The following is a 72,089-nucleotide window of genomic DNA, read 5'->3' as shown; positions in this document are numbered from 1 at the left end:
TTCTATATTTCTCTTAAAATTTAAACTTAATTTCTTTTACCTTTATCTTATATTTATAGAATTTTATTCTTACTCTTCATTTTTAATTGAGTTTATTCGATTGAGTATGTTTCAAAAAAAATAATTAGTTCTACATATTTATATAAATATAATAAAATCACTCAAATCTATTATTTAAATACTCATCTAAATTTATATCATAATATTTAATTAAATTTTAACATATTTCGTATTATTTATTACGTTTTATTACTTCTTCGTCCATTGCACGGATTTTAGCCTGGTTACCAAAAGTCTTCACTGAAATCAATTGTGGATTTGTATATTTTGAGAGTCGGACGTCTCTTGAACTCCGTACACGAACGTAAACCAAATTTTGGTGGGATCATACTATTCAACTTTGTCATAGTTATTTTTTTTTCCTAATAGATCTGGTGTGATGTGATATGACTGATGTAGCTAGGTTTCATTTGATTGTTGTGACTTAAAAATTAATTAATTTATTAAAAAAACTTATTTTATTAAAATAAAAAAACTAACTCATTTGACAAACTTTAAAAAAATAGAAATTTAAAGCAACCTAAAAAAAAGTGTGTCAAATAAACAAACCTTTTAGCATTAATTTTTTGTAAATTTCTTTTTAACCAATATAGTATCTCTTAATTCCTACAAAATCCTTATTATTAAATATTTTATATATATAAGAGAAGTTAAATAATAATTAAAGGGGCTCACACCCTAATGTGATTTGTTTTTTAATAATTGATAGAAAATTATTATAAATATGAAAATAAATTACTTGAAACTAAATAATCCTAGTCTAATAATATATCTAAAAGCCCAACAATTGGTACCAAAAACAACTAATAATTTGAAAAAATAAACAACTCAACACAACAAATGGTCTCATGATGAGGTAAATGTAGTTTTTTTCGGTTACATTTTGCGGCAAATTTTTTTGTCAAATTAAAATTATTGTTAGGTTTATGTGAAATAATCCGTGCAATAATGGCCAATCATAACACCCAATGTTTTACAATTTATGAAACAAAGAAGTACTCATTTGAGTGTGATTTCATCTTTGTTTTCGTTTTTTACGCTTTCAAAAACAATTAACAAGGTACCCATTGTTTTTATATCATTTTTATTTTGGTGTCAAATCAAGTTTAAAAAATTCGAAATTACTTTTTGCATGTTTCTTAAAAGATGGATTGTTAACAGAATTTTTTTTTTTTTGAAAATAGTTTTGAAACAATTTGCCAAACATATTTTATAGTTTTTTTTTTTTTTTCTTTCTAGAAGCAAAAAAAAGAAAACAGATAAACCAAACAATCAAGTCAAATATTTGGTGCAGGTTAATATTTTCCATTTTTACTTTCTAATTATCAAATTTTAACTTATAATAAATTATACCAAACAATCTCATCAAGTTGCAGTCTGCCTGTGCACACCATGCTAGTTTGAAATCAACACACCCTCCTAAAGTCCATAATCCATTATTACGAATATATGAAATTTGAACCATTGGTGTACAGTTGCATCTTTGGACAAAATGTGACTATAGACATTTATTGGAGTTTTTATTTGTGAAAGGGAAAGCTTTGGTGTTGTTTGGTGTGGATTTTTTTTCTTTTTTTAATAATTTGTGCTAGAATATTTGATACAATTTTAGCTTACAGTTTATGATGCATCAATATCTAAAATTATTAAAACAATCTTCTGTGTAAAATAAATAACTTGAAACAAATCAAACAAATAAAAATAAATTACTTGCAGAATTTATTTATCGAAACGAATAAGTACAAAAATTAATTAAGTTGTGTGTGTGACACTCTATCCTTAAGACAGATTTGCCCCGCTTTGGTGCTTACGGATAAATGACGTCTATCTCCCATGATACAATGTTCTTTAATATTGTAGTAGCACTCCAAACAATCTGTACGGCGAACTAGAACCTGAGTTTTGTACGCTCAGAATTTTCTCTAAAAACCAGTATGAAGAACAATACAAAGAGAGAGCAAAAACAAGAAGAGAATATGATTTCTGGATGTGAAAATCTGCTGGAAGAAGGTCTCTATTTATAGGCAGATTGGTGACTGTTGGGAAAGACCCGAACAGGTATGAATCTGAAATGGACAGATACAAATTTGAATTGAACCTGTTGAAACAGGTTTGAACTTGCCCGAATCTGCTGGGCAAATTTAAATCATTTTAGAATAGTTTAATTTGTTAAAAATGGAAGGGAATTTCTTACTAGAGAAGGCACCTTGTGGACAGAAAATTGAATTTAAATTTGATGCAAAATTTGAATTAATTTTGTCCAGAAAAAATAATTTTCCAGCAAGAATTTTTTGAAAAATTCAAACAAATTTTATCCAAAAAATTAATGTAAGGACCAAGCCAACAACTTGCACCCGGACCTGGTTTGGCTGGTCGGTCAGACGGACGGCAGCGACGCATGTGGTGGTTTGAGCCGAGGCTTACTTTGTCCATAATTCCTCCATTCTACAAACTTAGGGAGCCCCTTGGGACCCAACCCAAGTATTCCCACCTAGATCTTATGTACACACATAAATTCTCTTTAAGTTTCAATGTGGGACAACCATTTCAAGGAAACTTACATTTTACTTCTTTAATTGTTCATTCCACGAACCCGAAAACAACGTCAACTTCCCATTTACTTATAAATGGTTTTGATAAACCATCTTCATCGTATGACTTGCCATGCGGCAAAGAACACGTTAGCTCTTTGGACCCACCCTAAAAGACGTGTGGGCTCTACTCAAATTTAGGCTCAAAGTTGGCCCAAAATAAGCATATAACAAACTATAATTCCAATAATCTCCCACATGAATGGAATTTGACAGGGAGAAAATGCAACAACATGATCTTATTATAGAGAGTACAGAAATTGGAAATATTCTGCAAAGGATAGACAGTTTTTGGCTTCGAACCTTCCTGTAGACATTCAATTTTTTACCGACCTTAAGACTCAGACGTCATCTATTGAGCACTCGGTGATTGCGCATTTTGTGCTTGTTCTGAGGTTACGGAGTCTCAGCTGAGAGCCTTGCCTCCGGACTTCGGAACTCTTTTGTGCTTTGCCTCGATTTGCGAACCAGGTTCTGTTTTCTCTTCCCGAAGGGAGGGAGAGGTCTCGTAGACCATCTCTCAATGGGCGTAGGCTACTTTTCATGGTCGTAGACCACTGTTCCCGTTTGGAGACCAGTTTCTGATTTTCGGAGTCGTCGGTCGTGCGGCTCGGTTCGGGACCGCTTAACTTTCTCCGTTTGCTCCGATTTTTGGCACATACCTTGTTTCCTCTCTTTAGAGGGACACTGTGGCCCAAGAGACCACCTTCGTGGTCGCACGCCACTTTCAATGCTTAACAGTCAGTTTTCGAGGCACCCAGTTATGTATTTTGGCCCCCGAACTCTCGTTTTGCATCCATCTTGGTTCACTTTTGGCATGGACCCTATTTTCATTGTTTGGAAGGTGGTACTAGGGTGGGAGACCACCTTTTCTTCTTGGAGACCACCTCTATCTTCGCCGGCCGATTTTCTTGATAGGAGGTTGGTCTCCTTGGTTTTTGAGCCACAATTGCTGGTCTCCCACCACACCACTAGCTTACATTTAGTTGGGAGACCACCAAACAAGGCTGCCGACCACCTGACCCTTTTCAACTGGTCAGCCGACCAGGGCAAGTGGTCGGTCGACCACTTGAACTGGTCGACCAGCTTCCATCAATTCTGTCTCTGTGAGTTGTTGCCAGTTGTGCCAGCTGGAAGGCACAAAATGGATATGGAGGATCTTTAACCTTGGTTTTTAGCTTCTTTAAGAAGCTTTGGACCCATTTGGCTATAAAGGAGGGCCTCCCCCTCCTTTGTAAAGGTTCAGAATTTCCCTAAAGCATACACACATACATTTCCCCCTTGTCTCTATATTTTGTGTTCAAAAGTGCTAAGTTCTTGCCCCTTTGCACACTACCTCTTAGCCTAATACCTCCAACACCAACCTAAGCTTCTTGGAGGGTCTTGAGAGGTCCTGAGGAGCTGCATTTTTGGTCCATAAGCTGCTGGAGTCGCTGAGCTACAAGGGTAACACCCTACTCCCTCTTTTGAGCTTTATTTTGCTCTATCTCTTAGCCATACTTGCAAGCATATTTGAGCTTTGGTGTAAACTGAAAAAAGTCTTATTTTGAGGCCTTTAACATGTTTGTTTAAGATCATTTTTTTGTTGGGGGTCATCTACCCCCTTGCATGCTTCATTTTACCTTATTTTGAGCCATGCCTTAGAGCATTTGTGTTGGCCTTTGTTTGGCCTTTTAGCCACAGAAATCCAGTGAATTTTCAGTGGCTAACATGCTGTTTTGAGTGCCAAAATCAGAGAGGGGTGGCCCTCTCTCTCCTTGTTTTGTTTTCTAGCATTTTTGGCCTTATAAAGGAGCCCTTATTTGCATGCTTCCAAGCCATGTTTCAGGCCATTTTTGATGAGTTTTAGGACCTGCATAGGCTCTGTCCAGAGCTTGTTTTTCCATATTGGATGTCCATCTTGCATGTGTAGAATAACGCTCTTCGTAGCATATCAAAGGAGCATCTCATTCTTGCATACATTAACCATGTTTCAGTGAGTTTTTGAGCTTTCTTTGGTATGTCATACCTTTGAATTTTTCTGGTTTAGTGGCCTCTTGATTGCCTCACATGCTTGTAGTGCAAATCCTCTTTACTAGCTTACATTGCATGCTATTTTGGCCTTTGACTCTAGTACTTTTTGGTCATCCCTTAAATTAATTTTGTGCATGTTTTGGATTGCCTTAGCTCTGTTTTTGGGCCTCATGGTCGAATGGTGTTTGCTATGCATGGTTGTAGTTCAATACCCTTGCCTAGCTTTGAGTTTTGAAGCTTATTGCATGCTTATATTGAGGTGTTTCCGTGTTTTGGTATCATTGTGAATCATATTTCAGAGCTTATATGTATGCCATATTCCCATGTTTTCCACTCTTTAAACGTGTTTGAGAGTTATGCATGAATACCTCATTTTTGGACCATTGCATGAGCTTCGTTTCCATGCTTTGTGAGCCATCATTTTAGTCCATATTTGCTACTGTTTTGGCCTGCATAGGGACTGTTTGGGGCTGGTTTGGCCATTTGAGAATTGCTTTGTGTACCTCTAGTGTAATGCACCTCACTAGTTTCGTTATTCGGGTCAACTACCATGCATTGTGTGAGGTGTTTACATGATTCGGGACCATCTTGCATGTCATTTCAGAGCTGAAAAATGCATAATTGTATGCCATATTGCATCTCTTGTCATGCCTTGGTAGAGTTGCATTTGGTGCCTTAGGTTTGGTCCCTTGCATTTGTGCATAGTTGCATGTGTTTTTGTTGCCTAATTTCATCATGTTTGGCCACTGATTTGAGTGTGGCTGAGGCCCATTCATTTTAGCTTAAGTCCATCTTGGATTTTGTATGCCATGTCCATGTTGTCGCATGTTTGATCATCGCATTGTGTTTGTCTTGATTATGCCTTTGTGTATGTCCATCGTCATATGTGCGTTGTGTATGCCATATAGCGTCATGCTAGTTTTTTTTTTTGTTAATAGATGGATTGTTAATAGAATTTTTTTTTTGTTTTTTTGAAAATAGTTTTGAAACAATTTGCCAAACATATTTTATAGTTTTTTTTCTTTCTAGAAGCAAAAAAAAAAAGAAAACAGATAAACCAAACAATCAAGTCAAATATTTGGTGCAGGTTAATATTTTCCATTTTTACTTTCTAATTATCAAATTTTAACTTATAATAAATTATACCAAACAATCTCATCAAGTTGTAGTCTGCCTGTGCACACCATGCTAGTTTGAAATCAACACACCCTCCTAAAGTCCATAATGCATTAATACGAATATATGAAATTTGAACCATTGATGTACTGTTGCATCTTTGGACAAAATGTGACTATAGACATTTATTGGAGTTTTTATTTGTGAAAGGGAAAGCTTTGGTGTTGTTTGGTGTGGATTTTTTTTCTTTTTTTAATAATTTGTGCTAGAATATTTGATACAATTTTAGCTTACAGTTTATGATGCATCAATATCTAAAATTATTGAAACAATCCTCAGTGTAAAATAAATAACTTGAAACAAATCAAACAAATAAAAATAAATTACTTGCAGAATTTATTTACCGAAACGAATAAGTACAAAAATTAATTAAGTTGTGTGTGTGACACTCTATCCTTAAGACAGATTTGCCCCGCTTCGGTGCTTACGGATAAATGACGTCTATCTCCCATGATACAATGTTCTTTAATATTGTAGTAGCACTCCAAACAATCTGTACGGCGAACTAGAACCTGAGTTCTGTACTCTAAGAATTTTCTCTAAAAACTAGTATGAAGAACAATACAAAGAGAGAGCAAAAACAAGAAGAGAATATGATTTTTGGATGTGAAAATCTGCTGGAAGAAGGTCTCTATTTATAGGCAGATTGGTGACTGTTGGGAAAGACCCGAACAGGTATGAATTTGAAATGGACAGATACAAATTTGAATTGAACTTGTTCAAACAGGTTTAAACTTGTCCGAATCTGCTGGGCAAATATAAATCATTTTAGAATAGTGTAATTTGTTAAAAATGGAAGGGAATTTCTTACTAGAGGAGGCACCTTTTGGACAGAAAATTGAATTTAAATTTGATGCAAAATTTGAATTAATTTTGTCCAGAAAAAATAATTTTTCAGCAAGAATTTTTTGAAAAAATCAAACAAATTTTGTCCAAAAAATTAATGTAAGGACCAAGCCAACAACTTGCACCCGGACCTGGTTTGGCTGGTCGGTCAGACGGACGGCAGCGACGCATGTGGTGGTTTGAGCCGAGGCTTACTTTGTCCATAATTCCTCCCTTCTACAAACTTAGGGAGCCCCTTGGGGCCCAACCCAAGTATTTCCACCTAGATCTTATGTACACACATAAATTCTCTTTAAGTTTCAATGTGGGACAACCATTTCAAGGAAACTTACATTTTACTTCTTTAATTGTTCATTCCACAAACCTGAAAACAACGTCAACTTCCCATTTACTTATAAATGGTTTTGATAAACCATATTCATCGTGTGACTTGCCATGCGGCAAAGAACACGTTAGCTCTTTAGACCCACCCTAAAAGACGTGTGGGCTCCACTCAAATTTGGGCTCAAAGTTGGCCCAAAATAAGCATATAACAAACTATAATTCCAATAATCCCCCACATGAATGGAATTTGACGGGGAGAAAATGCAACAACATGATCTTATTATAGAGAGTACAGAAATTGGAAATATTCTGCAAAGGATAGACAGTTTTGGCTTTGAACCTTCCTGTAGACACTCCATTTTTTACCGACCTTAAGTGTCAGACGTCATCTATTGAGCGCTCGGTGATTGCGCATGTTATGCTTGTTCTGAGGTTACGGAGTCTCAGCTGAGAGCCTTGCCTCTGGACTTCGGAACTCTTTTGTGTTTTGCCTCGGTTTGCTAACCAGGTTCTGTTTTCTCTTCCCGAAGGGAGGGAGAGGTCTCGTAGACCATCTCTCAATGGGCGTAGGCTACTTTTCGTGGTCGTAGACCACTGTTCCCGTTTGGAGACCAGTTTCTGATTTTCGGAGTCGTCGGTCGTGCGGCTCGGTTCGGGACCGCTTAACTTTCTCTGTTTGCTCCGGTTTTTGGCACATACCTTGTTTCCTCTCTTTAGAGGGACACTGTGGCCCGAGAGACCACCTTCGTGGTCGCACGCCACTTTCAATGCTTAACAGTCAGTTTTCGGGGTACCCGGCTACGTGTTTTGGCCCCCGAACCCTCGTTTTGCACCCATCTTGGTTCATTTTTGGCATGGACCCTATTTTCATTGTTTGGAAGGTGGTACTAGGGTGGGAGACCACATTTTCTTCTTGGAGACCACATTTCTATTCGCCGACCGATTTTTTTGATAGGAGGTTGGTCTCCTTGGTTTTTAAGCCACAATTACTAGTCTCCCACCACACCACTAGCTTACATTCAGTTGGGAGACCACCAAACAAGGCTGCCGACCACCTGACCCTTTTGAACTGGTCAGCCGACCAAGGCAAGTGGTCGGCCGACCACTTGAACTGGTCGGCCAGCTTCCATCAATTCTGTCTCTGTGAGTTGTTGCCAGTTGTGCCAGCTGGAAGGCACAGAATGGATACGGAGGATCTTTAACCTTGGTTTTTAGCTTCTTTAAGAAGCTTTAGACCCATTTGGATATAAATGAGGGCCTCCCTCTTCTTTGTAAAGGTTCAGAATTTCCCTAAAGCATACACACATACATTTCCCCCTTGTCTCTATATTTTGTGTTAAAAAGTGCTAAGTTCTTGCCCCTTTGCACACTACCTCTTAGCCTAATACCTCCAACACCAACCTAAGCTTCTTGGAGGGTCTTGAGAGGTCCTGAGGAGTTGCTTTTTTGGTCCATAAGCTGCTGGAGTTGCTGAGCTACAAGGGTAACACCCTACTCCCTCTTTTGAGCTTTATTTTGCTCTATCTCTTAGCCATACTTGCAAGCATATTTGAGCTTTGGTGTAAACTGAAAAAAGTCTTATTTTGAGGCCTTTAACATGTTTGTTTAAGATCATTTTTCTGTTAGGGGTCATCTACCCCCTTGCATGCTTCATTTTACCTTATTTTGAGCCATGCCTTAGAGCATTTGTGTTGGCCTTTGTTTGGCCTTTTAGCCACAGAAATCCAGTGAATTTTCAGTGGCTAACATGCTGTTTTGAGTGCCAAAATCAGAGAGGGGTGGCCCTCTCTCTCCTTGTTTTGTTTTCTAGCATTTTTGGCCTTACAAAGGAGCCCTTATTTGCATGCTTCCAAGCCATGTTTCAGGCCATTTTTGATGAGTTTTAGGACCTGCATAGGCTCTGTCCAGAGCTTGTTTTTCCATATTGGATGTCCATCTTGCATGTGTAGAATAACGCTCTTCGTAGCATATCAAAGGAGCATCTCATTCTTGCATACATTAACCATGTTTCAGTGAGTTTTTGGGCTTTATTTGGCATGTCATACCTTTGAATTTTTCTGGTTTAGTGGCCTCTTGATTGCCTCACATGCTTGTAGTGCAAATCCTCTTTACTAGCTTACATTGCATGCTATTTTGGCCTTTGACTCTAGTACTTTTGGTCATGCCTTAAATTAATTTTGTGCATGTTTTGGATTGCCTTAGCTCTGTTTTTGGGCCTCATGGTCGAATGGTGTTTGCTATGCATGGTTGTAGTTCAATACCCTTGCCTAGCTTTGAGTTTTGAAGCCTATTGCATGCTTATATTGAGGTGTTTCAGTGTTTTGGCATCATTGTGAATCATATTTCAGAGCTTATATGTATGCCATATTCCCATGTTTTCCACTCTTTAAATGTGTTTGAGAGTTATGCATGAATACCTCATTTTTGGACCATTGCATGAGCTTCGTTTCCATGCTTTGTGAGCCATCATTTTAGTTCATATTTGCTATTGTTTTGGCCTGCATAGGGACTGTTTGGGGCTGGTTTGGCCATTCGAGAATTGCTTTGTATACCTCTAGTGTAATGCACCTCACTAGTTTCGTTATCTGGGCCATCTACCATGCATTGTGTGAGGTGTTTACATGATTCGGGACCATCTTGCCTGTCATTTCAGAGCTGAAAAATGCGTAATTGTATGCCATATTGCATCTCTTGTCATGCCTTGGTAGAGTTGCATTTGGTGCCTTAGGTTTGGTCCCTTGCATTTGTGCATAGTTGCACGTGTTTTTGTTGCCTAATTTCATCATGTTTGGCCACTGATTTGAGTGTGGCTGAGGCCCATTCATTTTAGCTTAAGTCCATCTTGCATTTTGTATGCCATGTCCATGTTGTCGCATGTTTGGTCATCGCATTGTGTTTGTCTTGATTATGCCTTTGTGTATGTCCATCGTCATATGTGCGTTGTGTATGCCATATAGCGTCATGCTAGTTTTTTTTTTGTTAATAGAGGGATTGTTAATAGAATTTTTTTTTTGTTTTTTTGAAAATAGTTTTAAAACAATTTGCCAAACATATTTTATAGTTTTTTTTTTCTTTCTAGAAGCAAAAAAAAGAAAACAGATAAACCAAACAATCAAGTCAAATATTTGGTGCATGTTAATATTTTCCATTTTTACTTTCTAATTATCAAATTTTAACTTATAATAAATTATACCAAACAATCTCATCAAGTTGCAGTCTGCCTGTGCACACCATGCTAGTTTGAAATCAACACACCCTCCTAAAGTCCATAATTCATTATTACGAATATATGAAATTTGAACCATTGATGTACAGTTGCATCTTTGGACAAAATGTGACTAGACATTTATTGGAGTTTTTATTTGTGAAAGGGAAAGCTTTGGTGTTGTTTGGTGTGGATTTTTTTTCTTTTTTTAATAATTTGTGCTAGAATATTTGATACAATTTTAGCTTACAGTTTATGATGCATCAATATCTAAAATTATTGAAACAGTCTTCTGTGTAAAATAAATAACTTGAAACAAATCAAACAAATAAAAATAAATTACTTGTAGAATTTATTTACCGAAACGAATAAGTACAAAAATTAATTAAGTTGTGTGTGTGACACTCTATCCTTAAGACAGATTTGCCCCGCTTCGGTGCTTACGGATAAATGACGTCTATCTCCCATGATACAATGTTCTTTAATATTGTAGTAGCACTCCAAACAATCTGTACGGCGAACTAGAACCTGAGTTCTGTACTCTAAGAATTTTCTCTAAAAACTAGTATGAAGAACAATACAAAGAGAGAGCAAAAACAAGAAGAGAATATGATTTCTGGATGTGAAAATCTGCTGGAAGAAGGTCTCTATTTATAGGCAGATTGGTGACTGTTGGGAAAGACCCGAACATGTATGAATTTGAAATGAACAGATACAAATTTGAATTGAACCTGTTGAAACAGGTTTGAACTTGCCCGAATCTGCTGGGCAAATTTAAATCATTTTAGAATAGTTTAATTTGTTAAAAATGGAAGGGAATTTCTTACTAGAGGAGGCACCTTTTGGACAGAAAATTGAATTTAAATTTGATGCAAAATTTGAATTAATTTTGTCCAGAAAAAATAATTTTCCAGCAAGAATTTTTTGAAAAATTCGAACAAATTTTGTCCAAAAAATTAATGTAAGGACCAAGCCAACAACTTGCACCCGGACCTGGTTTGGCTGGTCGGTCAGACGGACGGCAGCGACGCATGTGGTGGTTAGAGCCGAGGCTTACTTTGTCCATAATTCCTCCCTTCTACAAACTTAGGGAGCCCCTTGGGGCCCAACCCAAGTATTCCCACCTAGATCTTATGTACACACATAAATTCTCTTTAAGTTTCAATGTGGGACAACCATTTCAAGGAAAGTAACATTTTACTTCTTTAATTGTTCATTCCACGAACCCGAAAACAACGTCAACTTCCCATTCACTTATAAATGGTTTTGATAAACCATCTTCATCGTGTGACTTGCCATGCGGTAAAGAACACGTTAGCTCTTTGGACCCACCCTAAAAGACGTGTGGGCTCCACTCAAATTTGGGCTCAAAGTTGGCCCAAAATAAGCATATAACAAACTATAATTCCAATAATCCCCCACATGAATGGAATTTGACGGGGAGAAAATGCAACAACATGATCTTATTATAGAGAGTACAGAAATTGGAAATATTCTGCAAAGGATCGACAGTTTTTGGCTTTGAACCTTCCTGTAGACACTCCATTTTTAACCGACCTTAAGACTCAGACGTCATCTATTGAGCGCTCGGTGATTGCGCATGTTGTGCTCGTTCTGAGGTTACGGAGTCTCAGCTGAGAGCCTTGCCTCCGGACTTCGGAACTCTTTTGTGCTTTGCCTCGGTTTGTGAACCAGGTTCTGTTTTCTCTTCCCGAAGGGAGGGAGAGGTCTCGTAGACCATCTCTCAATGGGCGTAGGCTACTTTTCGTGGTCGTAGACCACTGTTCCCGTTTGGAGACCAGTTTTCGATTTTCGGAGTCGTCGGTCGTGCGCCTCGGTTCGGGACCGCTTAACTTTCTCTGTTTTCTCCGATTTTTGGCACATACCTTGTTTCCTCTCTTTAAAGGGACACTGTGGCCCGAGAGACCACCTTCGTGGTTGCACGCCACTTTCAATGCTTAACAGTCAGTTTTCGGGGCACCCGGCTACGTGTTTTGGCCCCCGAACCCGCGTTTTGCATCCGTCTTGGTTCATTTTTGGCATGGACCCTATTTTCATTGTTTGGAAGGTGGTACTAGGGTGGGAGACCACCTTTTCTTCTTGGAGACCACCTTTCTCTTCGCCGGCCGATTTTCTTGATAGGAGGTTGGTCTCCTTGGTTTGTAAGCCACAATTGCTGGTCTCCCACCACACTACTAGCTTACATTCAGTTGGAAGACCACCAAACAAGGCTGCCGACCACCTGACCCTTTTGAACTGGTCAGCCGACTAGGGCAAGTGGTCGGCCGACCACTTAAACTGGTCGGCCAGCTTCCATCAATTCTGTCTCTGTGAGTTGTTGCCAGTTGTGCCAGCTAGAAGGCACAGAATGGATCCTCCATAGATCTTTAACCTTGGTTTTTAGCTTCTTTAAGAAGCTTTGGACCCATTTGGCTATAAAGGAGGGCCTCCCCCTTCTTTGTATAGGTTCAGAATTTCCCTAAAGCATACACACATACATTTCCCCCTTGTCTCTATATTTTGTGTTCAAAAGTGCTAAGTTCTTTCCCCTTTGCACACTATCTCTTAGCCTAATACCTCCAACACCAACCGAAGCTTCTTGGAGGGTCTTGAGAGGTCCTGAGGAGCTGCATTTTTGGTCCATAAGCTGCTGGAGTTGCTGAGCTACAAGGGTAACACCCTACTCCCTCTTTTGAGCTTTATTTTGCTCTATCTCTTAGCCGTACTTACAAGCATATTTGAGCTTTGGTGTAAACTGAAAAAAGTCTTATTTTGAAGCCTTTAACATGTTTGTTTAAGATCATTTTTCTGTTGGGGGTCATCTACCCCCTTGCATGCTTCATTTTACCTTGTTTTGAGCCATGCCTTAGAGCATTTGTGTTGGCCTTTGTTTGGCCTTTTAGCCACAGAAATCCAGTGGATTTTCAGTGGCTAACATGCTGTTTTGAGTGCCAAAATCAGAGAGGGGTGGCCCTCTCTCTCCTTGTTTTGTTTTCTAGCATTTTTGGCCTTACAAAGGAGCCCTTATTTGCATGCTTCCAAGCCATGTTTCAGGCCATTTTTGATGAGTTGTAGGACCTGCATAGGCTCTGTCCAGAGCTTGTTTTTCCATATTGGATGTCCATCTTGCATGTGTAGAATAACGCTCTTCGTAGCATATCAAAGGAGCATCTCATTCTTGCATACATTAACCATGTTTCAGTGAGTTTTTGGGCTTTATTTGGCATGTCATACCTTTGAATTTTTCTGGTTTAGTGGCCTCTTGATTGCCTCACATGCTTGTAGTGCAAATCCTCTTTACTAGCTTACATTGCATGCTATTTTGGCCTTTGACTCTAGTACTTTTTGGTCATGCCTTAAATTAATTTTGTGTATGTTTTGGACTGCCTTAGCTCTGTTTTTGGGCCTCATGGTCGAATGGTGTTTGCTATGCACAGTTGTAGTTCAATACCCTTGCCTAGCTTTGAGTTTTGAAGCCTATTGCATGCTTATATTGAGGTGTTTCCGTGTTTTGGCATCATTGTGAATCATATTTCAGAGCTTATATGTATGCCATATTCCCATGTTTTCCACTCTTTAAATGTGTTTGAGAGTTATGCATGAATACCTCATTTTTGGACCATTGCATGAGCTTCGTTTCCATGCTTTGTGAGCTATCATTTTAGTCCATATTTGCTACTGTTTTGGCCTGCATAGGGACTATTTGGGGCTGGTTTGGCCGTTTGAGAATTGCTTTGTGTACCTCTAGTGTAATGCACCTCACTAGTTTCGTTATCTAGGCCATCTACCATGCATTGTGTGAGGTGTTTACATGATTCGGGACCATCTTACATGTCATTTCAGAGCTGAAAAATGCGTAATTGTATGCCATATTGCATCTCTTGTCATGCCTTGGTAGAGTTGCATTTGGTGCCTTAGGTTTGGTCCCTTACATTTGTGCATAGTTGCATGTGTTTTTGTTGCCTAATTTCATCATGTTTGGCCACTGATTTGAGTGTGGCTGAGGCCCATTCATTTTAGCTTAAGTCCATTTTGCATTTTGTATGCCATGTCTATGTTGTCGCATGTTTGATCATTGCATTGTGTTTGCCTTGATTATGCCTTTGTGTATGTCCATCGTCATATGTGCGTTGTGTATGCCATATAGCGTCATATGCATTGAGTATGCCATTCGTAGTTCATAGCATTGCATATGCTAGTTGCACTTTTGCATGTCATTCCTTGCATGTTTGCATGTCTTAGTTGCATTTCGTTTAGGATTGCATGCTAGTTGTTGCACTGTGTTTGCATGCCATGCCATTCTAGTTGTTGCATAGTGTTTAGAGTAGGGTTTAGTCCAAACACGGGAAACGAGGGACGTTTCGTACTCAAAGTGACGAAACGTGCTTCGATTCCCGGTCGCCGACACTCTTGATTACCCACGATGGAGTTTAGGCCTTTTTATGTTTATATGTGCATTCATTTTACATCGAGTCGTGCAATCCGACTCCTCGGCCATCATGCATTGAGATGCGTGATTGGTGGTATGAGGATCGAGGACTACACTCCCTGGAGCATATGTAATGATGGGGAGAGTGGTCATGCACACATATGTTGAAAACACTTTGTCATGCCCCTTTCTTGCTCTCTGTTGCAGCAAACAGGAAACCAATAACAAAAACTAGTCGGTTGTATCCCTACAGCATGGTGGAGTTTCAGCCTTCTGGAGTTTTGTACAGTGTTCTAGGACCAGTTGCAAACAGAGGCAAATCGGGGCATCGCGATAGATTTTTCGGCAAGGCAACTCGAGCATGCATGCATTCCTTATCATTCAAGACCGAGCTGAGGCAGTCCATTTCATATGTTTTGCATGCTGGCTTATTTATTTTAGTTAATTTGTTAATTAGTTAGGATTGTGTAATAATTAGCTGTAATTCGTTATTCATTTCTGTTGTGTAATAATTAGCTTGATTAGCTTAGATTAGTTAGTTGGTCATGTATTATTCAATCGGACCCTCCGAGAGAGGGCAATGTTGTAATAAGTGTGCGTGTGTGTGATGCATGTCTTCCAACCTCACGTCTTTCTCCCTTTTATTTACCAGCTTATGATGGCTAGTTTTAGGGCATGTTTCAATTAGCATCTATATGTTCGTATGCTTGCATTCATTCATCTGTATTGCATGCACCGGGCTCAGCGCATCATGCTAACTGCATTGTATTTCAATTCCAAGTTGAATATATGTATCGATTGTTGCATCTCATATGCCATCTTAGAATAGGCGGGCCTATTGTAGTTGCATTTTTACATGTGTTGAATTAGGCATTCTTAGCATAGTTAGGATTCATGCATGATTTCTAACTAGCTTCTTTCTTTGGCTCGGAGTACACGGTAAGTGTTTATGCTTTAGCATCCTTGCATGCGTGTGAGTGACTGCCATGATAGCATGCTAACCATGAGGCTAATTGCTTATGTGATATAACTGCCTGAATGCTTGTGGATGAAGGTTGGGTTACTTGAATTGGGACAATTCATTGATTGCGAGTTTTAAAGCCCACTTGAGAGTAGCAAAATTCACGTCTTAGCTTACTTGCGGGTAGTACCATCAAACCATTTTCAAATAAGCAAACATGAAATGTTTTGTTCCAATTTAGGCGATCCAGTCTATACTTGTATGTTGTGCGCATCACATAGTAATTTTAGGCTAATAACCGGATTAAGAGCACATGTGTTTTCAAAAACAAGATATCATGTTTAGTAGTGGCCGATCTTTGATCGGGCGAGCGGGGGTGCTCATAGCTAACCTTCCCGAATCGTGTCCAAGTTTCCGAGCCGAGGCAACTTTGGTGATGACGGACACGTGGCCTTAGGCAACGAGTCAGGGTTTCCTAAATTTCCCAAAATAAAATATTTAGGTTGCGACTCTATATCTGGCAAAGCAGTCCATGTTTGACACTTCTTTCTTAAAAATCAGTTTTCCAAAACGATTTGCCGGACTTGGACTCTTTGGTGATTTATCAATCTTGCATTGCACTTTGCGAGATCAGATTAAGAACCGTGACATTTGAGTTCGAGCTGTAGTATGCCCAATGAACAAAACGGGATTTTTCCCAGGACGTTCGGGAACGTCTACACTTCCTTTGTGAGATGCTATTGGATTTACTAGCTAACTAGTGAATATAATGTCTTGAACTGTTCAGTCATTTGTGTAAACCAAGACAATAAAACTCACACAGTATATTACCAGACACAATTTAGTTCTCACTATTGTGTTCATTTTGGCTCTAAACAACTTAGTCTTTCATGAGTGCTCTAGAGAATTGTAGCCTTTCACAAATCTCATAGAACCGGCCTAGTTCATATTCATATAGGTGATTTTTATAAAGAATATCCTGCCATACTCTACTAGGTATTCCTAAATATAAGAATCATTAAAAGTATTGCTTAACCTAAAATGCTACAGATATCACTATTTTATCATAGAAATGGGTAAGAGTTTGACTCCCCAGTGATCCTTATGAGTCATACACAACTCGATTGTCCATTTGAATCTAGATCTTGGGATCTCCAGTCAACTAGGTTGGGTTGCCGTTGTGGTAATTGTTATTTAATAGGCTTAAGTCCCATTCCCTAGATGAATTCTTAACTAACTCTCTTGCCAACCTTTTGGTTAATGGATCCGCTATGTTGTTTTTAGACTTCACATATTCAATGGAAATAATTCCATTAGAGAGTAGTTGTCTCGCGATGCTATGTCGACAATGAATGTGTCGTGACTTACTGTTGTACATACGACTCTGTGCTCTACTTATTGCTGATTGACCATCACAATGTATGCATAGAGCAGACACCGATTTTAGCCACATTGAAATATCTTCAAGGAAATGACGAAGCCATTTTACTTCTTTCCTAGCTTTATCTAAAGCTATAAATTCTGATTCCATAGTAAACCTAACAATACAAATTTGTTTGGAAGATTTCCAAGATACAATTGCCCCACCAAGAGTAAAAACAATTCCACTGGAGGATTTTGAGTCTCTAGTATCCGATATCTAATTTGCATCACAATATCCTTCAAGTGTTACTGGATATCTAGTATAATTTAGCCCAACGTTATGCGTAAATATGATGTATCTCAGAACCCTTATAATAGCTTTCCAGTGTTCTATTCCTGGATTACTCGTATATCTACTTAATTTACTTACTGCATAGGCTAAATCTGGGCGAGTATAATTTATTAAGTACATTAAGCTTCTAATAATTTGGACATATTCTAATTAAGAAATATTTTCCTGTACATTTTTAGAAAGAAATGAATTAACATTCACAGGTGTTCTAACAAGATGATTATTATCTTTGCTGAATTTGTCAAGTATTTTTCTCGATGTAATGTGATTGTGATAAAACATATTCTTCTGATGTTTTGATAATTTTCATACCAAGTATTACATCAGCAATTCCCATGTCTTTCATGTCAAAATGTTTATTCATCATTTTCTTGGTAGTTTTAATCTTGTCATTATTACTACTAAGCATATTATTCACATAAAGACATACTATAACATAGCCTTTGTTTGTGTTTTTAATATAAACACATTTGTCACATTCTTTAATCTTAAATCCATTTGACATTATTGCCTTGTAAAATTTCTCATGCCATTGTTTTGGCATTTGTTTTAAACCATATAACGATTTAATCAATTTACACACTTTTTTTTCTTTTCTTTTCTTGGAATAGAAAATCCTTCTAGTTGTTCCATATAAATTTGTTTATCTAACTTACCATTTAAGAAAGCAGTTTTCACATTCATTTGATGAATTTCTAGATTGTTCAAAGATACAATGGCAATTAGCATTTTAATAGATGTTATTCTAGTAACTGGTGAGTATGTGTCAAAGTAATTAAGACCTTCTTTTTGTCTATATCCTTTAATCACAAGTCTTGTCTTGTATTTGTCAATTGATCCATCCGCTTTCATTTTTCTTTTAAAAATCCACTTGTACCCAATAGGTTTACAACCTGATAGCAATTTCACCAATTTCCAAGTGTGATTTTGCAATATGGATTCAACTTTGCTATTTAAAGTCTGTTTTCATAATTGAGCTTCAGGACTAGACATAGCTTATTTAAAAGTTAAAAGCTCAGTTTTTAACAAAAATATTAGAAAATCTGGACCAAAAAATTTTGAGGTTCTAGCACGTTTACTATTCCTAGGTTCCTCATTCTCATTTTGATCTATCTCTTGCTCTTGTTATTGATCTTGTTCTTGATCATAACTAGAAATAGCATCATAAGTTCTTTTATTAGTACTAGTCTCTTGTCCGGTCTTATTTGGAAACACATGTTCAAAGAATGATGTATTTCGAGATTCTATAATAGTATTTACATACATTTTAGAATGTTTTGATTTATGAATCAAAAACCGATATGCACTACTATTCTTGACATAACCAATAAATATGCAATCAACAGTTTTAGAACATTTCTTAGACTTTTTAAGGCTAGGAATAGCCACTTTAGCCAAACATGCCCACACTTTTAAGTATTTGTAGGATGGTACTCTCCCATGTCACATTTCACAAGGTGTTTAATTCACTTTCTTTCGGGATACTTTATTAAGAATATAATTAGCAGAAAGTATTATTTTCCCCCACAAGTTCTAAGGTAATGCAGAACTTATTAACATTGCATTCATCATTTCTTTTAAAGTCTAATTTTTTCTTTCAGTAATTCCATTTTGCTAAGGTAAATAAGGGGCAGTGGTTTAATGAATTATTCCATGTTCTTTACAAAACTCACTAAAAGGTAATTCATATTTACCACCTCTATCACTTCTTAATTTTTAAATTTTCTTACCATGTTGATTTTCAACTTCATTCTTATATTGAATAAAAGTTTCCAAAGTTTCCAAAGTTTCATCCTTGGTTTGAATTAAATAAACATAACTATATCTAGTATAGTCATCTATGAAAGTAATAAAATATTTTTTCCCCACCTTTAGTTTGAATTGATTTAAAATCACAAAGGTCACTATGATTTAATTCAAGTGGCTCCGTATTTCGTTCAATTGAATGAAAATGAGTTTTAGTTAATTTTGCCTCAATACAAATTTCACATTTATGATTTAAATCAATGTCAAATTTAGGTAAGCATTTCATATTAATTAATCTATGCAAAGATCCATAATTAACATGTCCTAATCTACCATGCCACAAATTTGAAGTCTCAAACAAGTAAGAAGAAGGTGTATTTTTATTAATAACTGAGAGTACAATAGTCATTACATTTATTTTGAAAAGGCCATTAGACATGTAATATTTTTCTACATACATCTCATTTTTAGTAAGTACAAACTTATTACTTTCAAAAATTAGCCTAAACTCATTTTTACTCAACAGAGATCCAGAAACAAGATTCTTGCGAATGTCTGGTACATGCAGCACATTATTGAGAGTGAGTTCATTTCCATATGTTATCTTCAGAATAATCTTTCATTGTCCATCAACTTTAGAAGTCAAGGAGTTACCCATAAAAAGTTGTTCGCTGTTATCTACCACAAAATAGGATGTGAACATCTTTTTGTCGGCACAGATGTTGCGAGTAGCACCAGTGTCCACCCACCATTTTTTAGAATTTTTGACAAGGTTTGCTTAAAAAATAACTGTAGAAAGATTTATGTCATCTACATCATTGGAAATTTTGTCCACTTCGGTCACATTGGCTTGAGCAGGCTTTTTGGTTGATCTTTCTTTGCCTTTGCACTTACTACAACAATGTTTGGTCTGATGTCCCTCTTTGTCACAGATGTAACATTTTCCATTGAACTTGTACTTCTTAGTTTCCCCTCCTTCAGAGCCTTGTGCGAAACTTTTCCCAGAATACTTTAATTTCTTTGCTTTTGGAATATGTTCCACCATATTTGCCTTAGACTCCATTAGATACTTATCAGCCCGTTTCTCAGAATTGCAGTTGTCCTCCTTAATCCTCAAACGCACAATCAATACTTTCATAGTCATTTATTTGCACTTGTGTTTGAGGTAGTTTTTGAATTCCTTCCAACCTTGTGGTAATTTCTCAATTAAGGCAACAACTTGGAAGGATTCACTGAGAGACATGCCTTTTGCATGAATATCATGCAAAATTAGTTAGAGATTTTGAACTTAGCTGATCACAGTCTTAGAATCAACCATTACAAAGTCTAGAAATTGCCTACTACGAATTTCTTCGATTCAGCATCTTCTGTATTGTATTTTTTCTCCAAAAACTCCCAAAGTTCCTTAGTCGTCTTGATAGGGATGTAGACGTTGTATAATATGTTATCAAATCCATTCAAGATGTAATTTCGACAAAGGAAATCAGCATATTTTTAGGCATCGACCGCAACAACCACTTGTCGTTTGGTTTCATTCTCGTTCAGAGTAGGAGCATTCTTATGAAGGAAACGTGCTAGGTTTAGAGTAGTAAGATAGAACAGTATTTTCTGATGCCATCTTTTAAAATCAGTTCTTAAGAACTTCACTGGCTTCTCACCTTGATTGACTAGCACATTCACAATAGGAGGAGGGGTTGGAGCAATTGCAACCACCATACCAGTATTGGTTTGAATAGTTTCAGTAGCCATGAATTCTAAATTATAAAACAAAATTTATAATTAAAATTTTATACTACACAGAAAATTTAAACCATAAACATAGAATTTAATTATGTAAAAATAAAAGAAATAAGAATTGTAACTTTTATTTCCAATTAATTTGAAAATTAAATTTTATTTAAACAAATTAATTCCACACAGAAAATATTTTCGTAACACTTCAAAAATTAAAATATTGAAAATAGAATTTTAATTAATGAAAACTCAGAAATTATTTTTGAAAACCAAAATTATTTTCTGACCAACTTTACAAATAAATATTCTGAAATTGTTAATGATAACCGGTATATTACTACTAATTGTCAGAGAAAATAAATAGTATATTGCTACTATTTATATTTTTCAGCTAGAATATTACTTTGTAAAACCACAGAAAATAATTTATGTAAGAAGAAAAAAGAAAAAAAATGAAACAAACGAAAAATTCTGTATAAACAAAATAATTCGAATCTGTCTTAAGATTGTTGGAACAATCTTCTATGTAAAATAAATAACTTGAAACAAATCAAACAAATAAAAATAAATTATTTACAGAATTTATTTACCGAAACGAATTAGTACAAAAATTGATCAAGTCGAGTGTGTGACACTTTTTTCTTAAGACAGATTCGCCCTGCTTCGGTGCTTATGGATAAATGGCGTCTATCTCCCAGGATACAATAATCTTTACACAGATTGTAGTAGTGCTCCAGACAATTTGTACGATGAACTAGAACCTGCGTTCTATACTCTCAGAATTTTCCGTAAAAACTAATATGAAGAACAATGCAAAGAGAGAGCAAAAATGGGAAGAGAATATGATTTTTGGATGTGAAAATCTGCTGGAAGAGAGTCTCTATTTATAGGCAGATTGGTGACTATTGGGAAAGACCCGAACATGTATGAATTTGAAATGATCAGATACAAATTCAAATTGAACAGATACAAATTTGAAATTGAACCTGTTGAAACAGGTTTGAACTTGTCCAAATCTGCTGGGAAGATTTAAATCTGTTTAGAACAGTTTAATCTATTGAAAATGGAAGGGAATTTCCCACTAGATGTGGTACATTTTTGGACAAAAAATTGAATTCAAATTTAGCGCAAAATTTGAATTAATTTCGTTTAGAAAAATAATTTTCCCACAAGAATTTTTGAAAAAAATTCAAACAAATTTTGTCCAAAAAATTAATGTAAAGACCCAGAACCCAACTGGACGAACAGATGGCGGTGGCGTCGTGCACGTGGTGGTTTGAGCCAAGACTTACTTTGTCCATAACTCTTCCCTTCTATAAACTTGTGGTGGCCCTTGAGGCCCAACCCATGTATTCCTACCTAGAACTTATATACACACATAAGTTCTTTTTCAGTTTCAATGTGGGACAACTATTTCAAGAAAACCTACATGTTACTTCTTTAATTGTCTATTCCACAAATCTGAAAATGATGTCAACTTTCCATTCACTTATAAATGGTTTTGATGAACTGTCTTCACCATATGACTTGCCATGCGGCAAAAAACACGTCATCTCTTTGGGCCCATCTCAAAAGACGTGTAAGCCCCACTCAAATTTGGGTCAAAATTAACTTAAAATAAGCCTATAAAAAATCATGATTCCAACAAAAATAAGTTGAGAAAAAATAATTCTTAAAGAGTAGACAGTGTTTTTAATTTCTACTTTCTGATTATAAGTTTTCAACATACCAGAAGTTGCACTAACCTGCCTTTTGTTCATTTGTTGCCAATGTGTGCATTATAGGCTTTCTAGTAATTGGGATAATAAGGTTGCATATATTTTATTATCTCCCACTCTACTTTAATAAAAATCTCGTCGTGCACTGACGGGTTTTAGAATTGTAAAATAAACAAGCTATTCGAGTTCAACTCATTAAAACTTATGCAAAATAGATTTTGTTATGTAAACAAATTAAAATTGAAACTCATGCAAGATAGATTTTGTTACGTAAACAAATTAAAATTGAACGCATTTTCAAACTTGTTAAATTTTTAATTGAAATTTAAACAACATAGCACTTGATTCAATTAATTTAAATAATATATCTTGTGTTCCAAATTTTGCAATAATGCTGACTAAATGTACTATTGCTTGGTCGTCCAAATCAGGTAGATCCTTTTAGGTAACTGAAAATTTTGTTGGTAATGACTAATGAAAGCACCTTAAACTAGAGGCACTACAAAAAAAAAATTAAAGTTTTAGAAACTAAAATTTAGCGATAATTATTTTTTAGGGATCAAATGATTTTGTTATGAAAAGTGTCATTATATTTTTAGCAATAAAAATTAGACATTAGTGATGAATTATTATCCTTTTGGGATCAAAATTTTTATCTCAAAACATAAACTATTTTGAGGCCAAATTATTTTGTCTCTAAAAGTCTATTTATTAGTGACATTTTTAAAATTTTGTCGCTAAAAGCTTTATTTTTTACTTTTCGGGACGATCTTTTAGCGACTACCTTCGTGACGATGAAACTTGGTCCTTAAATATCTTTTGCAACAAAATTTTCATTTTTAGAGGCTAAAACATTTGGTCTCTAAAACTCTTTTATGTTGTAGTGAGAATACATTATTGCTAAAGTTTACTAAGGATATAAATAATAAATCATCATTTTCTCTAGCAGCAATCTTGTGTTCAAATTTTATTATTTATCCAACAATTATAATATTTATACATATTTTTTGATTATAGAAGAGACAAAGTCCCGCATGGTCTTTGCATTCCATTCGATTATGACATAATGTGATTTTAAGTTAAATTTTTAGTTCCATTATGCATCTTGTTTGATTACAATGTGATGTGACTCAAATTGCAATCCAACTGTATTGTGTGATAATTTTAATGAGTTAGTAAGTTGTAATTCAAAGTTATTGCATTCCATTCGATTATGACATAATGTGATTTTAGGTTAAATTTTTGTTCCATTATGCATCTTGTTTGATTACAACGTGATGTGACTCAAATTGCAATCCAACTGTACTGTGTGATAATTTTAATGAGTTAGTAAGTTGTAATTCAAAGTTATTGCATTCCATTCGATTATGACATATGTGATTTTAGGTTAAATTTTTGTTCCATTATGCATCTTGTTTGATTACAACGTGATGTGACTCAAATTGCAATCCAACTGTACTGTGTGATAATTTTAATGAGTTAGTAAGTTGTAATTCAAAGTTATTGCATTCCTTCGATTATGACATAATGTGATTTTAGGTTAAATTTTTAGTTCTATTATGCATCTTGTTTGATTACAACGTGATGTGACTCAAATTGCAATCCTACTGTATTGTGTGATAATTTTAATGAGTTAGCAAGTTGTAATTCAAAGTTAGTGGGGCGTTTGGTGTGGATTATTATCAATTAAAAGTTGATAATCAAGAAATTGTAAGCAGAAGCATCTATTTCCTAACTTCTAACTAATTAGTTTTTCTCAGCATATTTAAGTTATTTTTGTCTAAAAAGCTATAAGTAGAAACTACACCAAATAGTTTGGCACAAATTTTTAAATTAAAATAAGTTATAATCATCCTTATAATCTACACTAAACACCCTCGGGGCGGTATCTAACGTGCTTTGCTTTGTATATAACCATTTAATTACATCATGGCTTTATTTGGCATGTGGTTTTTTATTTTTTATTTTTTTTTGGTTAAAATTTATAAAAAGATTTGGAGTTGTTTGAGTTGTTCTAAATAAGTGCACTTTTTTGACTTTTTAAGAAATATGAGTTGAGTTTGAAGTGATGTGTTAGAGAAGTGATGTGAGTTAAATAGGATAGTGATTTTTTGACTTTTTTAAAAATTGCCAAACCTAGCCAAAATAAGTAATAAGACAAAATATCATATCAAATTTATAATCATTTTATTTTTATTATTTACAAATATCACATCTAATTTTAAAAAAAATCTAATCATCTTCTCAAATACAAAAAAATTTAACCTACTAAACTAACTAAAATTAAAATAGTCATTTCTCAAACTACGCCTATGTCATAATAAAAATTACATTGCGGACAGAATAATTGAAAGGAGCAAATACCAAAACTAAATTTGTGATTTTATATCATGGAATTACAAACTTGATATTAATTCATAAAACGAAATTCTTTACTGTTGTCAACAATAAAAAATAATAAACAATATAAAGAGACATAAATGCCTTTAAAATAATTTAAGGGCAAAATGAAAGGTTTAATTGATGGGCTGAGAAGAGGCTGGAAAAAGTCGATATCAATATATATATTGTCACTCATGTACATTCCGACCGCATAGCGCAGTGGATTAGCGCGTCTGACTTCGGATCAGAAGGTCGTGGGTTCGACTCCCACTGTGGTCGTTTTTTTTTTTTTTCATTTTTATTATTATTTTATCATTTAACTTACAAATCCATTTGAACCCTTTCTTTGTTTATTTATCTAAAAGTAAAAAAATTAATTTATTTTTCTCCATTTTATTATTACTTTGTCATTTAACTTACAAATCCATTGAACCCTTTCTTTGTTTATTTATAGGTTGTTTGAGAAGTGCTAAATAAATATATTTTTTACAAAAAAATGTGTAAAAAAATAAATATGTAATATGACTCAAAAACGATAAAAAGATGTACTATTTTACTACATATCAAACAATTCCTTATTTAAAAATTAAATTAATAAAATAAAAATAACTTACAAAACCATGCAATACCTCGCAAACCTTGCCGTCGAGGATGCTACCAACATCATATTTATTTTTCTCATTGAACCCTTTCTTTGCTTGTTTATTTAAAAATAAAAATTAATTATTTAAAGGAAAATCAAATTCATGCACTTACTTGCAAATCTTGCCATCAAGAATGCCACAAACATCATATGTATCATCGCATTTATAACAGTTTCTCCACATTAGGGGACATAAAATATCTTTTTCTTTCTCTTCCGACTTGTCATAAAAAAAAAAAAAAAAAAAAAAAAAAAAAAAAAAAAAAAAATCCCTTAGACTAAAATAATTATCTTATTTTTAAGAAATTTTATGTTAATGGTATGTCTAACTAACAGTTGAGATGAAAATAATTACATGGCTCCTAAAATGAACAAAACGGTGAAAAATAATAAAATATCGTTAAATGAACATTCGATCATGTAGTGTTGGTGATTCATGTGATAATTTCGGCTATGCAGAAATATTTGATACAAACACCTTGGGCCTATGTGTGGGCTAATTCAGACAAATATGTAGATCAAAATGATGGCCCTTTCTATTTCAAGCTCGGAGCTACTAAGGGAAACCTTGCTTTAGGCCTTGTAAAGTTGCATGGCCCAAGGGATGAATTCATACCATTGTTTGTGTTACATGAATCACTTTGGTTCATGCTACACTAATCTTTTACAACTTCAAATTTTTATTTTTAATCTTTTATACTTATTATTATTATTTAAATGGCTCCATTGCATTTGTGTTAGCTTTGATTTGGAGATTAAGAACACAAATCTTTATATTTATCTATGGTTATCACAAAATCTCTTTCACCGATATAACATGACGTGAGTAGAGAATTGTTTAACTTATTTTGTTCTTTTTTCACTGAAGTTATAGCAAATTGAGTCTAGCATTAAATTGTTTGAGCTTAGCTCAATTCAAATTGCAAAATGCTTGAATGAACAAAAAAAATTAACTGAAACCAAATTATTCATAAACAGTTAAATATTAGCTCACCGGAGGTGTTTGAACGAGCCAAAAATCGACCCGAGCCCACATTACATGGATCGGGTTGGGGGATCAAACGGGTCGGGTTCAAAATGTCACTGGCTGCGAAGAATCCGAAATACTGTGCTACTCGATCGCGTATTCTTATAACTACTTTTCAAATCTTTCTCTCTCTCTCTCTCTCTCTCTCTCTCTCCTGCTGGACTGCATCTCCCACATGATCGTTCACACCAATCCATCGTTCAGTTTCTCAATCTCAAGCTCTCAATCTTACAAAAATCTCAAGAATTTCAATCCCACAAAACCATGAAACAGTTACACAAACAGTCGACCTCAAATCACAAACGAGAAGAAGTAACATCCTCAAACCAATCACCTCCATACTCACCCAAAGCTCTGAAACACCCCAAATCTCTCTCTCGATCCATCACCTACCTCCTCAAAGAACAGAGACTACTCTTCATCCTAGTGGGTATCCTCATTGGCTCCACATTCTTCATTCTCCAACCCAATCTCTCCAAACTCAGCCCCTCCGAGCCTCATTCTTCGATACCCAGATCGATTTCAGTCTCAGATCGCGAGTCCGTGTCGAATCCCTATGTGGGTTCCGAGAATTATGGTGTTGGGAAGGCTGTTGGGAGGATTCCGGTGGGGGTTGGCCGGAGAAGATTGAGAATTGTGGTCACCGGCGGTGCCGGGTTCGTGGGTAGTCATTTGGTTGATAGATTAATTGCTAGAGGTGATGATGTGATTGTGATAGATAATTTTTTTACTGGGAGGAAAGCGAATGTGATGCACCATTTTGGGGACTCGAGGTTTGAGCTAATTAGGCATGATGTGGTTGAACCTATACTGTTGGAGGTGGATCAGATCTATCATTTGGCTTGCCCTGCTTCGCCGGTTCATTACAAGTATAATCCTATCAAGACTATCATATCCTTTTTTTTTTTGTTTTTATTCTTTTTAGTTCTAAGGTTTTTTTTTTTTTTTGGGTGGGGGGGGGGGGGGGGGGGGGGGTGGTGGGGTTTGAATTTGCATATTTGGGTTGAAAGGTGTTTGAATTGAATTCCTTAACTGAGATTACAAGACAAATGTGATGGGTACCCTTAACATGTTGGGCCTTGCAAAGCGAATTGGGGCGAGGTTTTTGATTACGAGTACTAGTGAAGTTTATGGGGATCCCCTTGAGCATCCCCAGAAAGAGACATATTGGGGACATGTAAATCCAATAGGTGAGCTGCAAATGAGCATATTATTTTGTCAGTCTTTTTTTTTTTGGATTTTGTGTATTTCTGTGATGTTCATAATCTGAAAGGACTTGCAAAATGCCTAGGTGTTCGGAGTTGCTATGATGAAGGCAAGCGAACTGCTGAAACTTTGACAATGGATTATCATCGAGGGGCAGGTGTTGAGGTAATATTTTTATGGTAATATAGAGGTTTTCATTTTTATGTCAAGTATTATCATACTCCAGGAGGACTACTACTTCATTCTCAAATGTGATGTGCCATTTTTGCGGTTAGAAAAAAGCTTGCTCTTTTATAAATCCTCTGTCACCTTTGTAAATAGCTTCATATGTTTACAAGGTGTCAGGACTGTCAAATTATTTGATGGATCTCTCTAAGCATAGGGCATACTTCATGTGACCTCAATTTTGAGTTGTCGTTTACGAAATCTATTTTGTTGCATGTAATGGCCAATACAGGTTTATAACCATTTCATCTTATCATGTGTCATTGCACAAATACACTTATAAAGAGAATAAAAATAAAATCCTCACTCAAGGCAAATGGTGTGGTGGTGTTCTAGTATTAGTTAAAACTCAAAACGGTTCAGATTAAAGAGAGGTGCTTGAATGAGAATGATTAGTTTAGTGATTGCATATGAAAGCGAGGTATTACTGGAATGGTGCCGGCTAGTGATTATGTTTGCTAGTCATTTAGACTTACTGGAAAAAAAACAAAAAAAAAAGAATGTCATTATGCAAAATGAGGACTGTGTATTAGACGTACCTCCCTTTATTTATGCATTAAAGAAGTTTCATTTGATAGCATGAAGAAGTTCACAATACTTCTCTTTGCCCCAGCTATATTCAACACGTCTACTTTGTAAAGCATTTTCTTGAATTTTTTTCCCTCCAAGTTTCAGATACATATTTTTCTCTGTGTCTTGAGGCATGTCATTGGTTTAGTCTTGTGCAAACACTTAGCTTCAGATTTTATGTCCTTTGATCATAAAGCAGCACACATAAAGGTGGATGTGCTTTCTTACCAGGCCAAGTTGGCTGTTGTGGAAATAATTTGTGGGTTGTTGGTTGTCACTGAGCTATAAGGAATGATTAGGTTTCATTTGCCTGATAAAAATGTCTAATCTTGGGAATAATTAGAGAAATTTGCTATCATAATAGTTTCATAGCACATAAAGTGATGACTTAGATGTTAATTGGAGTTCTGAATTGTTAATTCAAAATTTAATCCAACTTAATCCAAATTTTTGCTCTCTGCAGGTGCGTATTGCTCGTATCTTCAATACATACGGGCCCCGTATGTGTTTAGATGACGGTCGTGTCGTGAGCAATTTTGTTTCACAGGTTTATTCTCCCGACCCAACTTATCTGAGCGCGCACACAAACACATACACAAACAGACAGCTCCTGACTAAGATTCTTTTTGGTTTCAAAAATGAGAATTCAGTAGATTTTAAACATCAAAATTGGGTAAAAATGTTTGTCTCACCCTTGTCTTGCAGGCCATCCGTAAGCAACCATTGACTGTATACGGTGATGGAAAACAAACACGAAGCTTCCAATATGTATCTGACTTGGTATGTCATATATTTTGTAACTTTTTCTATGCTGCTGCAATTTTTATTATTATTATTATTTTTTTTTTTTTGAGACACTTGCGAATGCCTTAACTGTTCATTAGATTATCATAATTCAGGATAGGTCTGATCATCAATCCAATTATGGTCACTGAAAGCAATCCCCATTTTTAGAAGTTGAGGTGATGAATTCCTCCCTCCCTCCCCTTTGATGTTCACAAAATTTCAGAACCGCCTGCAGTAGGACCTATCTAGGGGCTTCCCACTAGGGCTCGTGTGACCGTAGTGCCTTCTTGTTTCTTATTCTTTTGTAAACGTGCGTGCTGTGTCATCATACCTATCTTTATGCTTATAACCCAAATTTGAATATAAAACTAGCAAGTTTTTATATGGAAAAAAGAGAGGGAAAAAGGGCTTTAATTCTTTTAATGTCAATTGTAGACCTATATATTTTAGAATAAGTTCAGAGATTTGCATCATTCAGAACTCATTTCATTCATTTAGGTTGACGCGATGCTCGATTTTCTTTCTTTTTCTTTTATTTCAATCCGACACAAGTTTATGGAGTTCTCTTTAATGTTTTCAACAACTTTTTTCTTATGTGTTTTATTGGTTACTTAGGCTCCATTTGTTTTGACATAAAATGTTTTTGTCAAAAATATTTTTACGAAGTAAGTAAAACAATTTTTCCGTTGTTTGGTTGAACAAAAAGCAAGTAAAACATTTTTTGTGAAAAATATTTTTGCATCATTTTTTTAAAAATGACTTACCTTTGAAAATGCCGTAAGTCAATTTTTACAAAGCTGACTCTCACTCACTATCTTTTCAACATATTTAGTTTTTTCAAATAAATATCTTACCTAATTAAAAATTCATAAATGACATTTTATTGAATCAAAATTTCTCTTTTAGGCAATAAATGTTTTTGTTAAATCTTTGATGTGTTATTGATTGATTGATGTGTTACAAGATTGTTGTATTTCTGTATTGTATGTGATACATTCAAAGAGGAATGAACTCTCTCTTTATAGAGAGAAGAATGGTTACATTGGATACCAAAGTGCTCCACTATCACCGAAAGCAAAAAGGAAAGCATAAACTTATACAATTAATAATTATACTAAAGCTAAAGATTCAATTAACAATTTAACAATTATATTAACAGCCCCCCTCAAACTCAAGGAGGATAGGTACTAGCCAACTTGAGTTTGAAGAGAGCAACAAAACAGGAAAGTAAACTGATAAATAAAATAGGATAGGAGACACGGTATGGTCGTGTCAGACCGTTGTAGCAGACAGTTTACGGGGTCATGTCGGACCGTTGTAGCAGAACAGTTTACGGGGTCATGTCGGACCGTTGTAGAAGACAGTTTATGGGGTCATGTCGGACCGTTGTAGCAGGACAGTTTACGGGGTCATGTCGGACCGTTGTAGAAGACAGTTTACGGGGTCATGTCGGACCGATGTAGCAAGACAGTTTACGGGGTCATGTCGGACCGATGTAGCAGGACAGTTTACGGGGTCATGTCGGACCGATGTAGAAGAGGTTGTGGTGGTGCACCAAGGGGGCGACTTAGGGAGTGCGCCATGAGCGACTTATACATGTCGGACCGTTGTAGAAGAGGTTGTGGTGGTGCACCAAGGGGGCGACTTAGGGAGTGCGCCATGAGCGACTTATACATGATACTGTGTATAACCCCCCCTCAAACTCAAATAGGTGTAAAGATAGAAACCTATTTGAGGTTGAAACAAAGGGATTGATAAAGCTGACCGGTGTAGAAGACACTGTATGAGTGTGTAGATAGGCTGCCCAAAAAATATACATGGATGTAGATATCGAGCCCTCAAAAGTCGTGCCCTCAAAAGGTGTGCCCGCACCTCAAAAGGCGTGTCATCAAAAGGCGTGCCCGAGGCATCAAAAGGCGTGCCATGAAAAGGCGTGCCAGGTTGTCGGCGTCAAAAGGCGTGCGATGCGCGTGGCTGCCTCTGTGTCATGGTCTTTATAAACCGAAGCGGAGGAGGCAGAAACTGAGACAGAAAAACTGAGAGAAACCTCTGAAAAATTCTTCGTTTTGCTGAGAAAGAGAGGTCGTTTTGCTGAGAGAGATAGTCTGTAACACTCTGTTGCCCAAAAAAAAAATGGCTTCGTCTTCGTCTTCCCGTGGACTGCTCACCCTCTTTCCAGAACTGATCGAGCCCACAAGAGAAATAACTGGTGCGGTGTCCCAGGAACCTCAACCAAACACCACTGGGTTTGCTCCGTTGAACTTTCCGATGCAGTCGGTGGAGCAAAAAATGGCAGTGCAGTCGGATGTGGAGGCCAATCAGTATACTTTGAAGGCATGTGTGGAGTCCATGACGGCGGTCACAAACTTGTCGCACCGGCTGCAGAGTAGGACAAATGAGGTGCAGCAGTTAAACTCCCAGCTGGCTCTGCTCCAACGCATGTATGAGGATGCGCGAGCAGAGATAAGCGTGCTAAGGGCAGAAAACAAGGAGCTGAAGCGGAAGGCCACCGTGATGTTCCGATTTGGAGGGCCGCCATATGCTGCAGTGGAGGAGCAGAGTGGAGTGATCGTGCCCAGTGGAGTGGGAAACACGGAGGCAACACTGTCAAGGGCCGCCCAGGACGGAGGCAAGAAGAAGAGACCGGCGGTAGAGTAGAGAAGGGATGTCGGTGTGTGGCCGTCTGCAGAAAAGAAAACAAATCTGTTGTTGTGGTGATGGTGTTTGTTTTTTTTTGTTTTTTTTTTTTTTTTTTGTTTTGTTTTGTTTTTTTTTTTTTTTTTGTTTGTGTTTTTTTTGGTTGTGTTTTTTTTTGTTTTTTTTTTTTTTTTGTTTTGTGAACCCCCACATGAATAAAAGAGTGTGTGTGGATTTTTGCTGCTGTTGTTGTGGTTTTTTTTTTTTTTTTTTTTTTTTTTTTTTGACAAAGAAGAGTAAAAAAAAAAATAAATAAATAAAGAAAAAGAAATAAATAAATAAAAAAGAAAAGAAAAGAAGAGAAGCACCTAGTGAAAATATATAAAAAAAAAAGTGTAGTGAGTATTTAAATGATAAAAAAGATAACAGAAATTAAAAATTAAAGGGGTTGGAGACAAGTTGGGTGGTGTGGTGGGTAAAGCGTGAAGTGAAAGATGAAAGTGGATGATGATAAAAAAAAAAAAAGGTGTCTGGGGAGGTGCTCCTCTATATATATATATATATATATAATCAACAAAATAGTAGAGTGGGGATTGATTAGCCGTTGGAGTCCAGTTGGTGGTCTGTGGATGTCAATATAAAAATAAAAAGAAAGAAAAAGAGAGGGTTTAAAGTGAGAGAAAAAAAAAAATATATATATATATATATATATATTTTTATCTGTGTATATTTAGCCCAGATATTCTCCTCCGTCCACGCACACCGAGAGAGAGAGAGAAAGAGCTTGGTGAGTGTATTGCAAAGAGAGAGAGAGAGAGAGAGAGAGAGAGCATTCGGGCAGAAAGAGAGCATTAGCTCCTTAGATCATGTTCTCCCTCTCAAGGTGTCATGTCCATGGGATAGCTCCCCAACAACCTCAAGAAAGAGGTGAACTCCTGAACCTCCGCAAGCGCGATGTGGAGTCGGTGGCGGAGGAGGAAATCGTAGTTCCGGTGGATGCTTCCGCCGAGAGAGTTCTCTACCGGCAAGACGGCTCTGTCGGCGATCCAGAGCTCGACGGCTTGGAATGCGACTTCGAACTGGTCGCAAGGGATGGCTTCGCAGTTCGGATAGGCTTTGCCGGCAGCGGCTTCGCTGTAAGTGCCGGGGACGCCTTGGTAGGCGACTCGGAGCTGATTGCCGTGAATCGGCGCCGGAGATAGGTCGGCGATGGTGAGCGCCTTCGGAAGGTGATCGATAGGGACGAGATCTAGGGTTTTGTGGCCCTTGACGGCGGTGATGTCGGAGGCTAAAGAGAGGGGAAGCATGTGAGAGGAGTGCTTGTATTCTACTGGTCAAGAATTTCTGAGGAGTGCTTCCGAAGCTACCGTTGCCGACTCGGGTGACGCTGATGGGTGGGTCTGTGAATTGAGTGAGTGATGATCATGGTAGTGTGTTTCAGTGAGGTGCCGAGAGGGAGAGGGAGGTTTGAATTGGTTGAGATCCGGCGGACGGTCAAGGCAAGGTTACCGCCCGCCGGAAGGCGAAGAACACCAAGATCTTTAACCTATAGCTCTGATACCATGTTAAATCTTTGATGTGTTATTGATTGATTGATGTGTTACAAGATTGTTGTATTTCTGTATTGTATGTGATACATTCAAAGAGGAATGAACTCTCTCTTTATAGAGAGAAGAATGGTTACATTGGATACCAAAGTGCTCCACTATCACCGAAAGCAAAAAGGAAAGCATAAACTTATACAATTAATAATTATACTAAAGCTAAAGATTCAATTAACAATTTAACAATTATATTAACAGTTTTTGTTTTAAGTGTCAACCAAATGCTGAAAAATAAAAACAAAAATATTTTTTCTGTGTAAAATCAATTTATAAGAAAAATATTTTTTTGTGTAAAATATTTTACGTCGAAACAAACAAAGCCTTAAAAAAATTTTGATTGATTTTTTTTTTTTTTTTTTTCTGTTGGCCTCATAGAAGTAGAGCTCTTTATTGCTGTTTAACAGTAATACGAAATGAAATGTCTGGATTGAAATTGTTGTAATACCTGTCCTGGCCGTAGTGAATGAAGGAGACAATTTATTCCTTTGATTTCTTGCGAGTCCGAGGTCTATCACGTTTACTTTGAAATCATATTTATGAGACGTTTCATTTCTTCTTTTGGTTTATCATCCTCAACCATTTACCACCTTGATTTATTGACACCAAAGTTTCCATTTTTATTTTATTTTATCAAATTTATAATCAACAGCAATTTTATCATAATCTTTGATTTGTAGAATTGTTGCATTGTCCAACAGCTCAATGAATAACCCTTCTTATTCCACACCATAAATAACCTGACCTCTAAAAACAAATGCTTTGTTTGGTTCACTGGAATGAAATAAAATGGAATGAAATGGTCATTCCAACATAATGTTCATTCTCACGATTGGCTCACCAAAAATATGATGAAAAATGTATTATACATAGAATCATCGTTTTAAAGGAATGGTCATTCTCACGATTGGTTCACTGAAAAAATGATGAAGAATGTATTTTAGATGGAATCATCATTTTAAAAGTGTTAGTGTTATTAGTGTAATATTAATGTAATACAGTTGCACTATCTAGCTGTCCTACTCATGTTGTTGTATAAATAATGTTGTATCTTTATGCTTTCGGTGGGTTAGCATCCAATGTACCCTATTTACTCTCTATAAATGAGAGTGTTGTAAATCACTGAATAAAACATCAATCAGAATACATACAATTTATTCTCTCTGTATTTTTCTCTCTATCAATTTATCTTACATGGTATCAGAGCTATAAGATTTAGGCCTGTATTTTGTTTTCTCACCGGCGGGCAGCCGGCCGGCAACCTTGCCTTCGCTGCCCGTTGGAATTTTAGAAACAGAGGGTGAAACCAAGCCATGCTCTGTCTCTGTTTTCCCTCAACAACAACAACAACAACAACAACAACAAAAAAAAAAAAAAAAAAAAACAGGGAAACGCAACCTCTCCCTTCTTCTTCTTCTCAGATCAGATCTCAGCCAAATTCCTCCAATGGCGACATCAACCCCACGCGAAGAGAGCGTCTACATAGCCAAGCTGGCCGAGCAAGCCGAGCACTACGAAGAAATGGTGGAATTCATGGAAAAAGTCTCCTCCACCGTCGTCGCATCCGAGGAGCTCACAGTGGAGGAGCGCAACCTCCTCTCCGTCGCCTACCAGAACGTGATCGGCGCTCGTCGTGCTTCGTGGCGGATCATCTCCTCGATCGAGCAGAAGGAGGAGTCTCGCGGCAACGCCGACCATGTCTCCACCATCAAGGACTACAGGTCCAAGATTGAGAACGAGCTCTCTTCGATCTGCGACGGCATTCTCAAGCTTCTCGACACCAAGTTGATCCACCTCTACACCGCCGGAATCGATATCTGCCTCGTCGGCGACTCCGCCTCCATGGTTGTCCACGGCCACGACACCACCCTTCCGATCTCTCTCGACGAAATGCTCGTCCACTGTGAGGCACCTTCAAGAATCTCTGCTGGACCCAACAATTGCTGTCACCCAACACACCATTCCCACACACACGGTTTAAAGAGAGACAACACACACACATAACACACCACACACGGCATCAACCTCCCGGCACCTCTTTCTCTGCAACTCCCTCTCTCTAGCTCTCTCTCTCGGCAGAGGGTTGGAGTACCAAAAAAAAAAAAAAAAAAAAAAAAAAAGAAAAGAAAACAAAGACCGCCATACACACACAGGTACATGGGACATCACCATACACACGGACAGCACACATTGAGACATGCATCCAATGACTCTCTCTCTCACTTTACACCCACTCTTTTCCTTTTTTTTTATTTTAATATTGCCCACCGACTCCTCTTTTCTTTAAACACAAAACCACTCTTATTTTTTTTTGATTCCATTCTCCCCACACACACAGCTCCCAACACACCCAGCCTCCTCTGATTTTTACTTTATTTTATTTTATATATATATATATATGTTTATATATTATCCTACCCCACCAGGGCTCAGAAACCATCTCTGATTTTTCTTATCTTTATTTTTATTTCCTTCTCCACAAACACCAAACCAACCACACAAACCAAAATAAATAAATAAATAAATAAAAAATAAAATAAAAAAAAAGCCCAAAACAAACACAGATTCAACACCACCTCACTGATTTTTCTGCTCCACCAACCTTGTACCCTTCTTGCCATCCAGCTTGCACAACACCCTTGTTTTATTCTTATCAGGGATCCACCCCGCTCACCGTTCTACATCACACCAAAAAAAAAAAAAAAAAACCTTTCTACCATTTTTATTATTATTATTATTTTTTTATAACATCTCCACTCTGTGTTGAGCTGCTCTGCTCCACTTTTTCAATCCCTTTGTTTCAAACTCAAATAGATTTTTATCTTCACACCTATTTGAGTTTGAGGGGGGGTTATACCTATATCATGGTGAGCATGGTTACACACCATGCGAACCACCCAAGCTGGCGAGCATGGTTATACACCATGGGAACCTCTCAAGCCACCCCATGGCGCACTCCCTAAGTCGCCTCCTTGGTGCACCACCACAAGCTTCTACTTCGGTCCGGCATGACCCCGTAAACTGTCCCGACATTGATTCCGGTCAGCTTCTACATCGGTCCGGCATGACCTCGTAAACTGTCCAAACCTTATATTCTCCAACGGTCTGACACGACCACACAGTGTCTTCAACAACGATCTGACACGACCATACAGTGTCTCCTATCCTATTTTATTTTATTTATTTTATTTTCCTGTTTTGTTACTCTCTCCAAACTCAAGTTGGCTAGTACCTATCCTCCTTGAGTTTGAGGGGGGCTGTTAGTGTTATTAGTGTAATATTAATGTAATACAGCTGCACTATCTAGCTGTCCTACTCATGTTGTTGTATAAATAATGTTGTATCTTTATTCTTTCGGTGGGTTAGCATCCAATGTACCCTATTTACTCTCTATAAATGAGAGTGTTGTAAATCACTGAATAGAACATCAATCAGAATACATACAATTTATTCTCTCTGTATTTTTCTCTCTATCAATTTATCTTACAAAAAGAATGGTCATTCCATAAGAAGACTAAGGAATGACCATTTCATTCCATTTTATTTTATTCCCGTGAACCAAACACTACTTAAATGTACAAAATTAAAAATGAATTTTGGCTGGGAATTCTGGAAAACACAAATTTGCTCTTCTTTGTGTTGTCCAAATGTAGAAGTAAGCTTGTAAGATTCATTAAAATTCTTGCAAACATGAGAATCCCTTGTTTGAGAATTTTTATTTTGAACTTTAAAGCTTCGGGTATAGCATAAATAGTTGTGAATATTTAATGAAGCACATGCATTCTTTCTTCAATAGCCACTTTATTCAAGCCCATTTTGCTCTATCAACATTGATTTTTACTAAATAGGTTAAATTTTGTTAAAGCAGGGAGGCACCAGTGTTACCTTTTTCTTGTTTGTCATTTGCTCGACAAAGTTTTGTACATGGCTATTCAGATTGCTATAGGCATCCACTTAGATTTTCTAGAATTCTAGATTCTTGGCCTGGACAAGCAAGCCATTATTATATTGTTGATGGGAAGATTATTTCCCTAATTTTGATAATCAAATTTAGGCAAAGTGTTGTTTCCTAAAGGAAGGCCCAAGTGTATTGGAGGTCAGTGAGCCTACAGAACAGAGGCGTAGTTTCTTGCATTATAATGCTTCTTTCAGCAGGTGTTAAATCAAAGTATTATAACGCAGCGGGAAAAACATTTAGATCATACCTTTAGGTGATAGAACCTGAAGCGAAGAATCTCGTGGGTAAATCACGTGCTTCTAATATGTGAACAACGAACACCCAGTAGTAGAGTGATACCATATTATGAGTATCACCCACATAAGTCACAATGCAAAGGCTGGATCGTTCTCTTCATGGGAGAGAGTTAGAGAGAGTCAGGGGAAAAGATTATGGGTAAAAACCACATAACGTATCTGATATTAATCTATTATATAAATATATAATCAGATATATAACTATATATATCAATCTATCCATATCAGTTGATATGATAGATATAGATATCATGAGTGGTTATTCAAATAAGTTTTGAATTCAAATAAGTTTTGAATTCAAATTCAAACTTACATGGATAAGGTTCAAAAGGTCATGCCACATGGGTGTCCAATTTCTAACATCTCCCACTCGCACATGAGTTGGCATGACACTGCCACATCTCTATCTCAATCTTCCCAAAAAATGAACAATCTCATACTAGCCAATGCACCGTGCAACTGCGAAGAACACCTGCATGTGGAAGCTTTATACTAGAAACTCAAAATGAGCCAGCATAGAGACATCAACCCAAAAAGAACAGAAATAGTGTCTCATATATCCTAGACCCATCTAATTACACCGGTCCCAAAAACATCTCTAATCCCTAAAAAAAAAGAGCATGTTTGACCCTCTCAATTCTTGTAATATATTCACACTCAATCCGCCTCTCATACAGAGCGATGTGAGTTGTCAGCAGTGAATATACAACAGTGGTATAATACGAGATGATCTTCCCTTTGCCCTCATGCCATTTAGTTTAGGATTGACCGCTTTCCCAGTGATGTCTCTTAAGGCCGAATCATACATGACTGCAGACAACATACTAAAGTAGCAGAACATCAACCCCTTATCTTATAACATAATCAAAAGTCACAAAAGGGTACATAAATGAAAGTCATATCAATAATGACATGTAAGACTCACACGGTGAGGAAACAAGGATCCATTCTCTCACCTCATTACTCGGTCGCCAAGCACATATAGTATGAATACATGTTACGGTGGAGTAACTCTTCCAAAAGAGTGACGTTATACTCGATACACCGAACAGATCTTAGTCTAGTCGCTTTCTAGCGCCTAACCCGAATTCTTTATTTGCTCGCCTACCAGGCGCCAAATGAGATCTCGCATCTGGCTAATCATAAGAGGCACAACATGGAAAGCGGGTATTAACATCCATGTTTGGTCCTTATCACGACCTCATCTTGGTTGTAACCAAGGCGACATACATAGTGGATAATTTAAGCCTTTCTTGGCTCCAAATAAAAATAAACCACTAGTCTCATCCTTACTCGCTCCCAAGCACCAAAGGCGATTGCTCGTGTGAGTGAGCTAATCTTGCCTGCTGACATCATCATTTGCTAATCATTATGACACAAACCATAATAGTGTCAACATCTCATCATCTCATAACAAATAAGTGATCGATTTTTTTAAAAAAAACACGACACAGCTTGCGCAATTCTAGATTCCAAACATAAGCCTTATTAGCACCTCTTGCGATAAGTATATACAATGGAATCCACCATGTGCGCTTCACATGAAGTAATTCAAGATCACTACCTCTTGCACAATAACCTCTCTAAAGATATTTTGGTGACCAATCTGTGTTTATTCAAGATGCGCCTAACTAGCACATTGAATCTTACAAGGAGCAAATTAATATACTACTAGTAAAGCATTCTATCCATAGTCTAATGAGCAAGGTCAATGTCTAAACAACTCAGTTGACCATTTACCAAAGATAACACTTATCATGCCGAATACGCCCACATAATGTACTTCAGGCTCCCACAACAAAAAAAAAAATCAAGGAATATAGGTCATCTGTTTCTTCCAAAGACAATCCGATGATTCACTCAATAGCTAAGGCTCTGGCTTTTACCGATAGGTAAGTCAATGGGTTTGCAATTTTGCATCTAGAATCGTTCTAGGATATTCCTTATGTAAGTCATCGAAGACAAACCAGGGATTCTCCCAAAACAATCCCTAAGGATCATACATCCGAGCATATAAATTACATCACCCATGTCCATCATATCTAAAATAGAGGACTGCCCACCCTAGGTGGCGACAACCTTATAAATTCCTGGCTTATAATGACTAAGTAAGGAAAAACTTCTTTTGGACCATTGATCATGCCTCAGTGGTCTTCATCGATTATTGTTGGCCTATCATGGCTTGACGAAATCTAAGAACCACTATTTGGATAACTGTTTTAGGTTGTAAAAGATTTATTGGAACTAGCAACCTTTTTGCCCTCCTAACTTTTCACTATAAAAGCAGAAGGTAAATCCCTACGGATTTACTTATCCAATTCTCCAACGAGAAGTTGGGTCACAATGTTCACAAATCGATGTTCCGAACTTATGTCAATCATAGCCTAAGTCGAAATAACCTCACTCCCCAGGAGGAAGTCTTCTCATGGTCTACACTTTTCTCAATGGTGCGACTTTTCAGTATCTAGTGAGCCTTATGCCTCAACAATGACTATCCAAAATGCATATAGCTTTACAACAGTTTTGCATCATAATGGAAAGTCAACCAATTTATAGAAATGGTTAATCCTCAAAGACTCTGTCTTAAACTGCGCAACATTAATCCACTTTCTAAAAACAGGGGACTAGAGTCCTTGGCATTATCCTAGGCTCTTTATCATCTTGCAGAGCAATCATGAATGTTTCCCTCTCAATCACTCAGTGGTGACGTGGAAAAATTTCACAATTGCTACCACGCAACTAAGAATGTAGAGTATTCTTCTCTAACGGATTAATCCATTAGTAGGCACATCGCTCCCACTGTTCCTGGGATATTGGAAATTTCTTTCCATTCTCAACTAGGCTACATAAAGCGCTACGCTTAGAATTCTCTATCTTATAGAGTTCCAAAACTCTATTCACGTCACATTTACTAAGAAAACTTTATGTGACTTAGTTACACTACTACAAAGCTGCTTACCTATATACACATGACCCGGAGGGTTTACATGACAGCATACAATAATGCGCCACATAACTCTATGTGTTTACAAGATAGCATACAATAATGCGCTATAGAACCCTAGGTCTTAACTTCGCAAACTTATGAGAAGTACAATAAAGATAAGCTGCTTAACGGTTACAGATTGCCCATAGATGGCTCTTCGCTAACCCATTACTCAAATGGAGTGTAAAATCTGATATGGAGGGCACGTAGTTAGGGATATAGGCAACAAACTAGTGCAATTCATAATTGGGAAACATTTTGTGCCATCATCCACCTAACATTAACAATACTTAATTCCTTATCTCTACTACACTTTTGTGTTGCTGAGTACTAAGAATAATCAATTTTCTAAGCATCCATTTCTCTTCACAGAGCTTTCTAAAAAATAACTCAAATAGATACTCGCCACCTTGGTCAAAACTAAAAGCACAAAAGCTCTTATCTAATTGATCTCGACCTCATATGTGCAATATCAAAAATCATCTCAAAACTTTTGACTTATGGGAGATCAAATAGTCTTGACTCAGATGCGTATCGTAATCTATAAATGTGTCGAGATTGAGGCTTAACTATCATACCCTTACACATATCTAGTCACAAATATTATAGTGGACTAAATGCGCCAATACAGATGCCCTTCTATGGTTTATCTACTTACTTGTGTGCAACCATTGCGAACAAAGTTACACATTCACATGATAGCAGGATGTCACAAGCGAGTGGGCCCGAGAAGGCTTACACAAACCATCCTGTCATCATCTCATTAATGTGATTAAGTATAATAAGCCACCGGTTCATGACTTATGTCATAAACTAATTCTAATCATCCTAATGTGTGAGTTCTCGAAGACAAGTTTTAAAGGTTTAGGCCCAACTAGGTAATGACTCACAACTAATTCATATTCACTAGATCATAAAAGGATGTCATGGAGATATCAAGTGCGCCCAAGGTTCTGAAGAGCGGTTGCGGTCACCGTAACGGTGGCGGTGGCGCGGTTGCGGTTGCGGGGTGTAAAGGCCGTAGCGTAACGGTTGCGGTAACCGGAACCGCGAATTTTTTTTATTTTTCGCACAATTTGAAAAAAACTTACCAATACGTATATTTTTTTTCCATGATCATATTTATTGGGTTTAAAATAAATATTGATCAATTTTTGTAAATTTTTAAGTATAATCCAATATATTTCATATTTTTAATTATTATAAACTGAGTTTTTTTACATTTTATTTTAATAATTAATGACTTTATATTATACAAAAAATCAATCACTAACTATTATATATAAGATAAATAATGACAAAAGTAAGAGAATAAATAAGAGCCTAAATATATACATATATATACATATTTTAACCAAGTCAAATAGATAATGACCACACTTATTATTATTATTATTTTCAAACAATATATAGATAGAGACACACAAACAAAATGGTTGAGTGATAGCAGTTGAATAGAATAGCATAGGTTTTACAGCTTCAACAAATCAATAACATGTTCTTTATCTTCCCTCTTCTCACTCTCTATCTCTTGCTCCTCCATTTTCTTTCTTTATCTTTCCTCTTCTCTCTATCCCTCTTCCCCCATTCTCAGTTTTTTTTCTGTGTTTTTTCGAAAGAAACAGTTCGGAACCGTTACGTAACGGTGCGTAACAGGTCGTTACGGCACCGTTACAACCGCTACAGCAGTTGCTATAGCCGACACACCTGTGAATCTCAATCACACTGCAAAAGTGGCCGTAACGGGTGGCGGTAACCACCAAAACCGTTACGTAACGGTTGCGGCTGCTTTTTAAAACCTTGTGTGCGCCTAAGTCGCAAATTTAATTAGTAAGTGCTAATTCCCTGCACCTTCAAGTCAATTTTATTCTCTATACACCTTAATGCATCTAGTTGAAAGATGACGATGCTCCTCTTACCATCTCTGTTTCTCGCTTCATAGTTACTTGTAATTAATTCTACTATTACAAGAAGGAGAGAATAAGCTATCAATCTATGACAGCTTCCACAAGTAACTTAAGCGCGAATTGGGCTAAATAGTCTAATTCAACACAATGCTCTCACGAGTCATGCGTCAAATTCTTAGTGTCATAACAACCTTGTCGGCCTTGACCTTTTCATTACTAAGCTGCAACTTTTGCACTTAGTGGTAAACGTTATTCAAAAGATGTTAGCCTAGCTAAGGAATCATACAAAAAAGCACCTCCTCATGTCTCACACTCAAGTGTAGAAATAGTAAGTGTCCAGACTTAGACAAGTTGGCAATGCTAATAGATTTTGCAGCCACTTGGCGCTAATCTCTTCACTTAGTGTTAATAGATTTTTCTGCTACTAAGCGCTAATATTTTAATTTCAAGTGATACTTTAATGCACACTATTATAATGCTCGAAATTTTGCTCCATCCACTCCCAATAGTTGGATAGAGAGCAAAACATTGCCTTTACTAGCTACTCATCTTACACTTAATGACTAATTCATTTAAGCTTGCATTTCTTGGATGACGTGACCCTTGAATGTTACTTCATCCAATGATGCAACATCATTACAAGTCAAATTACAAAGTCAATCCGCGCAACTCAATAGTCAAGATCATATACAGATCTATTGAGGGCTTACTAATTTCACAACTCCAAAACTCGCCAACCAAAACTACGTAGCGTGCCGCTAACCATAGCGCACACATTAATTTTTATTGTGCCAAACAAGGCAACAAAACCACGGCGACTTTGAGTCATGTTTCCTTACTTTAGCTCAATTAAGGTTTGACCTAAAGTTTTCAAGATTTTTGCTCATCTAAAGAATAAGATTACATTGTTCACATTTGAACATCTCTACTAAGTCTAAGTCAACCAAATTAACTTCCATAAGCTAAGTCAATTTAGAGAGAAATTCGCATTGGGATTAATTTGATTAGCATAATATAATTTTACCGCAAAAATCTAAATTAAATAGTGACAATAATACGCAAGTCGCAAGATTGAAAATCCGCTATGCTCGTAATCATCTCTTGCGCCACAGGTGACAATTATCCAAAATTTAATTTAATTCATGCGCAAAATATTAGTTTTCGGGAGTAAATCTACAAAGATTTCTCTCAACTGAACAACCTCCCACTGATTATGGCATGTCTTAAAAGCATGATAAAATATTCTAATTCCATACAATAGCATCATAATGTAGATTCACAATCAACTCATGCTATGTTACAATTAATAATGAAATTTAAACAAATAACAAAAATGATCATGCTATTCGAATCGCAACATATTAGAAATTCTAGGCAAAAAACAACCATATGCTGTATTTAATATTCAGATTATACCATAACAGAAAGCATATCACTTCTGAAATTTTCTGATATTTTCTGGAATTTTAAATAATTAATAAACACACATGAAATCATAAATAAATATTCCAGAATCTAAGAAAATACAACAACCATACTAGTAAATAGTAAACCATAACAGTAGTCTACAATAAAAAATTCAGCCCCATAAACTTAATCATGCAACACTAGATGCATTTTAAAGCAGAAATAATGAATTATTATTTTAGAAAAAAAAAAATTTATTTTCATAAAATTTTGAAATTTTTTCAAAAGTTAGAAAATTTAATTATGAGTCTAACAGTACCAACCACGCTTAAAACAAAGCTATAACGAATTACTTATGACCATTTAACGCAATTCTGGATTTAAAAAAAAAAAAACAAACAGACCCTTAACATCGGCAGCCAAGCCGGCAGAGAAAAAGCGGCGCGGCTCAGCGCGCTGCTTAGAGGCGGCTCAGCAGGCTGCTCAGCGAGGCTCAGTGCATGGCGCAGCACGCGACTCATTGCACGGCGCGCTCATACGCAGCGCGGGGACAGCGCGGCTGACGCGCGAGTGATGGCGCATGTGAAGCGCGCTTGGCGAGTGGCAGCGCGTGGATGCGTGTGGAAGCCGCTGGGCGGCGTCATATAGCGCGTGCAACACACGCACCGCCTTCCCGGGTGTTTTCTGGTCTAATTTTGGTATTGCCGGACTCCATTTTTCACAACAAAAACATTTATGGTCTCAAAAATAACATTTAATGAACATAAAAATTGAGGTGTATAACACTCTCAATCTAATGAGAGTGGAAGTGCAGAAACCCTGCACTTCATCTTCCTCCTTCATTAATTTTCATGCATATAATGTGTATATATTTATATAAAATTATACACATGATTAAAGAAAACACGAAAATACGCATATAAGCTCTGATACCAATGTTAAATCAAAGTATTATAACACAGCGGGAAAAAAATTTAGATCATACCTTTAGGTGATAGAACCTGAAACGAAGAATCTCGTGGGTAAATCACGTGCTTCTAAAATGCGAACAACGAACACCCAACAGTGGAGTGATACCACAATATGAGTATCACCCACACAAGTTACAGTGCAAAGGCTGAATTGTTCTCTTCGTGGGAGAGAGTTAGAGAGAGAGTCAGGGAAAAGTGGGAGAGCGTTAGAGAGAGAGTCAGGGAAAAATGTTATGGATAAAAACCACATAACGTATCTGATATTAATCTATTATATAAATATATAATCAAATATATAACCATATATATCAATCTATCCATATCAGTTGATATGATAGATATAGATATCATGAGTGGTTATCCAAATTAGTTTTGAATTCAAATTCAAACTTACATGGATAAGGTTCAAAAAGTTCAAAGGGTCATGCCACATGGGCGCCCAATTTCTAACCGTAGGTATGCCAGTGTCATATACGAAGTGTTTCCCTTGGTTATTTTGAGCAAATTGATGCATCTCAATAGGGCCTTGAATATGAGATAAGCTTCCAAAGTTTCCATGACTTACATTTATAGATAAAAATATTATATTGTCTGCAAACTACAAATAAGACTCGGACCAGTTATTCAACTTAGCAAGAATGAAGAATCCCTGAATACCTCTTCTCCTTGGCCTTCTAACTATGCAACTCAAAATATTTGCGACAGTGATTATAAAATGCTTATCATATTATATGAGCTCCATTGGTTATAATTGCAAAACCAATTACAGAAAATACAGCCCAACATTTAATTCCTCTGTTTTCAGGACCTCTGATCTCTAAAACAAACTTGAGGGTTATCTTGTTAACAAGCTTGTCTTCTCAACATGCCCTTTTACACTGGGCCTGCAATCCTCTTTACATTCATTAATTGTTAGTGGTAGCATGTATTGTTTCTTGCCAATGATCCAGGGATGCTATGGGGTTGTATGATTAATCACTATCCAAACAAATGGAAGTTCTTTGAAGAGACCTTTGTAATCATCCTCTGGCATTAACCATTGCTATTCTTGTCACTAAAAGGGCGCATTTCCCCCCCCCCCCCCCCCCCCCCCCCCCCTGTATTTTGAAACATTATGTTAGTTGCAGATGATTGCTTCAGAATTTCAATGTTGTTTTGATGTAATACACCCAAAAAATTGTATCCCTTAAGAATCATACATGTTCCTTTTGATGCATACAGTTCAAAAACATTGCGAAAAATATGTGGAATATTTTCTGAGAAACCAGATGAGTGAAAACGATATTAAAAGTAATAAATTTCAGTTTGGAAAGCTTCTTTTTTTTTTTTTTTTTTTTCCTTAAGAAAGGAAAAAAGCATTGTTTAGACTGCATATTTTCCTTGTGGAGCATTGAAATGATATCAAGTGGGAATTTCAAACTCTTCTCATTGTCAGGTTGATGGACTGATGGCCTTAATGGAAGGCGAGCATGTTGGGCCATTTAATTTGGGTAACCCAGGGGAATTCACCATGATAGAGCTTGCCGAGGTTTGTCTTCCTTGAAATACTTAATAATTTTTTAAAATCCATATTAGTATGTCTGTGAAATGTTTCTAGTTTTTACTCCATGCTTAAAATTATTTTCTTCCTCAAAATATAGGTTGTGAAAGAAACTATTGATTCCAGTGCAACAATAGAATTCAGACCGAACACCGCTGATGATCCACATAAGAGGAAACCAGATATTAGCAAAGCAAAGGAGCTTTTGAACTGGGAGCCAAAGGTATCGCTACGTGAGGGACTACCTCTTATGGTGACCGATTTTAGAAATCGCATTTTAAATGAAGATGAAGGAAAAGGAAACAAATAGAAGCGACAATCAGCAGAGCCCCCCAGTATGTATAGAATGAAAATCATTTTCTTTATGTTGTTCAATCTGCTTACTAATCTCTTTTAAATTATCTTTCTGTTGTTTATCAGCATTCTGTTCTTTTGAGAGGCCAATTAATTTGAACCCCATTTTTTGGCTACTGTTCGGTAAGGATTTGAAGTAATTTTCTTGATTTTTTTTGTCTAACAACTAGTGATGAAATATTTGTTTTGATCATTAAATTAATGATTTAGAAGACTTGAGGGTACATTGTAAACTCAGGGGTGAACCATACATAAGTTAGAAAACCTGTTAGATCAATAAATGAAAATCAATCATGTGAAAATAGATTGGTTTGCAATGACATGTTTGCTGATTACATTTACCAAAATTTTCATGTCTGAATTTGGATGTGTGTTGTTGTGGCTGGTTAAATGAGTCCTGTGACAAAATATTCTATTTTTTTATTTTTAAATTGAGCAAGAACTCTGAAAAAAGAATCAACAATGTGTAAAATACTCGGGGGACATACCACTAACAAAACTAGACAGAAAGTCACAACGATACTATACATAGAGTATAATCCATTCCAAAATTCAAACAAATTCGAATCTGATAATATGAATCAATGTATTTAGATACATTTTCTCAGTCATTTTATTCCCTAGCTCTTTTATCCTATAAATTTCTTCTGGGATCGCTTTCGTTTTGAGACGAAAGTGTACCATATACGTAATTCGCTATGGTATTAGCATTTTTGGGTAGCATTGATGTGAACCCAGACAAAATTTTCAACACACTTACATTCCTAAATTTCTTATTTTCCATCAAATATTACTATTCAAATATTGAATAAATGCAATATATTTACATGTAGAAATGCTTTGAATGTGCTCTACTTTTGAAAAGATGCTTTCACGCTGCCTCTCCCACTCTGCAAATCGGTGACTTAGGCTGCAACAACCCTAGTTCTTTGGATAGAAGCTATTGTAGGTTGCCAAATACTCTGGTTTTCCCACTTGAAACAAAAGAAAGTTGTACTCTTTATGCTTGGTTTTTTGTGATGACTAGGTTGGTATCAAAGTCAATGTTCTCAACTTTGGACACTGAGAATATGATACCATGGCTTTATAAGCTTTCTCTACACCAATAGCACCCATGACTCTGATATTCAGATCATTTAGGTTCTGTTTGCAGTATGAATTTGGATAGGAATTTGGAAAGAGAAAGAGAAAAAGTGTGTGAAATGCAATTATATTTTATTTACATTTTACATTTTACGCATTATGCCAAAGGTTAGGTGTGTACTGAATCTTTCCCCTCCCAAACACACATTAATGTGTACTTATTGGGCGTTGTTTTTTTTTTTTTTTACTCAAAATTTTCTTTTTCCTTTCCAAATCCCTACCTAAATCCATACTCCAAACACAACGTTAGTTTTCTAAATTATTGTTCCAAAAAGCATGAAAGCTGTGTTCCAAGTCCAAACTCTCCACTTCCATCTATTGAATGCTGTCTTTACCTCCTCATAGAAGGTGATGTAAAGTAGTTCCATAGAGTGAACAAGAAAATAAATTTTTGTGGTGCAGTGGCGGTGGTGGAGGTGGGCTGGTGGTGTAGCAGTGTTGGTAAGGTTTTAGTTCGGAAAACATTAAGATTGGTTTTTGTAGATTTTCATTTTTTGTCGAATCAGAAGTCAGAAAATGCTTTTAAAAAATGTTTTTTGTTCATTAATTTTCTGAAAGGTTGCATAAGAGAATTGGTAGGTAAAAGTTTGATTCCTTTTCTTTTCCTATTGTGAGAAAAGTTGAGATATCGAAAGCAAAAGCCACTTTGTAGTGCACAGGAAAAGAAGTCTTTCTTGCCAAGACACAAGAAAGAGTAGGAAAATAGAAATATCCGAGAGTTTGACAATGAAATCTGTAAATCAAGTTATAAAAGTACCACTGAACAAAGATTTAGAAAAGGCAAACAAATTAGAAGATAAACTAATAAAATATAATCATAATTTATTTTAATTTTTTATTTCCTTCCCCTTTTTTTTCCTCCACCGATCTCTATCCAAAACTATTATCCAAACACACCCTAAATAAACCCATCCCTGATTGTGACAAGTTTTTTAGAACATATGGATACAAAACAAACCACATGGTTTTTATGAATGGTTTTGTGTCCATAGAATTATTGTTTTGAGAAAAAGTCGTCTTGAACTCGTACTCTTTAATGGTGTAACTGGTTTGCAAGGATATTAAGGAAAGAGACAGAAAGAAAAAGTAAAGGAAAAGATGAAAAAAAAAAAGTCGTTATTCCCATTCCACTTTGCTCTAAATACACTTCTTTTTATGTGTAATAAGGACACAGAATGGAGTCTATTATTTGGAGTAAGGTGGAGTGGGAATATCGCCTCCCCAAAAAAATTATATATATAATTATATATGCATACATACACATATAGGCATCTGATTCTATGAACTTGTGGAGCAGAGCATAGTTTTGTGGGAGAGAAAGAAAGTAGCTTTGTGTCTCATTCATCATATCATCCACACAGGGGAAAGAAAAATTCCAGATGGTATTGTATTTATGAGAATCTGATTCTATTTCACAATAATTCTGATTCTATAAGAGCTTTTCTTTATCTTCTTTCTTTCTTTCTTTTTTTGTTTCCACAAAGTGTCTTAACAGATTGTTTTTGGGACCATCTTGTAGTATTCTTCTTCTGCAACTAATTCATTAATGGTTGATGTTGAAATTTAGGGAAACATTTGGAGAGAAAGCAGTTTCTATGGATTTAGGCAGTGTTCAGTTTACTAGAAATAAGGTCGAAATAGAATCATTTACTCCATCATCAAAATATTTATCATCGAAACTGGACTTAAGAAGTTTCTCATTACAAAAGCAATTATTCTTTATGCACAGAATCAGATACAACTTTATCATGTGAGTTAAGATTCACGAATTTAATAAGTATCCTCTCATATAAGAGAATTATATCTAATTCTGTATACTTAGAATTTTTCTTACAGAAATGATGTTAAGTGCAACAGTTTTGCAAATAGTGATGTTATACAGGTGGAGTCCACTAGACACAAAGTTAATAAAATTCACATTAATAAATAAAAGACTCAATAAATTTGTGTCTAGTGAAAAAATTAAAAATAAACATCTATGTATGAATTTTTCTTTTAAGATAATGATTATACCTCTCCAACACCATAGATTGAAATAAAAAAAAAAATAAAAAAACCAGTAAAAAGAAAAGATTTAATGAAAATATGTAATTACAGTAACCCTCTACTATGTGTGTCTAGTGCTCCCAACCAATAAAGTTATATAAAATGAGATAAATAAGATAAATGAGATTGGGTTGGTTTGGCACGTTTGAAAAAAGATAAAAAGTCAAAAAGTCACTATCCGATTTAAGTCATATTATTTTATTTAAGTCATATCACCTCTCTAACACATCACTTCAAATCCAACCCAAATCTAATCTATATTTCATAAAAAGTCAAAAAGTACACTTATTTAGATTATCCCAAACAATCCCAATCGATTAAGATGAGTTAAATTAGTCTCTCACATCATATAACTCGAACTCATATAGTTCAATAACATCAACTTGCTGTACAAAATTAATACTCTAAAATTACTAAAAATTATTTGTATAATCTTATATTCCAAATTAATAGGATATTAAGGAGTAGGGCATGCCTGAACTCACAAATATCATTGGAGTGAGACAGGTTGGGCCGAGAGTAGTACCATGCCACATTTTCAATAAATTTAGATGCACGGTCTATTTTAGCCGTTGCTTTGTCCCCATTCTTTCTTTCTCTTTCTTTCTTGTTCAGATCTTGAATTCACGGCGTGTTTGAGAAGTTATTATTTTAACGACAATGCTAGGTAGTTCAAATTTTTGTGGCTCAAATGGCTTAAATCTGTCAAAACGACGTCGTTTTGACAGATTTTGAGTGTAAAACGACGTCGTTTTGACAGATTTGAGCCATTTGAGCCACAAAAATTTGAGCTACCAAACATTTTCCTTATTTTAATAGTCTATTTTAATTTTTTGTCTATCTCAAAACGTTAAAATTTTTGTGTGTTTAGAAAGATAGTTAAATTTTTTTGTAATTGAGGCCTCGTTTGGGAACCTTCCATTTTAGTCAAAAAGTCAAAAAATTACTAAATTAGTCAAAAAGTCAATAACTCATACCAAAAAGTCATAAATTCTTTTTTTCCTCTACTTTTTGCACATCTTTTCGTAAAAAGTCAAAAAGTCATCTCAAACATATATATTAGTTTTTTTTTGCTCATATTTTAGTCAAATAGTCAAAAAGTTACTAAATTAGTCAGTTCCCAAATGAGGCCTGAATGTGATGTTTGTGAGAGAAAAAATAAAATGATTATAGATTTAATGTGATATTTTATCTTATTAACTATTTTAGTCTATTTTATCTTTTGGTGAATTTTAGTAAAAAAATGCTAAAATCCAACTTGATAAACACCCCCATTAGAACTGTGCAAAATATCATCCAATTTGCTAAAAGCACACTGATCCGCATCAATCTGCACAGCTCTATCCGTTAATCGCAATTTAGATTTTAAAATTTATAATCGGCCTTCGAAACCGTTTTACTCCGCTAAAGTTAATATATATATTTTAATCTATAATGAAATATTAAAGCAATGAGTGTGAGAGATTTAATATACAAAATTTATTATAAAGTAATAGTTATATATATGAAAAATATTATATAAAATTAGTTTGTGTTATATATATGAAAAATATTATACAAATTTGTGTTATATATTATACAAAGACTTGCTAATTAATTAAAATATTATTCAATTCACCACATTTGGTGGGTACACTACCTGAGGTGGCAGACAGTCATGGGTTCATTTGGATAGGAGTATGGTAGGTAGAGCACCCCACATTGGATTAGCTACTCCCATTGGTGATTTTAGCATGGGCCGGTGCCACCAGCTTCTTCAATTGCAGTGGACCCTTCTCTCCTCTCTCTCTCTCTCTCTCTCTCACTCTCGTCCATATGAGCTTCAAGCTCCAAAAGCAGAACAACCAGTCCAGTTTCAAACACACTCTCTCCTCTCTAAAAGTTGAAATGCAGATTCCCTAAATCATCATCACCACAGCTTTGAATTCCAACATTTAATCCCCAAAATGAAGGGAATCGATATCTTCTGCGCATCCCAATCCTCAACCGCCATACGCCTCACCATGGACGAAGCCTCATCTTCATCATCGCCGCCCATCCATCTCGGCGGCGGAAGAGCCATCGACCGCCACAATCCCATCATCAGAGACGCCAAACGCATCGGCAAAGCCCTGCCTCTTCCGCCGTGCACTTCTCAACCACCGCCTATAGCTCCGATTCCCTACAATCACCTCCACCGCAAGGGCCGAAAGAGCTCTTCATCGAAATCAGATGATCAGACCACTAAGAAGAGCTCTTCGAAATCGACCGGTAAGAAGAGCTTTGCGAGTGATGTGAAAAGGAAGAGTGGTGGTGATTTGATGAGTCCTGTTGGTTCTTCTAGGTATTTGTTGGCTGGTGGGGGTGACAAGAGTAATTTAACGGAGATTGTATCTGATTTTGACCCTGTTTTGACATTGGTTCCAGTGGATTCTATTAACAACTCTCAGGCTCTTAAAACAGAGGACTCCTCTGCTTCAAATTCAAAACCTCCATCCTCCTCCTCCCCCTCCTCTCGCTCTCCTCACCAGGTTCTCTCTCTCTCTCTCTCTCTCTCTCTCTATATATATATATATATATATATAATATAATATATTGTATAGTTTGTAGGCAGAATAAACCAACGAAACAATTCGAGCTCAGTAGTGTTTAGCTCGTTAAAAGTTGAAGACATTTTGTGATTCATTCAAATCTTATATCAAACTTGAACAATTAATTTTTCATTTGATTCAGATCGATAAGCTTAAAACTATATAAAAATATAAATATTTTGAGTCTGAGTCGACAAAAACTCATTTAAGGTTAAGTCAAAAATTTAACAAATTAAGCTTCGTCAAACTTTTTAAATCAAGTTTAAATAGTTAACTATTTGGGTCCTTTCACTAGTTTTTCACTCTTAATAGTTCGTAGAAAAATAATTTTTGCCACCTTAAATTTTATACATGAAATCTCGATGAATTAGGTAGTAGTGATAATATTTTGTTTTAAAATTAAAAAAATATAAATCCATCATGTCAGTATATATTTTTGGTATATTTTTTATATCAATGTATCTATGTATATAAATAGAATTTTTGTACATATATGTAATATAAAATTTTATTATTATTTTTATTCAAATCAAGACTCTGGACTTTATATATATAACTTTAAATTAGAACAATTGTGGCACATAATTTAAAAAATTCCAAATACTTGTGCTATATTATTCTAACTGTGTTTTCTGTTTAAAAATTATGTTCATATAAAATATGTATGTGTTAGACACACGATCCAACTGTAAACTTAAATTATGGTCCATTGTGACGAGCACAAATCCTCCCCTTGCACTCCCTCCTTGCAGGGCTTTTGGATCCACTTTTAGGCCCAATTTTGATAATCTGAACTGTTTATATTTTAAGATTTATTTACTATATCATACCTGTAAAAAATCAAGTTGATCGGATATCAGAAAGCATGTGTTTGGAAAAATCAAACTAAAAACTATTTTTTTAAAGAATTTAATAAATAGTTTTCCGAACACATGCTTTCTGATATTCGATCAACTTAATTTTTTACAGGTATGATATACTGAATAAATCTTAAAATATGAACGGTTCGAATTATCAAAATTGGGCCTAAAAGTGTGCCCGAAAGCCCTGCAAGGAGGGAGTGCAAGGGGAGGATCCCAATTCCATTGTGACTTGTTATGAGGCGTGTTTCACCAAGGTACTTCAATGTAAGAAAAAAGGACAATCACTTTCAAAAATTTTAGAAACAAATTAACAGTGTGTACTACAAAATGAGGCTTTTTAAAAACAAATGAAAACAATTCCCTGTAAATTTTTGTTTTTAACAATTAAAACAAAAAAAAAAAAATGAAAAAACTATGCCTGGCAAGTGGGAAATGAAACATATTTGACATGTTAGTACAACCCATGCTTTTCGTGTGGGCTTTTGTGAATCATATTTGTATATCATGTTGTTGTTGTTGTTGTTGAAGATCATAAAGATGCTGATTATAAAGGTGAAACAGAAGTGGGCCTAAGGGGGGTGATGGTGGGGTATTGAGATTTTTAATGGAGGTTTTTATTGCTATTTGTAGCAGGTGGTTGTTTTGAGGGTTTCACTGCACTGCAAGGGCTGTGAGGGAAAAGTGAGGAAACACATCTCTAGAATGCAAGGTATGCATACCTCCTGTTTGAGCAATTCCAGTGGTAAAAGTTAAAAAGAAAAAGTCTAATTGCACAGAAGGTTTCAAACACAGAATATACAGATGTGAATAATTTTTGTCTCATATATGTGCATTTGGTGTTTGAAACTTTCTGTGCACATAGCACAGTTGAAGTTAAAATGATTTCGTTAAAGTGGTTTTTTTAGTCATACTATTGTAATAGTCACGTGCTATTTTGAAACAACTTATTCCATATCAATTTTTTATATTCTTCAAAATGTATCTTGTGATCATGATTTAGTTTTGTTAATGTGGCAAAAAATAGCTTTGTCAAACTTGAAGCCGGATTCAGTTCAAGATTTGGCTTTGTTATTTTTTGACAAGGTACTTGGCTCACTACTGGAGATGAATTTTTTGGCAAACCTTATGGCTTTGTTTTTGGAGTTGCTCTTACATTTTAGTTTTGGTAATACTACAAAAATAATAATATTGAAAAACTTAATTTATTTACCTAGATATTTTAACAGCACCCTCCATTTGGGAAGGAGGATCCTGAATCCTCAATCTTAACATTACTTCTCACAATTGTCATCATATTGCTAATGATTCACAGGGGTGACATCATTCAACATAGACTTTGCAGCGAAAAAAGTAACGGTGGTCGGGGATGTAACGCCATTAGGGGTCCTTGCAAGTATATCGAAGGTGAAAAATGCACAGTTGTTGACCCCTGCTGCAGCTACAAATGCAATGCCATCTTCAGTCCCTCCTGCAGCAGCGTCTAACTCCAATACAACTTACTACTCATCAGAAGTATCAAGAAAGGCAAAGGAGTTGTTGGTGGTAAATGAAAATTATCGAAAAGCTAGGGTTTAAATGTGGTGAGCAAAATGCTGTAATGTAAGTCTAGTGTAAATGCAGACTTGAGTAGCCAAATCAGAATCTCCCTTTGTCTAGAAGAAAAAAGTAAATTAATAAGAGATCACTTTCTTGGCTTATTAATTAGCTATGGATTGGGTATAATGGAGCAGTAAGTACTTTGATTGTATAAAACGATAATATTGTTTTTTGGTCCTTTGTGATTAAAATTTGATAATTTAGGCATTTTGGCCCATCTTCAACACTTCCCCATTAATTTGCAGCTATATTTCCATGCTTGTGTACTTTTCAATGAATATGAAAGTATTGACTCAATCCCAGAGTTTCTAGCTAAAAGAAGTCGGGAGAAGAAAGATATATGCATATTTTTTTAACCAACCATATATATTTAGATAATTAAGAACTCAGCCTAAACAAAAAATTTTGAACCGATCCCAAACGTGTATAAACTCAGGGTTTTGAGGCCATTTTGTAGGCCTATAAACCAGGTTGCTGAAAAAGAAATCAAATCTTAAACCTCCTAAATAGAATCATGGGGATTAACCATTCATATTATTCCTCAACGATTCTAACAAAATGTATTACCACAATTATTCCAACATATGTTGACAAATCTTAAATTCTAATTATTGGTTCCAAATTAGACAATCATCCATATAGAGATGTTGGTTTGGCACTACAAAAGATTGAACAAACCATGGACAAATCTTTAGGGCATGGTAACACGAGTTGCCGGACAAATCGTAACTTATTTACTGTTTTAGTCTATTTGTTAAGATTTTGCTTTTACTCATAACAATTTAAGATGCCAAAAAAACCTTTCATGTAAATTTAGATTAAAGTGCAAGACTAACGCTATTAATAGAAAATGTAAAATTTGAATTTTTTCTCCAACTTCATAATTTGTTTGGTCCATTAAAAGTACATATGCAGATATATAAATTAGATTATGTCATTAAAAACATACACTAATGGAATAATTGGAGGCATAACACAATCAATTTATCTCGCTAATAGGTCACTATTTTGACCCTCTATCTTGTGAAATCTAACTTAATCTTAAATTATGTATGAGTTTATATGTCTTGTGCTTGGAATTGGCTTTTTTAAAATTATGTAATAGTTTTTTAATAGTTTGTATGTCTTCAGTGATTTTTTTTTCACATTTTTAAAAACCTTAAGACTTTGAGGTTTTACTCGATTAGACCAACTAGACAATTAAAAAAATTTAAAAACAATTCCACTAAAGACAAAGTTGTCAAAAGTAGTTGACATTTTTTACTTTTTTATATCTTTGTTGCGTTTGGTTGGAGGATTTGGAAAAGGAAAGAAAAAAAGTATACGAGATATAAGTATATTTTAGTTAGATTTCACCTTTATTTTCCAAACACAATTCGTGACTTTTTTTTTGTGTTGATATTTTCAATTTTTTTTTTCACTTCTTAGATTCTTCTACGCTCAATGGCTTAGAAAAGTAAAAAATTGACATAAATTATCAATTTTCAAAGTAAAAAAGTGTTTTTTTTTTAAAAAGAAGTAAAAATTTCCGACCTGCCGGATTCGAACCAGCGACCTAAGGATACCAGACAGGCAATAACCCACTACAGTCCTCCGCTCTGCCAACTGAGCTAAGGTCGGCTTTTAATACTTTTGTTTACAAAAACAATATATATAGTAAATATTATTTTCAATAATGACTATATCTATATATATAATATATTTTTGGATATGTTACTTTGACCATTTTTGAAGTTTACAAAAAATATAATAATCCTCACAAATTTGATATATTTATACCAATCAGCTCCAATGTTAATAATGGGTTATTTTTAGAATATGATTAAAAGCCATCTTTCAACTTTTAATTCATTTTGGGTTATATCATCTCTAACATTTTTTATACATTTTTTCAAAAGAAAAATCATAAAATCAATTTTTAACCATTTTATCAAAACAACCCAATGTTAAAATGATGGAAACTAATCTAGATGGATGTGGACACATGGATAATTAATGATAATACATATATATATATATATATATATATATATATATATATATATATATATATATATATATATATTTCAATATAAAAAAGATAAGAACATTATTTTTTCACTTATACGATTAATGAAAAGTAACAAAGTATTAACTAAATTAAAACATTATGAGAGCATTGTGTAATTATTTCAGATTTTGGGGGACTTTATGTATTTTTTTTTTTTCTAAACCCCCAACCCAAGGGAGGTTGTGTAATTAACTTTATGAGTTGACATAAATTATTTTTCATTTTCAACGGAAAAAATTGTACCAAATATGCATAGATTCTCAAAATTAAGCAAAAATCATAAGGAGACTCAATAAATTACATCAAATGGGATCCATAGAGTTGGAAGGGATCAAGTTCTTACTCAATTTTGATTTGGTTTTTCAAAAATTATTTTTAGATGGATTTAGAGAATTATATATATATATATATATATATATTTTGGTCAATTTTTGTAACCTTTTAAATACATTATGTTCAGATGCATCTAAAAAATTAAAAAAGATTAACTAAAATACGGGGAAAAAATCACTAAAAATGATTGAAAATTTGAACAAAAATGCACACACGTTTTGTTTGGATTTTTGTTAATTTTTAATGTACTCTTGTCATATTTTAATCAATTTATTTTATATTTTAAATGCATTATAGATTAATTATATTTAAAGAATAACCAGAGTACAATTCACGTGAACTATTTTTTCTGTCAAATTCAAATAAATATTGTGATGCTAAGAGGTTTTAAATGATTTATAACTATATTTAGCTTCCGTTTGGGAAGTGGGTTGACTTTTTGGTTTTTTGACTTTTTTGACTATTTGAGCATGGACTCAAAAGCTTGGTTTGGGAAGGATTTTTTGGTTTTTTAGCTTTTTTGACTTTTTTTTTAGAGATGAGTGTAATGATTATAGGTTGGATATAATGTTTTGTCTGTTGTGGCTCAAATAGCCTATTCTATCTTTTGTGGCTCAAAGAGCCAAAAGAGCCCAAATGAGCTCTTTCCAAACGACACCTTAATGCAATAGAGGGCTAGTTATAACTGTGGTTATTTTTTATTTTTTTCAGACTTCAATCACAAGTTAAATAAACTTATTCAAACTCAATTTTCATTCTTCAAAGTTTAATTTCTTAACCAGCCAAGCTAGAAAAATCAACCTCCACACATTGTAGTGAAAAAGTAAACTAAATATAAAATAAATTTTTGTTCACTTTTTTCCTTTTTTTTTTCCTCTTTCTTTCCCAAATTATTTTACAAAATCCAAACACACCTAAAAACGAAAACAATTAAAATGAGATATGGGACAAAACTACAAGAACTCTATAATCTATTGCCGCTTCTGCAATGAAAAAACGCTATGCAACCATCATCAACAAATTTAGTGTCCTATGCAACTATGAATACTGTGTAACACCTGTACCTTTCAAAGCTTTTGGAGAAGTGTATTCGAATTTTTTATTTTTATTTTTATTTTGGAAATCTTTGGTGTTGTTGTACGTTGGTTTTGTTGGAGTATAATCCGATTTAAACTCGTTGGGTTTGGTTGTTCACACTTATTCTTGTCAAAAGTTCATTGGAGACTTAGAAATTCCATTCTAGGGTCGACACCAGCCTTCCTAAGGGTCGACCCTTACCTGTTGGTGAAATTTCTGGGAATGTTGCTGAAAATAGGGTAGACACCAGACTGGGAGAGGGTCGACCCTCTTATGTCTGTGTGTTAGTTGCAGGAAGATAGGGTAGACACCAGACTGGAAGAGGGTCGACTCTCTTATGTGTGTGTGTTGGTTACTAGAAGATAGGGTCGACCCCCTCCTATCTAAGGGTCAACCCTGCCTTTTTTTTTTTTTTTTTTTTTTTCTCCAGATTTTTGAGGTCCAAATGGGCCCTATCTAAGGGGGGTTTTGGGCCCATTATTTTATTTGACCTTAGGGCTTTTCCTCACTACTATAAATTGGCCCAAACCATTTTTCTCCCATGATTTTCCTTCTCTTTTTCCTCTTAAACCGTGATTTCTCTCTTCTCTCTCTAAAACCCAAACTTTTTCACTTAAATCTCTAGATCTACTCACCTAGAGTGATCTTTTCACCTTGCTTATTTGAGATAAAGTGTAGAGCTTGTCAAGGGTTTCGTTTTGGTCGGGACAAAACGTGGTTTTGTCGCCATCGACTTTTGAGCTTTCTCTTATCTCTCTCATCTAAGCTTGAGGTAGGGATATTCTACTCTTTAATATGAGCTTTAACCTAGATATTTACCATTTTGTATAAATGGTGGGGTTTGGGAAGATTTTGGTAAAAGTTAAGGTTTGGGTTCTAAACTAAAGAGGTTTTTCATGTTGATTTACAAAGTAACCTTGGGGGTTTGTGTATGAGGTTCTTTATTGCTGAAGTGGTGAGATTTAGACTTATGGGTTGATATTTTGGAAAAAAAAGGAAATTTTGCCCCAAGTTGAGTTGAAATAACTATTTTATGTAAATAATGAAATTGGTTTAGGAATTATGAAATTGGGGGAAATGTGATTGAATGGTGTAGTTTGGTTTGATAAATCACACACCTATGGAATTTGATAAATTATCTGTTAATAATTTATTTATCTGTTTAGATATATCTGTTTTGGGCCATTGGTGGAGGATAGCTATGATTGTTGTAGAAATTGTATGAGAATTAGGATGATTGAAACTAATCAATTGGATTATGTCATTGAATATGACGGTTTGATTAAACCATTGAATATGTGTTTTGATTAGTCATTGTATATGACAAAGTGTTTGAATATATTGCATATGTATCTTTGTTTGAGAGGAGATAGGGGATGCACTCCATTGTTTGGGAGGAGATAGGGGATGGACTCCATTGATAATTAAGTTGGCTGGAGTGTCCAAGGTGAAAGTTTCGAAATTTTATATATTTATGGGTGCCGGTTCCCTCGGACGTGGTTTCGTAAAATGGCAAGAAATAAAAGTATTGGATTTGATGAATGTATTGAATTATGAACCATTGAGTTGTAGTCTCATATTGGTTGCTTGATAATAATGAATTTGGCTAATTGATTTACCCGAAATGGTAGAATGGAAATGAATTGAGATATTGGTTATCTATATTGAATGACCTTGAAAAGAATATGTGTTGGTTGAGAATGTTGCACGTTTATTTGATGCTCATATTTTAGTTAATTCTCATGTATGGTTTAGCATATCTTTACTGGACTTTGGCTCATCCTACTTAGGAAACCATTTTCAGGTACAGGTGACATGCCACCTCCAAGGACATAGCTTGTGAGGCTTAGAGGCTAAAGACTCTACTTTTGTGATTTCATTTTTGTGTTTATATGTCTTCTTTTAAGCCGAGGGCTTTAATTGTAAAGAGCTTTTGACTCTCTCTCTTTTGTTGTAACCAAATGATTACTTGGAAAGATGTAAGCCCTTAGGGCATTTATTTTGTTGTTCTAAATTAGAGTTACATGCTATGGTTTCAAGATGAATATTTATAAAAGTGTAATGCATGTGATATCTTTTGTAATATTAACTCTGATGAATGAAAGTATAACATTTCTATTATGTCTCTAGACCTTATGAATGGTTGATTTGTATAATATTTTGAGGGCGTTACAATTTGGTATCAGAGCGTACTGGGTTCGAATACTTTGGGTACGTGGGAAGTGGTTAGTACCACAATGGGTTTGTCTTGCTTGTTAGAGATTTATGTATGATGTTATGTGCTTATATGATAACATGTTTATATGACTATATGGGTATGAGATTTAGTTTCTAGGATGTTGATCGGATCTATGGGTTTCTGGGAGTCCTGTTAAAAAGGCACTTGATCACTGCTGTTTCTAACTGGAACTCTAGCAATGCCACGTGACGGTCATTATCCAGAAATGAAATTCGTATGTGCTTATGTGATTATGTGCTTATATGGAGTGAATTACTGTTGTCCAACGTATTAGGACACGAGTGAGTTAGCTTCAACACATTTATGAATGTGCAAATCTCTTATTACCCTTGTTAGGATGCCTAGATGAGGAAGTGACAATTTCCCTCATTTCACACGGGAAAAGTTGCAAAAACGGTTTATGGAGTTACGCCAAGATACTACACCTTTGGTATAGTTTGAAGCATGGTTTACTAACTTGTCGAGATTTGCTCCAGAGTTGGTTGCAACAAGGGAGCGATGTTGTCTTGAGTTTGAAGGGATGTTGTGTGATGCTATTTGGAGAAGAGTTGCTGAGCAATGCATAGAGATTACCATGCCTTGGTAGAGGCAGCGGCTCACGTGGAGACCGTTATCGATAGTGTTGGTCAAGATGAGGAGGAAGAGTCTATACCGACAAGTTCAACTATTTGGAGAGGTAGTAGACCTAGTAAGGCAGGCGTAGTTGACGCCTCGGGCTACTCTTGTTTCATCAGACTCATCCTTTGGAGAGTCTAGCTGGACTTAGGCGCTCTCGAGTCAACCTCGGAATAGAGGATCACCTTGGTGTTTTCGATATGGTTAGACAGGCCATGTTTGGCGTCAATGTCCTCTGAGGGAGTAGCGCCAGTTTTAGTAGTCCAAGCAGGGACAATGGTGAGGCTGGAAATGTGAAGGAGTTTTGATTCTTCGTAGTGTTACTTGATATTATATTATGAAAGACTGTATGCCTACGGATATTGTTTATATATGTGTATGTGGTTGTAAACCCAAAAGGTTGGTTATGTAATTAACTTTGTGCTTATTTGTAATGTGTTAATAGAAGTGGTACGAATTGAAAATCCTAGTGTTTTTAATGCCATATTGATGTCGTGGGAAATGGGTTGGCTTGTGATGTCTCAGGTCAGTCACGAATGCCTTGTGGAAAGGCAGGGGTGTGTTTTATTTTGGACTTTGAGTCTTAAGGATAGAGGACTGGTGGTTAGGTTGTATGGTATTCGAAGTTGGTTGGCACGTAGTCACCTTGGAAATTGTTCTCAGGTTGCGTTAATGGACCTAGGGGCGTGGGGCCTCGCTTATGGGTGCATTTGATTGGTGTGGTTATATAAAACCCCTTGAATTGGGGTAACATGTTAATGTGAAAACTTTGCAAATGCCTTACGCCAGTGAATTATGATGATTAATATTGTTGGTGTTATATTGGTTTGAGACTTCCGTGATTTGGAAAGTTATGTGTGTTGTACTATATTGTAGACACCCTATTTTTGACCGACCTTAAGATTCAGACGTCATCGATTGAGCGTTCGGTGATAATGCATGTTGTGCTCGTTTCGAGGTTTCGGAGTTTTGGCTGAGAGCCTTGTCTCCGGGCCTCTAAACTTTTTGTGCTCCAGCTCGGTTTGCGGACCAGGCCTTGTTTTTCTTACCTGAGGGAGGGAGAGGTCTTGTAGACCACTCTTCGTGGTCGTAGGCCACTTTTCCCGTTTGGAGACCAGTTTTCGGTTTTCGGAGCCTTTGGTCGTGCACCTTGTTTCGGGACCGCTTAACATTCTCCGTTTGGCACAGTTTTTGGCACACACCTTGTTTCCTCTGTCTAGAGGGACACTGTGGCCTGGGAGACCACCTTTGTGGTCGCATGCCATTTTCGATGCTTAACAGCCTGTTTTTAAGGCACCCGGCTGCGCGTTTTGACCCCCGAACCCTCGTTTTGCATCCATCTTGGTTCATTTTCGGTATGGATCTTATTTTCATTGTTTGGGAGGTGGTACGAGGGTGGGAGACCACCTTTTCTCTTGGAGACCACTTCTCTCTCCGCCAGCCGATTTTCTTGTCGGGAAACTGGTCTCCTTGATTTTTGAGCCACATTTACTAGTCTCCCACCATACCACTAGCTTGCATTCAGTTGGGAGACCATGAAATGGGCTGGCCAACCATTATTCTTTGAGGGAGACCACTCACCCTGGTCGGCCGACCAGGGGAAGTGGTCGGCCGACCACCTTAACTGGTCGGCCTGCTCCCTCCAGTTTTGTCTCTGTGAGTTGTTGCCAGCTATGCCAGCTGGAAGGCACAGATTGTATCCTCCATATGGAGGATCTTGAACCTTGGTTTTAGCTTCTTGAAGAAGCTTTGGCCTTGTTTATCTATAAGAAAGGCCTTCCCTCTCCTTAGACCAGGTTCTAAATTTTGGTTTAGGCTCCAATAGATATCTCTCTCTATATCTCTATATTTTGGGTTCAAAAGTGCCTTGTTCTTGCCCCTTTGCATAACCACCTCATAGCCACACACCTCCACCATTGTTCTAAGGTTATTGGAGGGTTTTGAGAGGTCTCAAAGAGTTGGTTTTGGGCTGGAGAAGTTGCTGGTTTTGCAGAGCTACAAGGGTAACTCATTTTTCCTCTTTTAAGCATTGTTTTGATCCTTCTCTTAGCCTTATTTTCATGCATATTTGAGCTTTGTTGTCAACTGAAAAAAGCTTCATATTTAAGTGTTTTTCATGTTTGTTTAAGGCTCTTTTGGTGTTGAAGGTCATCTACCCTTGCATGCTTCATTTTGGCCTTGTTTTGTGCCATGCCATGAGGCATCCGAGTTAGCATTTTCTTGGCCTTCCTACCACTGAAATCCAGTGGATTTTTAGTGGTGAGGATATGGTTTTGAGGGCCTAAATTAGAGAGGGGTGACCCTCTCCCTCCTTGTCTTGTTCACTAGCATTTTTTGGCCTTACAAAGGAGCCTTTATTTGCACGCCTCCAAGACTTGTTTCAGGCCCTTTTTAGTGACTTTTAGGGCCTGCCTAGGCTCTTTCCAGAGTTGGTTTTGTCACCTTGGATGTGTCTCTTGCATGTGTAGAATAACCCCTCTTATAGCCTATCAAAGGAGCATGTCATTCTTGCATGCATTGATCATGTTTCGGTGGGTTTTTGGGCTTTATTTGGCATGTCATGTCTCTAACTTTTTCTGGTTTAGTGGGCTCTTGAATGCTTCATATACTTGTAGTGTAATCCATGTTCACTAGCTCACATTGCATGTTGTTTTGGCCCTTGATTCTAGCATATTTTGGCCATGTCCTAAACTGATTTTATTTATGATTTGGGTTGCCTTAGCTCTGTTTTGAGGTCCCATGGTCGAATGATGCTTGCCATGCATGCTTGTAGTGTAATACCCTTGCCTAGCTTCGAGTTTTGAAGCCTCTTGCATGCTTAACTTGAGTTGTTTTCATGTTTTGGCATCATTGAACATGTTATTTCAGAGCTTATACTTGTGCCATATTCCCATATTTTCTACTCTTTAAATGCGCTTGAGAGTTGTGCTTGTATGCCTTATTTTTGGGCTATTGCACGAGCTTTATTTTTGCGCATTGAAAGCCATCATTTTAGTCCATTTTGCCACTGTTTTGGGCCTTCATAGGGACTGTTTCGGGTTGGTTTGGTCATTTGGGCATTGCTTTGCATACCTCTAGTGTAATGCACTTCACTAGTTTCGGTATTTGAGCCATTCAACATGCATAACATGAGTTGTTTGCATGATTCGGGACCATTTTGTATGTCATTTCAGAGCTGCAACATGTGTTGTTGTATGCCATATTTCATCCTTTCCATGCTTTCATACAGTTGTATCTACTGCCCTAGGCTTTGGGCCGTTGCATCTTGCATGTTTGCACGTGTTTTGGTGCCTCATTTTCATCATGTATGGCTACTGATTTGGATGTAGTTGAGGTCCATCCATCTTGGTTTAAGTCCATCTCGCATTATGTATGCCATATAGTCCATGTTATCGTATGTTTGATCATTGCATTGTGTATGCCTCGTTCATAACATTGCGTATGTTAGTGCATTGTGTATGCATGCCATATAATCCATGTGCATTGAGTATGCCCTTGATTAGTTCATAGCATTGTGTATGCTAGTTGCATACTTGTATGTCATCCTTTGCATGTTTGCATCACTTAGTCGCATTACGTTTAGGATTGCATACTAGAGTTGCATTTGTACATGCCATGCCATTCTACTTGTTGCATTATGTTTGGAATAGGAGTTAGTCTAAACACCGAAAATGAGGGACATTTCATACTCCAAGTGATTAAACGTGCCTCGATTCTCGGTCGCCGACACTCTTGACCATCCATGATAGAGTTGTTGGTTTTAGTTGCTTATATGTGCATTCATGTCCCATTGAGTCGTGCAATTCGACTCCTCGGCCATGATGCATTAGGATGCGTGATTGGTGGCCCGAGGATCAAGAACTACACTCCGTAGAGCTTATGCAATGATGGGGAGAGTGGTCGTGCACATATGTGTTGCAAATACCTTGCTTTCTCTCTCTCTCTCTCTTGCCTTTGTTGTAGAAAAACCAGAAACCAGAGGTAAAAACTGGTCGGCCGACCAGCTTTTCTGGCAGGCCGACCACACCTTTTGGTTTTTCCCACAAAAGGTGGTCGACAGGTGGCCTTCAAGGCCAATGGCTAGTCGGTGGCCCTCCCTCTGATTCCCAGGGTGAAGTTTCAGCCTCCTGGAGCTTTGTGCAGTGTTCTGAGGTCAATTGCAAACAAAAGCAAGTCGAGGCGTCGCGAGGGATTTCCGAACAAGGCAATTCAAGCATGCATGCACCCTTTAGCATTCAAAGCAGAGCTGAGGCAGCCCATTTTACATAGTTTGCATGCTAGTTTAGTTAATTTGTTAATTAGCTAGTGTTGTGTAATAATTAGTTAATTCAATTCTGTATTATTTATTCGGACCCTCCGAGAGAGGGCAATGTTGTAATACGTGTGCGTGAGTGTGTGTATGTCTTCCAACCCCACGTCTTTCTCCCTTTTATTTACCAGCTTATGATGGTTTGTTTAGGACATGTTTAAATTTGCATACTTATGCTCGCATGTTTGCATCTATTCATCCGTCTTGCATGCACCGGGCTCAGCGCATCATATTAACTGCATTGTATTTCAATTCCTATTTGAATACATGTATCGATTGTTGCATCTCATATGCCATCTTAGAATAGCCGAGCCTATTTGTAGTTGCATTTTGCATGTGTTGCATTAGCCATCTTAACATGAACTAGGATCATGCATTGATTTCTAACTAGTTTCTGTTTTGGCTCGGAGTACTCGGTAAGCTTTTATGCTTTAGCATCTTGCATACGTGTGAGTGTTACCATGATAGCATGCTTACCATGAGGCTATGTGCTTATTTGTTATAACTGCCTGAATGCCTGTGGGTGAAGGTTGGATTACCTGAATTGGAATAATTCATCAAAGTGTGAGTTTTAAGCCCACTTCCGAGTGGCAAAATCACCATGTTTTCTTAAGCCCACCCGAGGGTGGCAAAATCCGCATTTTAGTCTACTTACGAGTAGCAACTTCAAACCATTTTTCAAATAAACAAACATGAGATGTCTTATTCCAACTCGGGCGATCTAGTCTATACATGTATGTTGTGCGCATCACGTAGTAAGTTCTAGGCTAGTAACCGGAATAAGAATATATGTGTTTTCAAAAACAAGATATCATGCTTAGTAGTGGCCGATCTTTGATCGGGTGAGCGGGGGTGCTCATTGCATGACCTTCCCCAATCGTACCCAAGTTCCCGAGCTGAGGCAACTTTGGTGATGACGGATACGTGGCCTTAGGCACGAGTCAGGGTTTCCTAAATTTTTCAAAATAAAATATTTAGGTGGCGACTCTGTATCTGGCAAAGCAGTCCATGTTTGGCACTTCTTTCTTAAAAATCAATTTTCCAAAACGATTTGCCGGATTTGGACTCTTTGGTGATTTATCAGTCTTGCTTTGCACTTTGTGAGATCAGATTAAGAACCCTGACACATTGAGTCCGCTATTGTAGTAAGCCCATATGAACAAAACGGGGGGATTTCCCCCCGAGACGTTCGGGACATCTACATATATCTCTTGGTACTGTATATATCTCTATTTATTGTTGTGATAGAAATTTCATGGGAATTAGGTAAATTAAAACTAATTTTTCACCCGTTGTCATTGAATATGATTATATCTTTAAATAAATTGTATATGTAAGATGTTTGGAGTCACCGTAAGTGTGATGGTTGTGATTGGGTGAAGGTTGAGATTCACCGGATATTGTTGGGAAATAAGTTGGAGGGTGAGCTCGGCTCTGTGGCCTTTTATGGCATTCATTTCAATTGAAAACTCTGATTTGAAATTTCATGAATTGTTTAGGGAAAATGTTTGCAAAACAACTAATCTCCTTGAGATTTTGGAACAAAATTTTTGTTGGAAAATGATGTAAGTTTGAATAATTTTTGAGAAAAAAGGGGTAAGTGGTGAAAGAGCCTTTGAAATAACAAGAAAACTGTTGTTTTAATTAGATTATGTGATTGTTCTATTCAACATAGTAGGGGTGAGGTTCTGTTATGGTTAATTTCAGTTACTGGTTATGTACGTTTTATTTTCTGATCTGTTGTTTCTTGTGAAGGGGTGTTAGTCCCTTATTGTAATATTGGTTGTTAGCATCGGTGGGGTGTTGTGTTGTGAGCAGCTGGTAATTTGTTTTAGGAAGAGATATAGTGGAGGTTTCCTAAGTTTTAGGACTCTTTTATTATGTTTGAATGCGATAGGTATGTACTTTAATTCTAGTTAAGTCTGGTGATGTTGTCGGAAGGGTTGGTTGGGTATATAATCCGTGGTTAGGGTGTGACCTGTGTGTAGGGTCATAGTGGTTTAGTGCTTATGGGCAAAGGTTTGGGATAATGGCAAGGAGATTGAGGACTTCATTTATTCTTCTAGAGAGTTCGGAAGGTAAGTCTTTGAAAGCCCTGTCGGTGTTTTGCGGTGGCGCCAGGGCTTAGTTCGGAGTAGTTGTTCAGTAGTAGCAATGGCTAGTGGATTGACACGGAGGCTTAGTATTTTGATTGTACTCTTGTGACGAGTGACAAATAGAATGTGGAATAAAGAATTGACCTTATTGGTCATTGAGGGATAGAGGTGTTATGTTTGCTTGTGTTCGATTCGAATGGTTACGTAGTAACGAGGGTGTTGTAGTGTGGTAAGCCTTTGCTGGTTAACTTGGTGCGAGGCAACAAGTGGGTAAATTTCGTTATTGTGAATTCAGTCGAGGTTGTGAGTACATCCTCAGAATGAGGAATTCAGTGTGGGTGTAGAATATCGTGCATTAAATGAGAAGGTTTTGCTAGTATGGTATGTGGTGGTGTGTGGTTCGTATGTTGTTATTAGAATATGTGTAGAAGGGGATCGGTCACAGGGCAATCCCAGGATAGTGCCTTGGTAAGGCAATTGTGTAGTTAATGATTGGGTTGAGTAATTTAATGTTCGAAATTGTTGGGTCACTTTGGTGTTGGTGTTTGTTGTTCAGTTTGGATAATGGAACTCCGAGTGAGGCAGTAAGATTGTGTAGAGTGAGTGATGCACTCTGTCAGAGTTGTTTCGACTTATTCGGTCCTTGTGTGCATTGACTTGAGATGGTGTATTGGGTTTGACTTGAAAAGTTCGGTTAGGACTCAAATGTGAAGCGAGGATGTGTGTACCACTTAGGCGTACGTGTGAGGGGTGAATGAAAAGTCAGAGTACCATGGGGTAACTTTGAAGAATCTAGAGTGATTCATTGAACCAGAGAGGTTGTGTATGGAACTCCATTTAGAAGTTGGTGAGGTAGCTAGATGTTGGTATTGAAGACTACCACGAGTGAATAAAGTTAGATAGTTGATTGGTCAATACTTGGGTTGGTTGACATATAGTCACCTCGAGAATTGGTCGAAATTGTAGGTTGTGTAATTAAACGGTGTCTTGGTGTGGAATGTAAGTCCCTCATGGATAGTTGGAAGGTTGTTTGAGTGTTAGTAACCGGTTTGGGATTTTGGTTGAGAACTTTGGTCTTATAAGCATTTTGCACCATTATGTGATCAATGGTATGCAATTTCTTCCTTTGTGTTATTGCGTTACTGGCATTTCTAAAATTTATAGGGGTTCTCATTGTGGAAAATTTTGTTTTGGGTATTTTAACACCACCATGAGTGTGATGGGTTTTGTGGGATGACTATGTTGTGATTTCCTCGAGGAATGTTGAAGAATAATTTAGAGGAAAACCAAGTGTTTTGGAACAAATGGGATAGATTAAGCATTTTCTTTAACTTGAACAGAATATCTTATACCATGTGTTGAGAAGTCACATTTTGATCTAGCCTAAGTTACTGGTTACATGTTGTATGTCCTTTGGCAAGGGCTTGGAATTGTCGGGTATTGATGTGCCATGACGTTATTGATTATTCGTGTTTTATTTTGCGTTCTTGTTCTACGAGAGTTGACTGAAAGCCTTGTGTGCGAGTGGTTTCCTTTTTCCTATGTTGCAGTGTTAAACACTTAGTGGTGATTCGAGTATTGTAAGTAGTCAAGTCATGGTGGATGTCTTGAAGCACGGTTGTTATTGACGACATTGTTACTATTATTATCAGGGAAATGTGTTCTTGTCTTATAAACCGCCGCGAGTTTGGCTAGTTAGGGAGGTAATCGTATTCGTTCCTTGTTGTTGAGTCGAGTCTTGTGAAGCAAGACGATTCTATTAGTTACGGTATCATGGAAACATCTCGGGATTGAGGAAGCAACTTGGGAGTATGAATTGGAAGTCCGTGAGAAATATCCGAACTTATTTATTAGTATTTGAACATATGTCAAGATTTTAGTTTGTTAATGAAATATTAAAACATTGTATATGTTATGGGTGTCTTGAAAACATGGATTCAATATGAGCATTGTATATGTTCTGGGAATATAGAATATTGTATGTGTTGTATCAAATTTGGAAACATTGTATATGTTTTGGATTATGAAAGCATTGTAAATGTTGAATATGTTTCAGAAATGCAAGTTTAAGTTGAACATTGTATATGTTGTTTAAGTCTTGGAAATGCAAATTTATCATAAACATTGAATATGTTTTGGAAATATGAGATGCACGTGTTGAAATTGGTTAAATTTCGGAAGATTCATATTGATAATATACGTTGAGATATATCTATTGTGGAACTGTTCTCTTATGGAAGGATTGAATGATCGGTAGGTGGGTCATGGTAATGAGAATTGAATTGTAATCATTTGAAAATTGGGCAATCATGGTTTTGAAAATTGTACTAAAATTTCGGGGACAAAATTTCCTAAGGTGGGGAGGTTGTAGCACCTATATCTTTCAAAGCTTTTAGGGAAGTGTATTCGAATCCTTTATTTTTATTTTTATTTTGAAAATCTTTGGTGTTGTTGTACGTTGGTTTTGGAGGAGTATAATCCGATTTAAACTTGTTAGGTTTGGTTGTTTACACTTATTCTTTTCAAAAGTTCCTTGGAGACATAGAAATTCTATTCTAGGGTCGACACCAGCCTTCCTAAGGGTCGACCCTTACTTGTTGGTGAAGTTTCTGGGAGTGTTGTTGGAAAATAGGGTAGACACCAGACTGGAGAGGGTCAACCCTCTTATGTCTGTGTGTTAGTTGTTGGAAGATAGGGTAGACACCAAACTGGGAGAGGGTCGACCCTCTTATGCCTGTGTGTTAGTTGCTCTTATGTCTGTGTGTTAGTTGCTGGAAGATAGGGTAGACACCAGACTGGGAGAGGGTCGACTCTCTTATGTCTGTGTGTTGGTTGCTGGAAGATAGGGTCGAACCCCTCCTGTCTAAGGGTCGACCCCTGCATGTTTTTTTTAGATTTTTGAGGTCCGAATGGGCCCTATCTAAGGGGGGTTTTGGGCCCATTATTTTTGTTAAACAAGAAAGCAAATAAGAGGGGGGTGAATTGGGTAATTAAAAAATTGATCCAAAAGTATGGTTCAAAAGATCTTATGTAAGTAAATGCAGTAAATAATCAAAAGATTAACAAAAAGAAAAGAGAATAGGAAAGAAGAACTTAATACAGAGATTTATAGTGGTTCAGCTCACCGGCCTACGTCCACTCCTCAAGAATCCTTCTTGAAAATTTCTTCACTATGAATCGATGCACCACCAAGCTCTTCCAACTTGTGGTTGTTTTTACAACAGGACTTACTTCAATCTGTTGAAGATCTCTCTTAACAAGATGCCTCACTTTACAAGTGTTTCACTCAGAAAATAAGAAACTAGAAGAAGAGGTTCAACTGTCCTCTTGACAAATACTATTTCTCAAAAGATGGATTATGAAAGTGTAAGTTCACAAGTAAGTTTTGGACTTGCTTAGATCTGAAAATGGAAGAACACAAGTGAAATCACAAATATTGAAAATCACTTAGTATAATTAGTGTAGTTGTAGTCGTATGTGATGTCCCTTCAGATCTGGAAAAGATTCAGATTTATAGCCTCCATTCGACTTAACTCTTGAAGAAGAGAAAACACACCCATGTGGGTTTACTAACCATTGGAGCTGGGCAAGGAAAAAGTTTCCAACTGTTGTGAGTGGAGCATGGATGGTACAGGCTGTTATCTAACCATGGGAGATGGAGCTTCCTCAAAGAAAGTGATGCCCATGCTATATAAAACAATGGTGGAGGGATATGATGTTGTCTCCATGCTTTTTCTTTTTCTGATCTTGGGAGTGGTGTGAGTGGAGAATGTTTCCTTCATTAAGTTTGAGAATATTGTCCCAAAGTTCCTTTTGATTAGAATAAGATATGACTGATGATGATGTCATAGAGACCCTCTTTGAGTTGGAAGATGGTGGCTAGGTTTTTTGCAACCCAGACATAAAGGTGTCGACCCCTGTAGATTAGGTGTCGAACCTTTGCTCTGTCTTTCCTTTCCTGAGTTGATTTTCATGTGTTCCAGGTGTCGACCCTTATCTCATTTGGTGTCGACCCTTGCGGCTGAGGTGTATGCTGCTTTTTGGTGTTGACCCTTGCTACTGTTGGTGTTCATCCTTACATCTGGAGTGTATACTGCTTTTTGGTGTTGACCCTTGCTATTGTTGGTGTCAACCCTTGC

General features: G+C 36.5%; 2 protein-coding genes and 2 non-coding genes across 5 annotated transcripts; 3 read left to right on the top strand and 1 right to left on the bottom strand.

Annotated features, from left to right (window-relative positions):
* Positions 1-25,104: 25,104 nt before the first annotated feature.
* TRNAR-UCG (transfer RNA arginine (anticodon UCG)) lies at positions 25,105-25,178 on the top strand. Its single transcript has one exon. It is a non-coding gene; the product is annotated as a tRNA-Arg (tRNA).
* A 1,523-nt stretch (positions 25,179-26,701) lies between these two features.
* Positions 26,702-47,247, top strand: UXS1 (UDP-glucuronic acid decarboxylase 1). Its single transcript, XM_082919256.1, has 7 exons — positions 26,702-27,461; positions 27,613-27,759; positions 27,861-27,940; positions 29,034-29,117; positions 29,276-29,350; positions 46,555-46,647; positions 46,760-47,247. Exons 1-7 carry the CDS (start codon positions 26,834-26,836, stop codon positions 46,967-46,969), a joined length of 1,317 nt encoding a protein of 438 aa, XP_082775382.1. The 5' UTR covers positions 26,702-26,833; the 3' UTR covers positions 46,970-47,247.
* Positions 47,248-51,823: 4,576 nt separating this feature from the next.
* Positions 51,824-55,457, top strand: LOC114306239 (protein SODIUM POTASSIUM ROOT DEFECTIVE 3). Of its 2 annotated transcripts, none has more exons than XM_028251445.2 (3): positions 51,824-52,712; positions 54,269-54,344; positions 54,948-55,457. In XM_028251445.2, the coding sequence occupies exons 1-3, from the start codon at positions 52,149-52,151 to the stop codon at positions 55,208-55,210; spliced, it is 903 nt and encodes a 300-aa protein (XP_028107246.2). In that variant the 5' UTR covers positions 51,824-52,148; the 3' UTR covers positions 55,211-55,457. The 2 variants fall into 2 exon arrangements, with proteins under 2 accessions (XP_028107246.2, XP_028107245.2); XM_028251444.2 differs by having other exon boundaries at positions 54,266-54,344.
* A 1,301-nt stretch (positions 55,458-56,758) lies between these two features.
* TRNAY-GUA (transfer RNA tyrosine (anticodon GUA)) lies at positions 56,759-56,851 on the bottom strand. Its single transcript has 2 exons — positions 56,815-56,851; positions 56,759-56,794 (listed from the first exon to the last, which is right to left on the bottom strand). It is a non-coding gene; the product is annotated as a tRNA-Tyr (tRNA).
* Between the last annotated feature and the right edge of the window lie 15,238 nt (positions 56,852-72,089).

This window comes from Camellia sinensis, chromosome 3 (assembly GCF_055761805.1).
Source record: "Camellia sinensis isolate YWXY chromosome 3, ASM5576180v1, whole genome shotgun sequence".
NCBI classification, from domain to species: domain Eukaryota; kingdom Viridiplantae; phylum Streptophyta; class Magnoliopsida; order Ericales; family Theaceae; genus Camellia; species Camellia sinensis.
This window is presented reverse-complemented; position numbering and strand designations above follow the sequence as displayed.

Bases quoted from the DNA above. Each gene is read 5' to 3' on its own strand.
- UXS1 (XM_082919256.1), top strand. From the start codon at position 26,834: ATGAAACAGTTACACAAACAGTCGACCTCAAATCACAAACGAGAAGAA. The intron at 27,462-27,612 runs TATCCTTTTTTT...ACTGAGATTACA, and splicing joins TAATCCTATCAAGACTATCA to AGACAAATGTGATGGGTACC. The intron at 29,118-29,275 runs GTTTATTCTCCC...CTTGTCTTGCAG, and splicing joins TGAGCAATTTTGTTTCACAG to GCCATCCGTAAGCAACCATT.
- LOC114306239 (XM_028251444.2), top strand. From the start codon at position 52,149: ATGAAGGGAATCGATATCTTCTGCGCATCCCAATCCTCAACCGCCATA. The intron at 52,713-54,265 runs GTTCTCTCTCTC...TGCTATTTGTAG, and splicing joins CCTCTCGCTCTCCTCACCAG to CAGGTGGTTGTTTTGAGGGT. The intron at 54,345-54,947 runs GTATGCATACCT...AATGATTCACAG, and splicing joins ACACATCTCTAGAATGCAAG to GGGTGACATCATTCAACATA.